This window comes from Mauremys mutica, chromosome 9 (genome assembly GCF_020497125.1).
Source record: "Mauremys mutica isolate MM-2020 ecotype Southern chromosome 9, ASM2049712v1, whole genome shotgun sequence".
Classification (NCBI taxonomy): domain Eukaryota; kingdom Metazoa; phylum Chordata; order Testudines; family Geoemydidae; genus Mauremys; species Mauremys mutica.
The window spans coordinates 7,885,307-7,957,395 of NC_059080.1; the positions used below are offsets into that span (position 1 = coordinate 7,885,307).

Genomic DNA, 72,089 nt, shown 5'->3' on the forward strand with positions numbered 1-72,089 from the left:
TTTACTCTGGCTTAGTGAAAATATAGCCTTTAATAATTTTATTTGTGATACAGTCTGTGCTAAGGTGAACCAAAATGGTTTTTGGGTCTTCCTATATTTGTTTTAAAGTTTGTTTAAATATTAGATTTTTTATAAAAAAGCATTTCAAAGGTGGAAGAAACCTTGTGGAAGCTCAGCAAGACACCTAGAAAGAGAAATTGAAGGGTCAGTAGAACAATTAATCAGAAATTTCATTTGCAGCCAGAGATTATAAAACAAGCCAAGGTTTGGGCCTGATGGTGAAACTGGAGATTCTAGACTAATAGATGGATGCTATTAGAGCTGTAAAGGCAACTCAGGAAGCTGGGAACTGACACACAGTTGTGTGGTGTCCTGCTTTGGTTGCAGAGAAATAGAAGCTAGTTCTTCCCTGAAATTGGTTGTTGGAACCGCATGTGTGTCAAGACAACTGGATGTTGCCATCTTTAGAGGGACTTGCTTTCTCAGGACAAAACCTGGTGTGTTCCAGCTAAAGGATGTGCAGGTAATTTAGTCTGGAATTGATCTGGATTTTTAAAAATACATTACTTGCTAAAATGCAAGCCTGAGGCCCAACGTTCCTGTCATGGACATAGAATCATAGGAACGTAGGACTGGAAGGAACCTCAACAGGTCACCTAATCCAGTCCTCTGCACTTAAGGCAGTGCTATGGAATAAATAGACTACATGTGCTCTTATGGTCTGGTGCTTATAGTTTATATGGCCAGAAGGAACCACAGGCCTGAGGACTTCTATGAATTAAGCCCCCTTTGAACTAGAGCATTATCCTGTGGAGTACTGACCATCTCCCACCGGATGATGAATGCCCTGCACTCCTATTAATTTCCCTGGAAATTTCAGATGCTCAGTACGTCACTGAAGACACTCACATCAGTGAGTTGTCATGCTCAGAATGCCCAGAACCAAGAGCCAGGTCTGTGTTACCTCTCTGCCTCTGCAAGAGTGAGAGCTTTGCAGCTGCTACTAAGCTGTCCGTTCCCTGATATACTGAACACTTACGGTTCACTTTAATACACACCACTGAGATAGCTTTGTAATAAAACACAAATAAGTTTATTAACAAAGAGGAGAGATTTAAGCAATACTAAGCAAGAGAAAGAGACAGGTTCTGTTTGCAAACGATACAAAATAAAACATGCTTTCTCATGACTAACACTTAATCTCAGAAAGTTACAATCTTTGTCTAAGCAGTTTTCTTGCATCAAGTTATCAGCATCCTTCAAACTAGGGGATCCAATGTTCATAGGCTCCAAGGGTGCTGCACCTATGTCCCCTTAGTGGTGAATAGCTACAAGGTCTGTTTGCTCCCAAAGTCTCAAGAACCAGGAAGGCTTCCTAGGCTGCAGATTCTGTCCCTGGGCATGATTGTTAAATGGTCTTCTCCCAAGTTTGTACTTTACTTGTCCGGTAACCACACCAGTCTGACAGAAACACATATTCCTGTGTCTAGGGCAGGCTGAACACAGTTGAAGAACATATCTCCAGCACACATCTACAATGCTGTGTACACAACCTACACCTACATCACACTATATTTGGGACCAGGGTATTGCCAGTTTACACCTGACACCCATGGGATACATATAACAACAGTGTTGGGGCAATGAGCGTGTCAGGCTTGGGGAGAGTTACAGGCTGTGGGGGGGAGAGGACTCTACCTCTGAAGGCCTCCCAGCACCACCGTCAGCTGAGGGCTCTGTATACCAATCATGAGGCATATCATTTTTTTCAGCAATGGGTGAGCACTGAGACAGGGCCCAGGTCTACACTAGCTGGGGGGGTTGACCTAAGATATGCCTCGCGTAGCTGAAGTTGGTGTATCTTAGGTTGACTTACCTGGCCATGAGGATGGCGGCGAGTCAACTGCTGCCACTCCCCCGTCAACTCCGCTTCTGCCTCTTGCGAGCTGGAGTTCTGGAGTCAACGGGGAGTGCGATCGGGGATCAATATTATCGTGTCTACACTACACGTGATAAATCAACCCCCGATAGATCCATCACTACCCGCCGATCCAGTGGGTAGTGAAGATCTGCCTAGGGAGGAAGGAGATGCCTTGATGGGGAATGATCTCTTTTCCCTTTCTATGGAAATATGAAATGGGTATTTTATTTCAGAGAGCAAAGCATTGGTACATGGGTTGAAAACAATGGCTGCCGTAGTTATATTATATTGGTATATTGCTGTAGTATTAAATCTGATCAAAAGCAGTATATCAAGGCACAGTCTTCTGGTTAAACCTGTTAAGTGTTCCCACTCAAGTCTCAGTCCTTTTAGGTAGTGTATGCCTCAGTGTGTGCTTTGTAAACCAGCTTTATTACTGTATTATCTGCATTTATTCTTGTGGACCTCACAGGGGGGCTAGAACAATTTGCATAGTGGGGGTGCTGAGAGCCATTGAACCAAACTGTGAACCCTGTATATGATGGAAACCACTTCAAGCCAGGGGATGTGGCAGCACCCCTAGTTCCAGGACCTATAGGGCCTCAGGTCAAGAAAACACTTCAGCACATGCTTAAGTCAGACATTCCCTACAAGGCGTGACTGTATAGCTCAGTGGTTAGAGAACTGGCTTTCTAAACCCATGGGGTGAGTTCAAATGTTACTGGGCCCTCATGTGACTTTTAGGTACTGCATCAGTCTTCCCTAGGAGTAGTGGGGGCAAACAACCTAATTATTTTTTAAGATGGAGCTTGTATGAGTGGGATGATATGAAGGGGTTGCCTGCGACAGTAGGGGACTGGACTTTATGACCCAGGAGATTCCTTCCATTCCTATGTCCCTCTGGTTTAAGCACATGCTTAAATGCTTTCCTCCCTCTGGGCTGTGGAGAGTGGAACTGTTTCCTGTTTGTTCTCATAAACCGATGAACTGTGTGCTACATGTCAGAGGGCAAGTCTGAAATCCAGGTTGCCTGTCACCTTGAAATACCACGTAGCAATTAGTAGGAAATTGCAGTCAAATCAATCCACTATATGATAATCTGTATTATATTTCAGTGTGATACCTCATTAGTTATGGTGCACTCTGCAATACTTTCATAATAAGAAACTACCGCACTGTGGCTTTATTTTCTCAATCTCATGATATATAAAAATGATAGTGTGCATAAAAATGAAAAAAGAATAATGTGAACTTTATTAATTTCAATTATATCCACCTACCTTGAATGCCTGGCTAACAAAGTCATAATGACATATCAGGCTACCCCCTGATACTTAAAGTCATAATGGGCTAACTCAGGAAAGAAAAATAAAGTAGTAGAGGGGTTTTCTAACTGAGACCCAACTATCGTTATTGGAATTTAATTTAGGTGATGAATGCTGCCATTTTATTTACAATGACTTGGATAATAAAGTTCAGAGCTAAGTGACTGCATTTGTAGCCTTTTCCCTTTCTCTGGGCATGGCTGCAATGGAACACTTTTGCTACTCTTAAATGTATTAAGTACCTTTAATTGCACAAGAAACTTTTCTTGCTGCATTCCATCATTGTTTAATACATAATCCCTCCACCACATCTTTTTTACCAAAATGGTATAAAGTGATCTTAGTGGGTAAATAGAAATTGGGCCCAATGAAAATACTTTGGCTTTTGTCAGAATAGTTTTCTGGTTGTTTTTATTAATTTTATTTTTTAAAGCTAAATCTTTCCACTCTTGCCCTCTGCTGGCATAATGGAAGCTAACTGAGCTTGTGACACAACTAGGGCTGTTGATTAATCACAGTTAACTCACGCGATTAACTAAAAAAAATCGTTGTTTTAATCGCACTATTAAAGAATAGAAGACCAGTTGAAATGTATTAAATATTTTGGATCTTTTTCTACATTTTCATATATATTGTATTCTGTGTTGGAATTGAAATCAAACTGTATGTTTTTTATTACAAATATTTGCACTGTAAAAATGATAAAAGAAATAGTATGTTTCAATTCACCTCATACAAGGACTGTAGTTCAATCTCTTTGTCATGGAAGTGCAACTTACAAATGTAGGGTTTTTTTGGTACTCAAAAACAAAACAATGTAAAACTTCGGAGCCTACGAGTCTACTCAGTCCTACTTCTTGTTCAGCCAATCGCTAAGGCAAACAAAGCTTACATTTACAGGAGATAATGCTGCTCACTTCTTATTTACAGTGTCACCAGAAAGTGAGAACAGGTATTTACATGGGACTTTTGTAGCTGGCATTACAAGGTATTTACGTGCCAGATATGCTAAATATTCATATGCCCCTTTGTATTCATATGCTTTGGCCACCATTCCAGAGGACGTGCTTCCCTGCTGATGACGCTTGTTAAAATAATAATGCATTAATTAAATTTATGACTGAACTCCTTGGGGAAGAATTGTATGTCCACTGCTCTGTTTTATCCGCATTCTTCCATATATTTCATGCTATAGCAGTCTCACATGATGATCTAGCACATGTTCATTTCACTGAGGTTTCACAAAACTCAAAGAAGGTACCAATGTGAGATTTCTAAAGATAGCTACAGCATTTGACCCGGGGTTTAAGAATCTGACCTGCCTTCCAAAATCTGAGAGGGCCAAGGTGTGGATCATGCTTTCAGAAGTCTTAAAAGAGCAACGCTCTGCTGTGGAAACTACAGAACCCGAACCAACAAAAAAGAAAATCAATGTTCTGCTGGTGGCATCTGACTCAGATAATGAAAATGAATGTACGTCAGTCCGCACAGCTTTGGTTTATCGAGCAGAACCAGTCATCAGCATGAATGCATGTCCCTGGTGGCTGAAGCATGAAGGAACATATGAATCTTTAGTGCATCTGCCACGTAAATATCTTGCGACGCCAGCTACGACAGTGCCATGAGAATGCCTATTCTCACTTTCAGATGACATTGTAAACAAGAAGTGGGCACCATTATCTCCAGCAAATGTAAACAAACTTGGTGACTGGCTGAACAAGAGTAGGATTGAGTGGACTTGCAGGATCTAAAATTTTATATTGTTTTATTTTTGAATGCAGTTTTTTTATACATAATTCTACATTTGTAAGTTCAACTTTCATGAAAAAGAGATTGCACGACAGTACTTAGTATTTTTCAATTCACCTAATACATTTCTTTTTTTTTACAGTGCAATGCTTGTAATCAAAAATAAATATAAAGTGAGCACAGTACACTTTGTATAGTGTTGTAACTGAAATCAATATATTTGGAAATATAGAAAACATCAACAATATTTAAATGATATTCTATTATTGTTTAACAGTGTGATTAATCACGATTAATTTTTTATTTGCGCGATTATTCACAATTAATTTGTTAATCGCTTCACGGTCCTAGGCCCAACACCTTTGGCTTACAGTTCTGCCATCCCAGAATTTATTGGGTTGATCTTGGCCATCATTAGTTGGCAGAGTGGGCTTCTGTTCTAGCAAGCATTGTCAAGCCCCGAAATCACACTGCTTGGAGGACTGCTCCAGCTTAAAAAATATGTTAAGGTATATCTTTGCGGCAGAATTAAACCAAGCTGTTAACTGGCTATTGCTCCAATGTCCTCTCCCCTCTACACCCACAAGCGAGTTTGGTGGTGCTTTCAACCTGGACTAGCTGGCTCATCTGGGGTTATGAACTAGAGCCTGGGAGAGGCTTTCTCTCTGGCTGCTAAACCAACCACATTGCAATGAGGATGCAGGCTAAACCACTCACTGATCTATAGTCCTCCGGCCGCTGCCGGGAGCCCCCAGTCCTTTAAATCACCAGCCTGGGGAAGCCAGTCCGGTATGGCATACTGGCTCTTGCTGGTGGGCCATACCAGACTGTACCGACTTACTTTCACCTCTGGCTGTAACTTAGGAAATATAAAGGGATAATGCCAGAACCATTGGCTGTGATGACTGGGGCTTGATTTCCTGCTCCTCCTACAGGACTGCTTTGACCGTAAGAGCCTAAACACACCATCCCATAAGGACAAAGAATGTCTGCATGGGTTTTAAAAGACCATTTCTCAGGGGAATGGGACGAGACCAGGCTGAAACCAAACTCAGACACTAGAACCCGTGGGGATGTCCGAAGAAGCTAGGCCCACCTAGGTTGCCATTAGAGGATAGTATGACTTTAGGGAAGACAGATTGTTGTAGGCTGTTTCCCTCCCCCCCGCCGCTTTTTCTTTCTAACGCTTTGTTCCATTTAGGCAGCTTTAGTGATAATTCTGCTAGAAATGAAACATTCCCAAATTTAACATTCACAAACAAAATACCATTTTCCATTATCATAGCCACAGTTGTTTCTCCACTTGCTTAGATCAGACTGAGCTTCCTGGCCTAGTGTATCTCTAACCATGCTGATAAATTATGATACCCTGGTCTAAACTCAATGTCACAGCACTGCTGGACCATCCTTGCCTCTTAGGGCTTGTCTACATAGTGAGGTAATACAGGGGAGTGATTTCTAAAGTGCACTAATGTGTCATGCATTAATTAGTTCATGTGGATCCTGCTGGTGCTCACTAAAGGGTCCCTAGTGAACGTTACTGTCATGCTCTTTGAAACAGTACTAGCTTAAAGTGCACTAGGAAACTAGGTTCCACCTGCAGCATCTACACAGACCAATTAATGAGTAATATGTTAATGTGCTTTACGACTCACACCTCCGTAGAGTGCATTGCCCCACGGTGTAGACAAATCCTTAGACAATCTCTAAAAAGGTAGGTTTTAGGAAGCTTTCCCTCCTAATGTACACAAGCATTCTTGGGCCATCCACGTATAAACTTCAGGTAGTGGTGTGGCAGCAGGGCCCAGATGATAGTATCACACTTTTTCCAATTAACTCAGACAGCAACCAAAATCTGTGTAAAAATAGTGTACGCGCATACATACTGTAGATATACACACACCATAACTTAGCTACAGAGTTACAAATGACAAATCCTTAATAAAGAAATTGCCTTGATAAATGGCAAGGAAAACGAAGTGGCCAGTGTTGTGGTTCTTCCTTCCCACCATTACTCATTGCTGTAACTCATTGTATTATGTCTAAATGTAGGCCCAGTTCTGCAATTGGATCTGAGTGGATGAGCCACTGTGCCCATATGGAGCCCTGTTGTCTGCCGTGGGACTGCAGGAGGGGTTTGCCCACACAGGTCTGCTTGTAGTGTCAGGTCTTAGTTTATTTTCTTTGGGTCATTGACTGTCTTTTATTTGTCTGTAATTTACCCAGAGCATTCTGGGTGTCATAGAAGATTATACTAGCTGTCATGAAATCAAGAGAAGGATGGAGCATTTGTATATTTTGTTTAATAATTCAGTAATCCATGTAAATAACTCTATTCATATGTCATGCATGATATCTCCCTTTTGAATCCATTATACTAACAATCACAGTTTCTAAGTATAGTGTCGTCTTGTCCCAGATCAGTGTTTCCAAGTACTCACAATTAAAGTTAGGCATTAGCCAATGCTCCCTGATTTCTCTGAACTACTTGGTAAAAGCAAATAAGAGGGTCACTTGAAAATCCTCTGATCTCTCCCACGTCCTCTGCAATCTGTCAAAAATAACTTTGCCAAAGGGTTTAATTTTTGGCTCGATATTTCACTGATGAATTCTGTAATTAAATTAATCTAGGCCCTGGGCTTTATCAACTCTTAAATAACTCTCATTGGACAACTTTCCATTTCAGCAGGATCATAAAATCGCCCTGAAAAGATCAGCCCTGTTCTCGGAGATGTGACTTTCGACTAGCCTCATGACCAAACAGATGAAGTGCTAGAACAGATTGTTTAACCAATAGATGAAATCTGCTCCGCTTACTCAGTTAAATTCCCACTGAAGTCAAGAAAATAATAGGGAGGATTCCCTAGGATTTTGGAGTTGGGCGTATTTGTAGAGAGTTCTGAAAACTTGTTAGGTTTTCCCCCTATTCAAAGAAAACCACCTTAAACTAGTTTAGAATCTGTAGGCAAACTTCTAATATTGTACCCAGCCTATAGCACTTACTGTATAATTTCAAGTTGCTAAATAGTGATGGGCCTACACTAAACATGAGATCTGAACAATCCTGGACTGTGTGTGTATCAGATTTGGGTTAGAATCCAAACCGAGGTCCAATTCGGAATTTTGTAGCTGGCTTCTCCCTTCATGGTAGGCTGAACCAATAACCACAATCTAAATCTCTTTCTTGGAAGGGAGTGGGTATAAGGCAAGGAGCAGGTTTCAAAATCTAGGTCTGCATTTTGCAGCCTGAGTCCATCTCTTGTAGTACATACCAGATTCTTGCACCTCATAGCAAATCAGAATTCTCTGTAGGGTTGCCACCTTTCTAACTGCTGGTAACTGGACCTCCCAAGGCCCCACTCCTCTTTCACCTCTTCCCGCTCCCCCTCCCCAAGGCTCTGCTCCCATCATTTGTTCCTCTCCCCCATTCCCTCGCTGGACTGTGTCCACCTCCCTCCCACTTCACCCCCCCATGCCATTGAGGGAAAAACCTTAATGAGTATAGTTCTCCTCTAGTCTCCCATCTTGTTTTGTAAAAACAACAAGTAGGACTCCATCTTGGGTACCCTCCTTCTCAGACAGCTTCCCGCCCCTCCCCTGCCTTTTTCAAATTAGAGTGGGAAAAGACATGGAATGGTTGGAATCAGGTGACGGTATAGTCTGCCTAGCAACCGTGGATTATTTAGGTAGCAGCCTCACTGCTGCTTGGGGCTGTCCATCCTAGCAGCCAGCGTCGCCCATGTTACCAGCTTGTGGAAGGAGTCCTAGGTAGGCCAGTCTACCTCTGTCACATACTGCATGCACGCGTTTCCATTTCCACCAGCAAGTCCGCATACTACCACTCAGGACGATGTATAGGAGAATAAAATAAAATAAAAAGAGGAATCAAAGAATGACCATGTTCTTCCTTACCTTAAAGAACATGCTAGCACATCAGTTCAGAGTTTGCTCACTGGCTGATTCTGGAACTGTGGAAAAGTTAGGAGTGATGATCTGAAATTTTCTTCCAGTTGTTAATGTGCACTTGCCGTACCTATCTGATGCTCGACCCAAAAGGAGACGGAAGGGTTGTAATAATAATTGATGACAATACACATTTAGGATCTGATCTAAAGCCCTTTGAACCCAATGGAATGACTCACTTTCATGCTTGTTCATTCTAGATTTTCCCAACTCTTCTTAAAGGAAGGGAAGGTTCATATCTGGGTGTATTGCAGGTAATGCTAGAGCCTCTCTCACAGAGATCCTGGTCCTATCCTCCATCCTCATTAGTAATGGGTGAAAGACCATTTTCTGTCGCTGGTGAGTTTCTTGAATAACGTCAGCTGCTCTGATAAGTTAAAACAGGAGTATCGATTTCTCCAACATCTGCTGCAAAGGGCTCTTACTTTAAAGGAGAGGTTGGGATGGAGTATACAATGTATATTTTATATATGGTAGAGTACATGTGTAGGAAATAAGATTTTTCTCTATGGCAGAAATGTTATTTGTCAGTGGCTCTCAACATTTTCCATGCCATGACCCCATGCTACTACAGAAAAAAAAATGGTTTGGGAACCACAGATTTTAGTCGCCCATCCATCTAGTCATAAAGGGGGGAAAAGTGTGTTCACAACCCCTTTAAACTTCTCGGTAGAGAACCCAGGGTTTAAGCGATGTTAAAATATTATTTGTTTAAAATTGTGTCCAAAGGGTTGAAAACATTTCCTTTTCCTGACTGTCAGGGGAATCGGTGACTTGAAAGGCATTTTTTCAAAGGAGCAGAGAACTGCACCTGTGGAGCAGAGAACACCAGGTAACTCTCGTTGGATATTTCTTCTGGTTTTCTAATTGTGCTGCCCAGAGCAAATGAAAGGAAAGCATGTTACAGTTCAACAGGTGTCCATTAGCTATTGGCTCCCTATATGAAAAAGATATTTCAGGTCAAGTACCTACTTTTTATTCTGCTTCTCACTATGAGAGTTTAAAAGTGCTTGTGAATTGAGTTTTCATGAATTTTCATGTTGTTGTTTTGTGGATGCCACCTATATCCACACCTATTCATCTGAGAGTATTAATTTGGATGGAAAATTAACAATAATTAAAGAGCTAATATATCTGCTATAAACTTTATAAAGCAGCTATTATTTCCTTTTGATTCATCCACTCTTTCCCTGCCTCCCAATTATTCTGGGATGAATTTTCTTTTCCTCCCAACGTTCCTGTCTTTCTCTCAGCACATGGAAATGTGGGGAAGAGATGTTTTATGCATTATTGTATGAATACCGCTTGGTAAATTTCCCATATGTTCTTCTATTCCAAATGACTCTCAGTTGAAAAGTCTGCAATACAAAGAGTTGCACAGAGGATGTTCCAATTTCAAAATCAAAATGCAATGAGAGGCGAAAAGTCATGCCACTTCTTTATATAGAAGAGATGGTATTTGCTGTTCGTGTCATAAACGTAATAGTGTCTATTAATTATGCTTCTGCCCCTACCTAAGCAGCATGGCTTTAACTTTGCTCTGCAGGAAATGTCTTTGTAAGAAAACATGAAGGTCAGTTTCTCACTTGTTCAGCTCACTACATATTTACACTAAATGTAACTAATATTCAGTAGCTGCCAGAGTCACAATCATGTGTGGAAAAGAAATTCAGATAATCATCCCAAATCTTTTCCCTTCATTTGGGATAATTGTGCATTTTCATTTCACAGCCCATCTCCCTGATGCCACTCATTTACTGGGGCATTTAGTATTGCAACGTTTCATTTCTGTTTCTCTTGTTAAGCGAGGATTCACAGTTTCAACCTCTTTCTCATAAATGTGTAAAGAATCAAGCTCAGAATCAAGAAATATATTCAGGCTGTCCACATGGATATCCTAATGCAGTAGACTATAATCTTGGAACACTAAAACAAACACGGAAGTGTATACACTGTAATATGTCTTTCCTATGAAACAATATGAGATTTCTTTCTTTAATCATACCAGCAGGTAGACAATTTGTTAGATGCAACGTTCTTATCTGTATTATCAGAAGCCAAAGCAAATGCACATGTTATCACTTAACTCAAATTCAAGAAGGATATAGCAGTTTTTAAAGCAGATGAATTTCCCTAAAGTTTGGGACAGTGTGTCATAGGGGCTAGAGCTGTGGACTGGAACTCAGGAGAGCTGAGTACTATTCCAAGCCCTGCCATTGGCCTGTTGGGCGACCATAGGCAAATCACTTAAACATCTCTGTACCTCAGTTTCTCCATCTGTCAAATGAGGCTAATGATACTGACCTCTTTTGAAAAGTGCTTTGAGATCCATGGATGAAAAGCACCAAATAAGAGAAGCATTGTTGTTGTTAATTATTCGAGTAAACTTGAGTGATAGCATGACTTCAGCTATTTAGCTTTCCTGTTTCTAATACAGATAAATAGATGTTGAGGTGGATTTGACCTGTGCTAACCAGAATATGTGACCATATTGGATTTCCATATGTTCTTACAAAGAACAGTTTCTAAGCACAAACTGTCTGAGAAGTGTGAGTGCTACTGAGAAAGCCCTGATCTTGCAAAGATTTAAGCATGTGCTTAACTTCATGCTCTAAGAACACTCCTGTTGAGATCAATTGGACTATACTTAAGCCCTGATCTAGCAAGCCACTTAAGCATCTGCTTAAAGTTAAGCATGTGAGTAGTCCCATGGAAGCCAGTACGGATTACTTCTATGCTTAAAACTGAGCAGATGCTTCAGTAGCTTTCTTGCATTGGGGTCACTGTGCATAAAATTAACCACAGACATCAGATTTTGCGGGAGTGGAGATCTATGAAGGGCAGTAGCAAAAGCTGCAGTGTTGAATAAAGCAAGCTGAAGATAAAATACCTCTATTTCAATTTCAAAGTACATTTCCTGACACTTAAATGTAGTTTAACCCTCATAAAATTTGAAAAAAAGTTTTAAAAATTGATTTCTGTTTGCTATAATATTTGCTCAGTTAAGCCTAATAGTAGTAATAATTTATATTGCAGTAAGGCCTAACCTTCGCCAGTAGAGATTGGGGCCCCATTGTGCTGGGTGTATCAGGTCCTTTGAGGCCCCTTGCTGGAGGCCTCACAATCCTACCACACACGCCCTCAGAAAAGGAGCAGTGAAGGTGGGTCCTCCAGGCCTGCCTAGAGAGGTTGCAGAGAAGCAGCCAATCAGAGTGCTGCAGGCCCAGTTAAAAGGAGCTGCAGGACCTGAGCAGATCAGCTGGTGGCTGAGATCAGAAGGGTGAGGAAGACTGTGAAACTTTCCTGGTGAGGTGGCTTGGGAGAGACCCTGCTTTAAGCAGCGAACAGACAGAGAACTTCAGCCCTGAGATAAGGTGAAGAGGAAGGGGCTATGTGGGAAGTGGCCCAGGGAATAGCAGCAGCAACGGAGTAAAGGAAGCAGCACATGGCTGCTATTTGTAGGGTCCTTGGATTGGGACCTGGGTCCCCTCACTGGCAGGGTGACCTAAGCCCTAAGAAGGAGATAAGGTTTGTTTAGAGGCCCAAGTGAAGGGCAGATTTTCTCCAGGGGAAAATCCCTGGGGGCACTGCAGACACGGACTTAAAGCTATCTCAGATGGGACTGAGAAATGAGCCCAAAGAAAGGGCTAAGGATACCAACAAGGGCACAGTGACAGGCCGTATTGGATTGTTAGTACCTTGGAAGGGGTTTGTTTGTTTGTTCATGCATGTTCACTGTATATCACTTGGCTGGAGAGCTGAGCCACTGAAGAGCCATCTGATGAGGTTAAGAGCCAGCAGGGGACACCAGGAGCACAGAAAGAGAGAGATAGTGCAGGTTTGACTGACAGGAGGTGCTCACAAGAGCTGACTGTCCCCTATCACAGTGCTGCCCATAGAAAGAGACAGCCCTTGCCCTGGAAAGCTTGCAATCTAGGTAGAGAATCCAAGCAGGCAGAGTAAGGATTATTCTGCCTATGTAAAAAAGTGGGGAACTGAGCACAGAGATTAAATACATTCCCCAAGATCACATGGAAAATTTGTTGCAGAGCCAGGAATCCAACCAGATCTCCTGCGTCCCAGCTCAGTGTTTTAACAAGACCATCCTTCCTCTATTTTATCTGGAAATGAAAGGCAGAGAAAATGTTGTAAATAAACTAGAAATCTACTAGGATGCACCATGGCTTGTCCATAAATACAATTACTGTTTTAAAAAAAACCCTACAACCCTTGCTGGAATTATTTTGAATGCCAATTACAAGCTTTAAAATGCTGGAACATTGGATAGCATCAGATTAGCATAAAACTGAGCAGTCTCAAGGCCAGAGCAATGTGGAATTCCTCGATTTAACTTCTCAAAAACATACACTGCCAAACGGTAACAGATTCAGAATTGTTACCCAAAATTTCTGAATTTACCTTTCTTTTGCTAAATTAGATTAGCACCCACCTGCAATAAGTAATAAGCAGATTTTTTTCCTCTTTTTTAAGATGCGTAATAAGAAAATAGATGCTTGGCTCTAAGGTATTGACTTCTGATTGTCCTTAGACCAGATTTTTGGGGCAGCTGGTGGATTTACTGGTCGGGGTGTTTAGCTATTGTTGACTGGCACAAGTCAATAGAGCCACATTGATTTACACCAGCTGGTGCTGTGTTGGTAAATGTTTTGAAGTGAACATCCTCAAAATAAACATCATGTGTCATTAAGGCAGAGCCCCATGCTGGGCACAGAGGGGCAGCCTACCACTGCCAGACGGCACACTGTCCCTAAAGCTCTGGGCAGTAGAGCCTAGCTGCACCTTGTTAAAAGCACTCTCAACAGTGGTTCTCCTGTTCTGGGTGGAAGAGGAGCACGGAGTCAGCCATGCCCCTTTCTACACGGTAGTGCTGGTCTCATGCAGTCCTTATGTAATAACCGCTATCTTGGCCAGCACCAGGGGTTAAACTGGGGAGCTCTCCAGCTAGAAGCAAGAGTCTCTCTAGCTTTGGCTAAAGATTCAGGCTCTCAAGCTGCGAGCCGTAACAGACCAGTGTCCTCTGTGGATTAGGCACAGAGTAGCAAATGCATAACATGCTCTGACCCTGAACAGTGAGGCCTGGTCTACACTAAAAAGGGGGTTCGAATTAGGGTACGCAAATTCAGCTACGTGAATAGCGTAGCTGAATTCGAAGTACCCTAATTCGAACTACTCACCCGTCCAGACGCGGCGGGGGTCGAACTCCGCGGCTCCCCCGTCGACTCCACCACCACCGTTTGCAGTGGTGGAGTACCGGAGTCTACCGCGGCGCTTCCGGAGTTCGAACTATCGCATCTAGATCAGACGCGATAGTTCGAACTCCGAGAAGTCGAACTCACCGCATCGACCCGGACGGTAAGTGTAGACTAGCCCTGAGTTACACTTGTGCCTCCTGTACAAAAGGGTTGTGATTGTGCCAGACTCAGGGCAGAGGCACAAGTATCTCTGTGCATCCTGTCTCCCAAGGTTTGCCCAACCACCCAGAGCTGGACACAGTCTCTGAAGGAAAACTTCCCGTGAGGTTTTCCCACTTGAAATGTGACTGCCCTGCCCTCCCCAAGCTTGGTGTGACTTGTCAAATTTGTACTTACTTGTCTGCATATTCCCACTGTAAGCCCCTCTCCTTTAGAAGTGACGAATCAGCAAGGTACAATACTTGTCACAATCCAGTCATGTATGGATTAAATAGGACTGCTGGAACAAAGGCCCTGTTCTAGCAGTTGAGGTGTGAAAACCAAGGGAGGAGAAACTGGTTCTGTAATTGGCAAGCCATTCACAGTCTTTGCTGGAACAAAGTGTGTCTCATTTTCAAGGTCCTTTCTTATAGTAAATCTAAGCAAACATGAATTAGATTTCCCTATGGTGAAGCTGCAAACAGAGATATGCTTTTTCATGCTCCTTTTGTTTCTTTTGTATTATTTAACAGGCTATTCATGATAACCCAATAAAAAGTTAATGTAATTTATTTCCCTTGTCTTATCCTGGATGGTGAAGTGACTAATGTGTACACTACTGTATGTATCTCTAGAGCTCTTAAAAGACTTCCTGTATGCAATTGCCATGACACAGGGGGCTGAAATCTCCATTACACATTGTTGGCTGTGATGTGAGGAATCCGGCAAGGCAAATTCATCTAAGCAGCCTTTGTGGTCATGCCTAATTTGCTGACATACGGTAGAATTAAGCCTTGGTATGAGGGGGGCAACTTCACCTGGGTCATATTCATAGGTCCTGTAAGTAATGGTGTCAGTTACATACTCTCCATTACTCAGGGCAAATTTAAAAATGACAATCTGTCTTTGAAAAGTGAAAATCCTAAAGTCATTGATAATTGTATTGGTACAGAATAGAAGTCAACCTTTTCGGGAGTTAAAAAGGCATCCAACTTCAATACTGTTCATTGGTGACATGTTTCCTCTTTTGCATTTTCATCTGATAGGAGCTACGGATTAAAGTGAACTTGCAGAAAGATGTCAATTCTGGTTGCTTTTATCTTCTTTGAAATGATGGCTTCTGTTCCTCAGAAGCGGGTCTGTAGCATACAAATTAATATATCACATTTTGCCAGGAAACCACATAATGCTTGTCACCATGGTATTTCACTAGCTTAGGTGTCTCTTCCCCGTCGTGCAGTCTCCCTGTTAGACTAGTGCATTGGCCAAATGCCATTATACAGAAAGAATTCATAAATACAGAGCCTCTTACCAGCATCTGAACTATTTTTAAATGAAAGCAAGAAATGAAGCACGTCATTGACTGCACATAGCAAGGGCAAAACCAGAAAGATCTTGGAGGAATTAGTGTTCTGTATTCATCCTTAATTCAGGGTTTTTTTTAGTGAAAATTTGTTTCATTTGGGGTCCACCCAACACCCACCCTCACCCTAAATTACATTTTTAAATTAAAAATAAAATAAAGGGAGTCTATGCCACTCTAAAAAAAAATGTAGAAAATTTCAAAACAAACACATAGGGCCACATTTTCAAAAGTACACAGCTTTGACTTATATCTGTTCCCATTGGGGCAGGTCATTGACGACCATTTTCACCAGCTAAGGATCTGCCCCGTTGACTTCAATAACAACAGTTAGGCCCCCATTGAGCGCTTTTGCAAATCCCATCCATGAAGAGACTCAGTTTTCCTCTGCCATCTAATTCTTCTTCATTCCCTGTCCACCAGGTGACTTACACTGCTGACCCAACTTTAACTTTATCCTTCTGTCCTACTGTATAATGAAATTTTACTGACTTGTATATGATTAACGATGAGCTCAGAAAAATGTACTTGCAGAGCTCATTCAGTTGTGTCAAAATTCGGTGTGTGTTTTCTCACAGTGTGATGTGTTGGTGAAGCAGAAGGATCTTTTTATGAATAGAAATGAAATGATCTGTTTGTGTTGCTGCTATCGGGTTACAGAAGTGTAGTGCAGAGTGTTCGAGTTTGTATTTAACTCTATTATGTGTATGTGCATTATCTTTATTGTATGTGGCAGCATTCAGAGGTATTTTCTGGAGTGAGTGGTATCGTAATATATGTTACCGCATTGGATATTCAATCCTTGAATTGAAAAATGGCTTTGACAACCTCTTAACGTTTTGGGGGTGCGGAGGGGGCAGTGCAAGTCAAGTGGCTTGTGTAGGAGAGTATTAGCTGGATTCCAATATGTGATGAGGCATGCAGGTCCCCTATTGCCCAGCAGGGGGATAGTGAGGGACTGTGGGCCCAATTTGTCCTGCCCCAGTACATGGGCAGCATATGTCAAGGGTGGAGAAGAGACTTAGAAGGAGAAGGCCCAGTTGTGTTTGGAGATGACCAGGAAGGACAGCAGAGCTCTGTTTCCCTCTCAGTGAGGGAAGCTTCCTTTCAGCCTACAGTTGGAGACATCTTGCTGCCTAGATTAGCCTCATGGTGGATGGGACCACTGGGCCCAGGGAGACCAACCAAAAGGACTGGCTACCCGAAGACAAGCCCTGAGTGGAAGGGTGGGGCCCTGCTGAAGACTTCTCCAACAACTCTGCTTTTGAGTTTGTAGCATTCCTTTATTTTTGGACTCTAGTATCCTGGAAGGAATGGGATTCAGGTATACCTTAGCCAGACAGCTATGCACCATTGCACCAGGTTCTGTGTAAAGTGGCAACCAACCATTGGGAAGATGTTGGGCTATAAGGGGGTGCTATCGAGTCCCACCCGTCACACAAAGAAACATTTGCAGATGTAAGGGCTAGCTCCTCAGTCATGTACTCAGTCTGCTGAGAATATCCTAGTGCAGGGGTCGGCAACCTTTCAGAAGTGATGTGCTGAGTCTTCATTTATTCACTTTAATTTAAGGTTTCACATGCCGGTAATACATTTTAACATTTTTAGATGGCCTCTTCCTATAAGTCTATAATATATACCTAAACTATTGTTGTATGTAAAGTAAATAAGGTTTTTAAAATGTTTAATAAGCTTCATTTAAAATTAAACTAAAATGCAGAGCCCCCCAGACCGGTGGCCAGGACCCAGGCAGTGTGAGTGCCACTGAAAATCAGCTCGCGTGCTGCCTTCGGCACACGTGCCATAGGTTGCCTACCCCTGCCCTAGTGTATATCAGGGATGGGATGTGGGATGCAAAATTTTCAGGTGATCAGATATTTTGAGGTTGGAGAGGAAGGGGAAAATATAGGTGAAGAGTTATAATGGGAAGTTGGCTGTAACTATGAAGTGGCATTACATGGTATTGCAGACTACACAGTGAGCAATTAATCACAATGGTATGTAATATGTTCTCAAATTTCAGGGCATTCACTGATTATAACCCTGGTAATTAATGGAGATGTAATTAGTAAGGAAAATATTAGCTATTGGTTTCCATAGGGGTTATATTATGACTTGCAAATTGGCTACAAAGTGACATGTCACTTGTATAGGGGAATTTCTGAATTTTCACTTCATGATTTTGTGCTTCTGGCAGGATGGCTTATTAGCTGCACACCCTTCTTTGGCCTGCTGGTGTGACTGACTGCATGCCCTACTGCAGTTTGAAAGATGAGTAGGAATCGACTTCCTTTTGGCCAAGAGAGCCTGGACTAACATGACCTTTATGCCGTTGTTAAGGTGGCTGCATGTCTATGAAAGAATTCCATCTTGGCTGATCATTCTTTATATTCACACAAAAAGGAGCATAAATCGAACATACGTCAGTACTTCGTGAGTCCTGTGTCCAGTACTGCCACAAATCAGCTCTGTCTAGATACACTCTTTGACCATTACTGCAAGTCCAGGTTTTAGACAGCACGTTTTTGCAACTTACTCACTGACAGAAGAAAACTCCACCACTCTGCCTTTTTCTAGGATAGGTTTATTTAACAGTAGAGTACTGGAGATGTCTCACCAAAGGGAATTCATTCTGATGTTTCTGACACATGTGATGAGCTAAGAACATTTACCTCCACATCACCTGCTCTCATGGTCAGGGCTCACTGTTGGTTGAAAAATTATTTGGTTTTTGTTTGTTCTTTATCCAGTATGGCATGAAATGTCTGTTTCCATTACAAAACAAAGGAATGCCCGTGGTGCGAAAGGTGATTAAATGCTGGGGTTTTCTTTGTAGCACTGATGTCTCGAAAGGGGCTTCTGCAAAAGACAATGACTTGCAGCAATCTCTTTTACCGCCCCCAATGGAACCATCACTGCATCTTAATTCAAAGACACAGGGTGTTGGTGCTGAAGGATCTGTGGGTGGGAAGAAAGGCAGACCTCTAAGCACACCTTGGCTTACTCCCTCATCCAAGGTAAGAAGATTACAAAGCCCAACTCTCAGCAATGAAGTGAAGTAATGTGAATTTATATGGAAATGATGATTTCTGGTTGCTTTGGGCTAGCATGTGAAAAAATATCGCACACTATATCTTGGGGGGAAAAATACTGTCAGCATTCTACAGAATCTATTACTATTTGAATGATAGTCCTTGACATGCTGTTGTAGTGAGTTATATACTGCCATCTGTTGGAGAAAGAAGCGTTCCCAGAGGAACCAAGGAGCAGTACATAACTTACCTACTTGATTCTGTGGAAACACTTCTGGTTTTACAACTGTACGAGTGTCTTAGCTGCATTGTGAAGCGTGCGGCCACAGGTTTCTGCAATGTTAAAATGAATGTCTTTATCTGAACTTTTTGAAAACACTTGATCTTCCCTTAGCATTTCCAGATGATTGTCTGTCACAGAGATCTGCCCATCTTAGTGGCTCAAGTATGATGGACTGTACCAGGGGCCTCATGTCTAGAGCATGTGGCATTAAAAGTTTCCATTATAGTCCTGATACAAAGCTCAGTGAAACCAATGGGTGTCTATCAAATGACTGCAACAGGCCTTTTTGTTCAGGCTCTATGGCTCAGATTCTCAACGACATTTAGGCATCTACTTGCAATTAAATCAATGGGTATTACATGCCTAACAATCTTTGAGGACCTGGACCATAAATTTCCTTGATTTCATTGTGAGTTAGGTGCCAAAATACTTTTATGTTCTTATATTTTAGCACAGTCCTGGGTATTGATCGGTGGTTCTCAAACTTTTGTACTGGTGACCCCTTTCACATAGCAAGCTTCTGAGTGCACACCTCCCCCTTATACATTAAAAACACTGTTTTATATACAACAGACCCACTCTAGAATGTGCCTCTATATAGCACGAATTCGCTTATAGTGCGGGACCACACATGGATCCCAAATTTAATTACCTTCATTGGAATCCATGGTAACGCAGTCCCCACTATAATGCGGTCCTTGTGTTAATGCGGGACCACGCATGGATTCAAAGCCCCGCGTTCTAGCGAGGGTCTGCTGTATTTAATACCATTATAAATGCTGGAGGCAAAGCAGGGTTTGGGGTGGGGGCTGACAACTCGCAACCCCTCCCTCCATGTAATAACCTCATGACCCCCTGAGGAGTCCCAACCCCCAGTTTGAGAACCCCTGGTATTGATGGATTGAGTTTTAGTGAAGTATGCCTGGTTGGGAATGGTAAGCTACTGAAATTGCTCCTTTAAATACAAATCCTTTTATAAATCATACTGCCGATCACATACCATATCGTAAAGTTATTGAAAATAAAGAATACAGATCACAGAAACTTTCAGATGATTGAAGGACATTACTGTAAAATTATTAACGTGCAACTCTCTAAACATAACATATATCTGAATTTATGTCAGCAGCATCACATAAGAGCCCTATTTGTCTACAATAAGGCTGTGTGAGAAGGGATTTGCAGCCTAGACAGCATATTTCAACACAAGTTGTTAGATATTCTACACCACCACCATGGAATGTTGCAGTGTGTAGTGTACTCAAATACATAAGAGGGTGTACACTTTATTGCTATGGGAAAATGTTTGAGTTGTTCAGCATATATATATATTCTGTTTTATTAAGGACTTCTGGGCAACAGTGAGCAAAAAAGTACTTTAAATAATTGAAGATATGTCAGCAAGAGCTGTGCAAACTCTTCACAACAAAACCTGAAGGCAGGGGAAAAACCTCTGTCAGGTCCAAACATGGAAATAAAACCAATCAAGGTTTGTCAAACTTTTTGGTCCAATAAACCTTTCACTGAACATTGAAGGAAACTGCTGCAGGATAGTCACCAGGATAGGGTTGGAGTGGAAGAGAATGGTTGTGATAATTGAGCCTACACATTTACCCTAACTGTGAGCCCAGCTGTAAAAAGTGAGTGTAACTTCATAAAGTGTCACAATACCCTATAACCAGTGTTGATTGAGAAAGGTGCAAATAAGACAGACTGAATTAGTGCAAAGAAAAAAAGCCTCTGACACAACTCAAGGAGTCTGTTAAGATCATGCCTGGCAAAGAAGAAAAATGTGGGACTTAAAAAAAAAAAAAAAAAAAGGAAAAAAAAGAGAGAGATTTTGGGAGAAAAATTGTCTACTGGAGTGAGCTACATCATCATGGGTGCCTCCCCCACCATCTCCTGGGACCCCAGGTCTTTGTGGTCCTGATCCTGAGCGGTGTCCTGATCAGACTGGGCTGGAGAAAGGGACCCTGATGATATTGTCACTTCTAACAACTCTGGATGTGTCTCAACCACCACCTGGGATGTGAGACTTTTTCTTTCTTCCCCCTAAGTGCATCCTTTTCTTTCAGTACATTATTTCTTCTCTTTCCTATCTCTCTCCTTTTTTCCTTCTGTCTAATAAGAGTCTGGCTTAGCCAGACAAGACTGTTTATTTTGAAACATTGCTGGAGCCTGTGACAGAAAGAAGCAGCTAAAAGCAATGCCCTAACCAGCCTGATTCTGTACAAGTTTCCCAGGTCTCAGAGTGGCTGATAAGCCTATGTGCCGGGTCTGTTTTTTCAGTGGTGAGGTTGCAAGTCAAAATCAACACCAGAGACATACCCTGGGGTTTTTGTCTTTGCTGTTCTGTGTTTGTATTATTTTGACTTCTAGGAAATGGGATCAGATTTTAACAGCACTAACATCAGCGTCAGCTCATGTTGACTAATTTTTTCTCTTTTCCCCAAATAAGACAGTTATGGCGTCTTTGATTCCATCTACAAGACTATCAGACAAGGGGTGGGACTGGCTGGGAGTTGGGGGGCGGGGAGCCTCCCAGGGTTTCTCCCTCTGGCATGGAGATCCGCACCTGGAATCCGGTCAGCTGTTATGCTCCTGGTGGTGAGCAGGGAGCCTGGGTGGCAGCCCAAGCCGGGAGCCTGGGAGGCAGCCTGGCTTGGAGTAGTGACCCGGCAGCAGCCCAGCTCGGGAGCTAGGAGCCAGCTTTCTTGTCAATTTAAATTGCTAAGACAGCTAATAGCCGATGTAAGAAATGCGGTATCTACACAGACACTGCGTCACCCTAACTACACCAACATAAGCCCTCTTGTGGTGGTGGGGTTATTATGTCAGTGTCATAGGGCACTTGCATTGGCGGGAGCAAGGCTGTAGTTTGGACACTGGCATGGTTAGGTCATCATAAGCTGCCTTATGTCAACCTGACTGTGTAGTGTAGACCAAGCCTTACTTAACCCTTTACATGTCAAATGCTTTAACTGTTTTGCCTGCTTTTCTGTACCTTTAATAACAGATTTTAAAGGATTTTTAATGCTGCGTTTGCCATGGTACTAAGCAAGCTGAGATCTCTGTGTATCAAATCCCAAACCTTGTTTAAGGCTGGACAGTGACAGGGTCAGGTGGGTCTTGTTAATACCTTTGACTCTTGGTCCATATTTTCCATCTAAATTAGTACAACCGAGGTACAAGGAAGGGGGAGTGATTTATTCAAAGCTACATAACACATCAGTAGCAAATCCAGGAATTAAACCCAGCTCTCCTGTCTCTCAGCTCAGTGCTCTAGCCACTGGACAATGCTGCCTCCATTTTTTAATTTAGTTTCATAATGAAACTCTGCGTTTAGTACACATCCTTCCAGAGAAGGCATCTAATGTCATGATCATAGAAAGACATATGGTGAAAACAAAATATTTTGGAAATGCAAGAATAGGTGCTGCAATAACCTGAGTGGCAAACTAAAGAATGTACAGTGTTATGAGTATTAATATGCTAAAATACTCAACCAGAATGCTTCTGATTCATATTCAGAATGGGCAAATTGTATGAGACGTGGGTGAAGAGACAAGCATATCAGAACACTGTAGGGATATTCACTAGCAATTCATCTCCATTCCTCTCAACTCCCGTTATTTAGAAGGCGATTTACTCTTTTGCTTAGAGTGGAATTTAGGCTCACTAAACTGAGAGTCCTTGTAGAAAGCATTAACAAGCCTATTTTGCATTCATTGTCATCCTTTATAGTGTTGACATACATCACACTCGAAGAAATGAAAATAGTTTTGTAGCTAGAACCCTCTTCCTAGAGAAAGACAAGCAGTGTGATGTTTGCATTATGGCAAAGAGTGTATTCTGAAGGGTGAGCTACTGTAACCTCCCATTAAAGAAACACACCAAAAGATGTCAAATGCTGCTTTCTTTGTAATCTAGGAAAACAGCGAAGTCAAATGTTCTCTTACCAAAAATATGTAGGAGAAAATGAAGACTTTCCTCATTTCTCAAATCAGATTCCTAAAATGTCAAGGAAAGTGTTCGGGTCTGACAGCTGTCTTGTGAACAATAACTCCCAATATTAGCAGTAGTTGCAAAGCTTATATGCTATATAGAGCCCTATATATGAATGGTAATCTTGTCTCAGGTCATAGCTTTTCGATTGCGTAGTGTCCAGATAGTTTAGTGCCATGAATTTAAACACATTAAAAGTACCTCACATGAACTATGGAAACATTACAATCGGATACTGTGAGAGTAGTGGCGAATGTAGCCAAGGAGTGGAATGAACATTAGAGAACAGAAAACTTGTGCTTTGAATATACATGGCATACACTGGGCTGGTCCCTGTCTCCATGGTAGTCGATGTCAGTGGGAGTTTTGCCACGATTTCAATGGGGCCCGGATTTCACTCCCTGTTTCCAGGAGTCAGTGATATGCCAATGACGGATTAACCAGTGCAAAGGGAATCCTGCACCGGCCAGTTAAGCATAATTTACATGTAATTTTGCCACTGGAGCAGCACAAATCAACATTAATAGGCCAGAAAATCTAGCTTACTATTTTCAGTAAAGATTAAGTGTGCATGTACATGGAGGCAATAAAATGATTATGGGCCAAATCTTGCATTCAGTTACAGAAGTGTAAATCCAAAGTAACTCCACTGATACCAGTGAAATTGTCCAGATCTATACAAGTGTAACGAAAAGAAGAATTGGGCCCTGTATTCAGAACACACCGGATTGGTAATTCCCATAGTTCACCTATAGAAAGTTCAGTGAACAAAGTGCTTGTATTGCATGGACAACTTTAAGTAGTGACTATGGTAATACCATCTAATTGTAAAGCAAGATAATGAAATACGTTGTCATATGTTGCTGCAAAATCAAATACCAGTCCCTTATGAATGACCATGTCTTTATCCTACATAAAGATAAATGATCCATTCTAGAAATGGATCATTTTCAGATTAATGAGTAAATTACTGTGCCTTAGAAATAGATACAACTTGACTCAGCTCAGCAGCAGTAATATAAATATTCACAAATGTAGTCACAATGTTTTGATCTTTATTCTTTATTTCCATAACCCTTTTACTTTATTCCCATGGGGGAGGTTTAAAACTGTCTCTAAGGAATGGCAAGAAAATGAACACTAGGGACCAAGATATGCAGTCATTACTCTGGCAAAATTCCCACAGACCGAGGGAGCCAGAATTACCTAATGGTTAGCAGCATTGTAACCCAAAGAGTTCAAGAATCATGAGTCAAGCATCCCAAATCATGAGATTGGTTTAAAAATAATGAGTTTTAAAAAAAATCCAATATACTTGGGTTCTTTTAATTTGCCTTCTGGTGTTTGAATCTTTAAGATTTTTGATTTCAAGCTTTCCTTGACTACCCTGAGGGCTACGTCCATTAAGATTTTAAAAGGAAAGTTGAGATTTGCACAGAGCCTCAGTTCCTGGAGTCATGTGATTAATAAAATCATCTAACTTCACAAAAATTCAAATGCTGGGATGAAACAGTTTTCTAAGAGCTGAGTTCTGTTCTCAGATCTGTTGCTAACTCATTACATTATCTGGGCAAATATTTACACATGAGCAAAATGTGTGCAACAAATCTCCCCCACCTTTGTAACACACTTCAATGTCCTGATTAGAAAGCTGCTATGCAAGGCATGCTTCCATGATAAGACTCTCATGGACTTCAGTAATGGCGGATCTAGTCCCCAAGTGAGAAGTATTATTAGTTTATAGGAGTTTAGGTAAGGATTTCATAATCAGTTCCCAGAATCAGCACCAGCTTGACAATGCAATCTACTCACATACCAGTGAGGAAGGGAGAAGTCCCTGTACAGGAATTTAATTTCCCCTAACGACTAGGCTTGCTGTGAAGCATGTAGATTTATATCTGTCAAGCATCCAAAGAATTTTAAATGATCATCTATCTGTTTGAAAATGTGTCAATCCAAGGAAACCCAGCCATACTCCCTTAATAAACGTGTTTTAGAGTGAAATTAAATTGCTATTACTGGTTAATTTAAAGCTGCAGTGAGGAAAAAAAGCTAATGATCTGTTTAGTTTAGGGTGGCGGGGTATTTCCTACTAAATGGTTTTATTAAAACTGATAGCCAGGAACTAATACAAAAGTGATAATTTCTAGGATTTCTGTTCCATTGTCAAAAGGCAATCAGTAATGCCAACACATTTGCCATGTGATGACATTCATGTGACCTCTAAGAATTACGTTTGTGATTCTTTGGCCAGTTCCTAGAGAACAAGGCCCCAACTTGGCCTGTGAAATAGCTGCTTTGTGCCTCCCCAACAGTGCAAATCGGCCAGAAGACTTTGCAAGAGAAATCCTTTGAGGATGCAGTGCCATTTTCTTAGTGGCACTGTGCCACATCACAGAGGTATGGCTAGGAAAAGAGTAGCGAGGGCACTGCTGTACTCCAGCAATTCTCAATTGCTGGCATGATCCCTTATGGGGCAACTGAGTGTAACCTAGACTAGAGTAACCCTGTGTCTGCTCTAATTTGCACCAGGAGCTAAACACACATTTTGCTAGCCCCAGGATTTGCAGAACTGAAAAAAAAAACCCTTTTGTGCCATCCTCTCTAGTCTATACCTAACGTCATGTGGGTGAATCAGGGAATCTGAGCCCACATGTTCGTGACAGAGATGGCAGAACTATCAGATATTTTCCAAGGTTAGAGGTGAGACACATCAGCTACTCAGAGTGATGAAGCTTGCACTGATGAACATACTATCAATTTTCTGTGGCTAAACAGGACTTCATTCTCCAGGGCTAATAAGCACTAGGTTCTGAGTTAAACGAAGGTATCCTAGTAAATGCTGAATTTATTTTACAGCACTCAGATAATCTTGCATTTCAATTCATAAAAGTCTGAAACAGATTCAATCTATTGAAGGCAATGGGGGTTTTGCCTGAGCAAGGACTGTAAAATGAGAACCAAAGGATAAAAACTCCAATCCCTGCGTGTGGCCTACATTTCAAATCTATAGTCTAACACCAAGTCGGATATTACCCCCAGTACAGTATGCACTAATAAAGTAAAATCTGCAAGTAAACATTGTGGACTTGATCCTTTTTTTCTAAGATGTATAGTGCCCACCACTCAAATCCTGGGAAATGTATTTTGTAGGCAAGCACAGTAGTGAATTTCTCTACATAGTGGGAGGCAGGTTCAAGACTTGTTTGGGTTAGGCATGAAAATAAATGATTTGCTGTCCTTTTGCCAGTTTGAGCAAGACTCCTAACAAGAGCTGGTTGGAAAAATTCTAACAACATGTTTTTTCGATCAGATTTGGTGCTTTGTTACAATCTAAATGTTTCATGGCGAGGGTGTGAGATCAGAAAAGTTTTGATGTAAACCTGCCAGCTAGCCTCCTCAACAGCACCCCTGGCTTCCAAGCTGCCATATCCTCAGCAGACCACCTGGTGGCTGATGGGGAGATAGGGAGTCCTGGCTCCCACGCTCCAAGTTCCTTGGCAGGTTGTGCCCCACAGCCCTGGGGCAACCCCGCAGGCAAATTGCCTCAGAGACAGGGACTTTATTGCTTCCAGGATCTGTGGTCCCAAGACAGCCTACCATGCAGAATACCCTCAAGCTGGCACTCCATTCCTCTTCACTGAGAATCTCAAAGTTTGTTGGCTTTTGTACCAAATCGAAAGGAAACCAAACTGCAAAATATTAAAATCCTTGATGGAACAGAATCCTTACTCCTCCCAGCTGTATGTCTGACTCTTCTAGTAAATCTGTCTCTCTCCTCACAAGGCTCAAGGAGAAGCCAAAAAGTTCTTACACCACATCCCCTTGTGGAAGATTAGCATGTTCTCTCCCAAACTCTTGATCTGCCAGATAGTCACACTTTGTTGGACTATAGTTAATTCATAGACCAGAGATGTTTTAGAAAGTGCACAGAATTTTAATGTTATTTGGGGCTTTCATTTGGCAGTACGAACTGAAATCCACATTAAAAATTCATCTGCTGAAGAGAATTACTGTAATAATTATCTAAATTAGTTTATTAGAGTGGTGAGGAACTATATATATGTACAGAAAAGAAGTATTATAGTCTCTTTGAAGAATGCTTGTAGATTTCATTAATATTAATAGGTGTTTCATGGAGAGCGCAGGGCCTGTTGTAATGGCACTTGGAATGCACATAGAACTTTGCATGTCAACATCATGCAAAGAGTTTAGGATCTTGTCACAGTTACAAGGTTAGCTGCATCTCTGTTCCTTTCTGGTCTCTGACAGTATCCCCCTCATACTCTTACCAGTCTTGGGTTTGAACGTCTGAGACTGGGACTTGCACTACAGTATCCTTTGTATTAACCATCATTATCCAGCAGTCTGACTGGGATCAGTCATCTGCAGGGGTGCCTTTTGGGAGCTTGTGACCCAAGATATAGTGGCCAGCAGCGTTCTTAAAACAGAAATATGTGATGCAATGCAATGTAGTGATCTTATTGCCTCTTTGCTGTCTGATCAAGTCATTTAAATAGCCTTGGCAGTATTATGTTGCGTGTAAGGTAAATACATTGTGAACTTTATCTTTCTGTTCTGTACACCGGAACTCAGGTGTTCAGAACTACAGGGATGAGTGAGATATAAAACCTAGAGTCTAGGACCTGTCTGGGTCCTAGACAGATCAAATTCTGGTAAAAATAAAATCTTGATCCTGGAATTAAAAATGTTCAACAGTAGGGCTCAATCTAGATTTCATAAAACATCACAGTGGAAACATCCTTTATGTAGAACAGGTTTGGATTTCCTAGTGACTCATGTGCTACTCAAAATGAAACTTGCAGTTATGATAAGCAGTGGCGAAACAGATACACACAAATTTGAAAAGACAAGGGTTTACTGAATTGATCACTTCTTGTGGGTGCTTTCGATGTAGAAATAGACAGCCTTTTATTATCTCCAACAAGCCAAGAGACTGAACTCATTTATATTAGGTGGAGATATAACCACCATTATCCATGCATCAGTCTTCATCAGGTTACATGGCTGCTACCAAGGACTGACACTGAAGACTACTCAGCAACTACAGCTGGCAGAGAATCAGTAGATAGACCACATATCCCACCATTGTTCTCGGTCCTGCCCTGTGTACCCTGCAAGTTGGGCCTATTCCAATTTTATCTTTAAAGCTGTAACTGCACCAGGATCTGACTACCTGTGACCACCGGATGCTTTACACCTCACCACATCAGCTACACGCTAAGGGAGCTACAGTAAAGGAGGAAACTCAGGTTTATCCACATAAGAATTGGGGTCAGAGCAGTGGTGATAAACACCATGTGTTAGAGTCTTGGGACTTGGAAGGAGAATGTGGCTGGTGTCCAACTTCAGATACAACCATTCAGGATCTGTTGCATCTGAAATCTGAGCTGCCCGCTAGACTGGTAAGAAATACACAAATGAAAACAAGGAACAACTTGCACATGGGGCTCCACAACCAGGGCTTGTGTGTGTGTGTGTGTGTGTGTGTGTGTGTAATCAATGAGGTCTGGTTCGGTATTATGTCTAAGCATATGGATGTAGGCATTTGCTCTAATGGATAATCCTACCAAGGTTTTCTGAGAGAGAGAGAAAGGGAGAGACCTAATAATGCTGCATGCCATTGTATCTGCAGAAAACGCATATGGACCTCCATAATGTGCATTCTGTATATTTACTAAGCCATCCCTTCCTTCCAGCAATGAGCTTGTATAAGGTATTCTGGCAGAACTATTTGATGAGGCAGAATATGACTCAGAAATTATCCCCCACTCTATATGCAGAACTGGACAAAGATGTTGGCCTGCCTTTTGAATTTGTGGGTGCTTGGGAGGATATGCTAATTAGGAGTGCTGATCATCTACAGCATAAAATACAAATCATGCAACATCTTGTTTTCTAAAGTACAGTTAAAATACAGCAAGCTATTATTTGAAAGGGCATTTTAATTAGGGAAGAAAAGGTTAAGAGAGCTAATAAAAAGGTACCTAGCTGCCAAGAATTCATTACATTTGACATTGTTCTTTATTATACAGCAAATGACTAGCTAGAAGATTAAACAATATATGGGGGGGGGCGGCGTTGATAAAAATAAAGACATCAGTGTTATATGCTGAGCAGTGAATAAAAAACGCTATTGAATTTAACAAAGAAAGTGAATCTTGAGTCTGCATGTTTGACAATAATCTTAACTTTGAGAGTATTGCTTGATACTGGAGGCTAGCGAGACAAATCAATAATTACAAGAATAAAAGAAGGTTCATTAGATTTTTATTACCAAAATTTTCTCTTTTATGACATGGCATCAAAATGTCACCTGATACACAGTGCTTTGCCTTAAAATGGGTGGACGAAAATGTCTAACAGTGGCTACTGTCAAAAACCGGGCAAAACATGATTAAGATCCATTACTTGGACTCAAGGCATTTTTCTGACATCTGTCCTCTCTGCTATATGTAAAAGATTTGTCTGCATAATGGCGAGATTGTTCTATCCATTAATATTTACAGTTCAAAGAGCGTCCTTGCCTTGCTTTTAAACCAGATCCATTTTTACTCTGCAGTCTTGCTGGTTGTATATGACGATATAGGGAGTGTATTCATTTGTGCTTTTTTGATAATACTGTTAAACACTATGCACCATGTATTTGATTTTTAATTATGCCTCACATCGAGAAATAATGATCTCTAGAATCTCAACACTAAAAATTAGGCTGATATTCTTAATTGTAACTTATTTATTTTTTGTTAAGTGGGAAATTCTATTCTTTGAAGAGGACTTTTCTGTTTTTAACCATTGTTTCTTTGGACCAATGTAACATCTTATAAATGTCGGGATTTCTTAATGATTCTAATTTTTAAATGTTGGTGCTACTAGAACTAATATGAATTATTTGTCAATAAAAATTAAACTCGCCTAATAGAATCATAGAAATGTAGGGCTAGAAGGAACCTCTAGAAATTGTCTAGTCCCTTCGTCTGTGTTGAGGCAGAACCAAGTATATAGACCATATGTGGATTGATTGTACAGAGCTATATAAAGGAGATAAACAAGACAGACTGCTAGACATATAATATTGGCATCTCTGCCTGAGAAACCTTGGCCTGATTTTTAAGGTTAGGCAGATGTGATTTCTTACATACGGACCCAATGTGCAAATAAAGTATTTGTGTATGGACAAGGTCAGTAAAGTGCTTAACTCATCCTGTGTGTGTGCTTAGTTAGATTTGTTAAGGCACAGTGGGTATTTGGACACAGTGCATGGATATACACCATTCTGTGTCTTACTTACAAAAACCTAGCCTTGGTGATCCAATACATGACCGATAATGTAAACGGCCGTGTGTATACTGACTTCAATGAGTATTGGATCAGGCCCAATACACTTCGATTTTCATTCATTAATACAATTAGCATGAGTAGTGTTTAGAATTGAAAGGAATGATGAACCATTCAGTTCAAAATTTAAAACAAGTGTGAACAGAGTATATGATTATATTAATCTAGTGTAATATGTATTAATGCAGAGGTTTACACAGCATCGGACCCTAATATATATATCCTGACTGATGGCTTTGATATGTTCGTATCCAAACACATAAATTAGACATTGAAAAATAATTAATCACTGAGTGGAAAAAATTACCTATTGAAACAGCTATATCAACCTAATTAATTCCATACATCAGCCACTGAACCAGATCTGTCAGCTGCTAAGTCAGGAATATCACCTGCTGAATGGAATGTAAATATGTTAACTAAAAGTCACTACCTACTGATTCTCTTATATATATCATCTATCAAAATATATCAGTCTAGGATCAACTACATTTATGTGAATGGTGTACATTGTCTAACAAATTATATATAGACCCAGTATCAATGACAACATGCCTGTCAAGACAAAAATCAACTAATTCTTAAACACCAATTTCTGTTATGTTCAGATAACTTGGTATTGGGGGGGGGCATATAAATAGAGACAGGTTAGATTTACATTAGCCAATGCACTAGCCTTTGATCTGATATAATTTAGCGAAGAGCTTAATACTCTTTCTGCAGGTCTTTTTGTACCATCGTAATGACCACAGTATAAAACGATGTGTTGGATTTGGGAAAATGCTCAGCGTTAACCAAACTTTGCTTTCATTGACATCAACTGGAGTTTTACAATTGACTTCAATGCAGGCAGAATTAGGCCAACTCTCTGCACTTCTGAACATCTCCCTGGAAATCTCTACAACAGAATTTCATAGGATGGCTCGAAAACCTGTGGAAAGAAGGTGATTCTCAATTAAATAATATACGTTTTTAGAGTAACGGCTATTAAATTGCTGTCAAACCCTGTTGGTTTTATCCTTGCTAAATTCAAAGTGACTTTCTATAGAAAGCTTGTTGGAGGTGTGGCTGAGTGGCCTGTTTATCTCTTTCTGGTCAATAACTGTAATTTTTCTGTATTTGGCTTATCACTGGCCAGAACCACCCAAAATTCTAGTATACAATTTATTGGTTGGTTTGCGGGCCAGTTTAGAGATAAGTTGAATTTGCTTCCACATTCCTGCTGAACTTTCCAGCTCCTTGAACTCTGCAGCCACAAAACATCTTAAAGTGGCTGCCAGCAGAGTACTTGGTATAGACACCAGTGCTATGATTCATACTATTGTATTCAACTGCCAGAGTCCAGTATTGGCAGCAGTGTTTTGGGACATGACCTGACAGTGGGGAGAGTTCCTGGAAGGTGGACTTGTATTCTTGCTTTACTGTTCTAAAGTTACACATTCTATCTTTCAATGCATGCTCCTAAAACAGATCAAAGCATAAAAAATGTTTTTCATCTTAAGCCTATCAGGCGAATAGCAGTGTGTGTGCACATTTTCCCAAAGACTACACAAGACTGAATTTCTGGCAGACAGCTTTCTGCACCTCCAGTTTTCATATGCTTTCCACATGCCTAAAAATAAGTTGTTACCTGTGGAAAGATGCATCTGTTTGTCAATTAATCAGTATCAGATGGTGCTATGATATTTTCACAGCTATCATTTCAGAGCAGTCATTTCCCAATATAATGGATTTCCAAATCTTCTATAGATGGAGATCTTCAAAGTTTTCCAAAAGTTTTAATCCAGACAATAGCATTTTACTTGATGTTTCATTAGGGAAAAAATATTCCTGACTACTAATTTTCAATGTTCTGGGCAAGCTAGCTACATAGTTTATATTAAAAAAAATACTTCTCAGTTGCCTTAGATAACTTGACATGCTGCTGTTAAATACTGTATAGTGAATAAGCTATTTGATTAATTTCACTGATTTTTTTTCTGCTACTTGTGGCAAATTGCCGGCATTATTATGATGGGTCCTACGCTTTCTCCTCTTGTGGGGGTTCATGGTGCTGTTTCTCACCCCTGAACTGGGGTATCAACTATCCTACTAGTGTATCAGAAAAGGGGAGTGGAGAGGGAGGGACCTGGGCCCTTCCTCTACTCCGGGTCCCAGCCCAGGGGCCCTAGGGATAGCGGTAAACCACTTGAACTAGTGATTCCTTCCCCTGGGCTACTTCCCTCTCCGGCCCTTCAGCTTGTGGGGCTTCCTGCCCTCAGTCTGCTTGGGCCAAGTTTCTCCCAACCTCTTGTGTCTGTAGAGTCCCCCTGCTCTGCACAAACCGGGTTTCCCTTTACTTAGGGTCTTGGTCTTCTGGCCTGCCACAGCACTTCTCCAAACTGCTCTCCACTCCAACACTAAACCACTCTGCTTCGACTCCTTCCAACTGTCTGCTTGAAGCGGGGCGGTTATCAGGTGACTGGCTTCAGGTGCTCTAATTGGCTTAATTGGTTTCAGGTGCTCTAATTAATCTGTAGCAGCCTCTCTTCCCTCTACAGGGAATAAGGCTTTCATCATCCTGGGGCTTACATATCTCCCATCTATCACTCTCCTGCTGCCCTCTGGCCGTGCTATATCATATACTCATCAAATCTATTATTTGATTAAATTTTTGAATGATATAGTTGCAAACTTTTTTTCTGCTATTCTACCAGCTCTAGTAAATATTATTACCTTTGTCTTTGCAGTATTCCATACTTACTGCAGATAGGCTCTGATCCAAAGACCATTGAACCTTTCCATTGACTCCATAGTAAGATGAAAACATCTAATTAGTGCAAAGTTGGAAACTTTTAAGTTATGAAGCTCAAGTGCTAAAGTGAAATTTTTATTCTCATAACTACTAGGAACCAGTCTATTTCTTTTGCCGTTCCCTGGGCTTTAACCATCTAAACAGTAAATCTCAAATGCATAAGATTTATATAACTTTGTCATGCTCTAGATAAGTACAAAATTATTGTAATATCTAAAAATAGTCAGCATTTTCTCTAATGAACGTCCCTCTCCGTTTTGCACGTGACATGAAAAACTAATAGCAGGGTCAATATAATGTGTCTGTGGTAATTATCATGCCACTCTTTTCCTATATTCTTCTCATGTTACATTTTAATGTGTTTCTGCTCAAGTCGATTCAATTTATCGGTCGGCAAAAAGCATGAAGCAGTGCTGATTTGCTTTGGATCTACTTACAAATAATCCGGAAAACTCAATTTTCAAGTTAGGTTTTTCAATCAGATACACCTGAGAAGAACAATAACTGAATTTTAGGATGCCATTATTTATAGTTATATAATATAATCTAATATACATCAAAAGGGAAAACTTTAAAGTGCCAATAGTACATTAGACATTCCCACCCCCCCCCAAGTAAGCACACAGCTGCAGGAAGGATTTATCTATTGCCACAATTGTATTTTAGGAGCAGATTGAAATGCGCATTGCGGAAATAAAAACTTTCAGGGGCAAATACAGAGACACATTGTGGAGCTATAACAAGGTGATATTTCTTTGCCTACCTCCTTCTCTTGTAAACAAGGCTGAATGTGTTCTTCATGCCACCCTCATGTGCGGCACCACTTGAATGCAATGCTTCATTATTTATAGTGTTGGCTGAGATTTTATTTTTTTCTTGACAGAGTCCTTGTTTTATCAGGAAAATAGGAAATGATTTTGGGAAATGAGTTGACTGTGGGGGCAGGATATCTTACCCAAGATGCTGTCAGCCTTTCCTACCTCATACTCACAGTCTGGTCCACCACGCAAACATGTTTGTATTTTCACTTACTAAGGCAGAGCAAGGCAAGGAGGAAGGACTTGATCCTGAAGAGGTGTGACAGTGCCTATGGCTAGCAGAAGTTACCTGTAAGCCCCTGCCAAGTGTGCTGAACATAATGCTTAGCTGCTCCCAATCATACCAACTGAGTCAAGGTAATCCAGCTTTCTCAGCCATTTTGTCAATTTGAAGTTTATGGCAGAAGTTTAAAAGCAGCAGGAAGCCCAGCTCAGGGGTTTCTTTATTAGCTTATTCTCTCTCTGCGTGCTTCTTTCACACTAGGGCAAGGATCTGCTCAGTCAGAAACGCTGATCCTCGAGGTTCAAATTTCCTCCAGAAGACACCTTTTGCTCTGCATTCCAGAGACTCATGTGTTCCTTCTGTGGTTACTAAGGTACTTGTGAAGGAAAACAAGCTGTATCTTAAGGGATGGTGACAGACAGTTGGAATACTATGTGTGGATACATTTTGAAAGACCTTGCAGGAGTTTTTTTCCCCTGTCAAGTCTCAGACTCGGGATAAACTTACTTGCTCTCCCAGCTGGGTTTTGTGCTGTGCTTTCCAGAATGCCTAAGTCCTGCCAGTGAGCACACAGATCCATGGAGTGACCATGGAGTTACTGCAGAGTAAAACTTAAAAATACTGTACTGCCAACCTGCAAGTGCTCAAAAATCATAATCTCGCTCCCCTGCTCACCAAATGAAATGATCTGTCTAAAGCCCATAAGGTTAAATAATAATAATAAATGTCAGGTCCTTATTACTTTCTGGTTTTTGAGCCTTTAGAGTTTGTGATGTCAAGCTTTTCCCTCCCACAATCATAAGGGCTAGAAACTTGGAGTGTATTTTGTTTGTGTTTGATTTTAAATAAAAGCGAAGATTCTCAAGTAATCAGATGACTCCATGGGCTGAGATGTTAAGAAAAACCCTAAATATCCTGAGAATCAGGATCAAGTTGTGGGAGTGAGTAGCATTGAAGTAGCTTTTGTAGAGGAAGATGGATGCTGTGCTCCTACGCCCAGTCCACCTCTGCCCATTTGACCACGTATGACTCCTCCAGACTATTTTTGCTGAAGGCAAAAAATCCTTGGAACAGCCCTGGGCAGCAATAACACCCGCTGCTGGCCATAACCTGAGCTCTTGCTGAGCAGGAATGTTCAGCCAGTCTAAAACTCTCCACGTACTGCTGGCTCAAGTCTTAAATTAGCCTGTGGAGAAACAAGTGAAGTTTAGGTGGAGATTTATGCTTTGTTGGTACTTAACAAAGATAAACCCCAGCAAAGGTGCTGGGCTGAGAGCTCAGGGTAAGGACTGCCCATTGATTCGTTAATATCATTAGAAATGTTCAGAGCCTGACACTCTGCTTTTTAACTATAGCCCACATAATCCACTTCAGTTCAGAGCCTGAATGTGTCAAAGAAGAAAATACCAAACGAACTTTGTTTTAATAGGTGTTTATATATAGTTTGGATCCCTTCTCCTTTCTGTTAAAGCCAGAGCAAAAGCTGATCCTGTGCCATTCAGTCTTGCCAATGAGCTAACCTTGATTTCCAGTCTTGTTTTGTTGTTGTTGCTGAGATCAAATAGGCTCTTAAGGAGATGCTGGTGCTTTCCCTCCACCTCCCGCCTCTCCCCAAGCCAGTGGCATTCTTTTAAGTGGAAAATAATTGTCTGTGAGAGAATGCACCCTTTATCAAAGAGTAAAAATAGCCAGTAGAAATCCAACACCCAAGTGCTTCCCTCCATTACACAGTACATGGAGAGGAGGAAAGGAGAGGTGATAAGATTTGGAAGGAACTAACACACAATTGAGGTGAGTGAAGTAATGGTTCCATGAGACCACAGGAGGTACGCCATGCAAACACCATATGGTTGGCACTCCATGGATAAAGGCATTCACCTATGGTGGTAGGAAAAGGACTTAAGAAACTAGCTAGAGAGGTTTGGGGAGAGCATGATTATGCAGGGATGCAGCACCAGGGAGCAGCTGCTCAGTGTTGTATGTTCCTATGACTACATGGCATAAATAGGGTGGGAAAAGTTGGCAGACTTTATGATGCATCCCCCACAAACTCAGCAGGGAAAGGCAGGCAGACCTTCAGCACTGATCATTGCTACACTAATCACTTGGGTAGAAAATGTTCTGTGAGGATTAACAGCGGATGGTTAGATTCCCTAGCAATTCACCTAGCACCCTGTGGAATCCCTGAGAACCTAGGATAATGCGTACAAGGGGCTTACTTGATAAAGCTGATATCTCAGGTGGGTTTCAAGGTTATAGCAAAGCCTTCTAAACAGGATAGAGTGATTTAAATGAAGCTGATTTAAATCACTTTAAAAAAACCATTTAAAATCAGATTGAGATTTGTAAAAACTAATTTCAAATTTGTGCTACTGTAATTTTGTATTAGAAATGTATAACAAATTGAATTGTATATCTAATCTTAAATGCCACTCTTGGTGGGTTTTTTCATTTGAATTTTACAACTGTTATAAGCAAAACATGAAATATTGCAGACTAAGGCCCTGGTCCTGCAAACACTTAACTGGGTACCTAACTTAATTCTGGCAAATAGTCTCATTGACTTCACTGGAATTACTCATGTGCTTAAAGTTATGCAAATACATAAGGCTTGTGTTTGCAGCACTGGGGGCTAAAAATGTATTTTTATTACAAATGTATCTCTTAGTGGCATACAATATTTACTACTTCAAACCAAAAGCCATTCGCCAGCATCAACGCGTGGGGAATTTGATGGAGCCAGTGGTGAAAGGGGATCAGTCCCAGTAGCCAAGAATGGAGAACAAGTGGCAATAGGTAGCTCCTCCCCCTGGAAGTCTCTGGCATCCATTGGCCAGTTGGGGGAGAGGGGTGCTGATTTGCCAGCATTCCCCAGCTCCCAGGATTTAGCCCAGGCCGGAGACCATGTGGCTCTATTGGCTCTGTTCCAGTAGCCCACCCTACTCACTCAAACTAGGAATGGGAATCCACTCTGACATATTCTGTGGGTCTAGCCAATCACCTGTTTGGGGGTCATGAAGGAATTTTTTCTTTCGTGGGCTAATTGGCAGAAGGGGACCAGGGAGATTTCTGCCTTCCTTACAGCATCTTCAAGCCAGAAAGGGTTAAATAAACATGCTCTTAGTACCTAATTGAGGTAATCAAATGGTAGTGTTTATTCGTTGCAACTTGCGGCCAGTTTCCAGCATGGTTAAGAGCATAATACGAATCATTCCCAGAGGTAACAGACCTGACATTTTGGTGATAGTGCTAGGACTCAGAGAGAGCTAAGTGCTGGGGGTAGGCTGAGGAGAACCTATCCCATGTTATGGGTTATATGGTAAGGAGTCCTATAACCACCATCCCCGCCCTCCTCTGGGACCAATTAAATGCGTGGTGAGGTAGAACATGGGTGATGGACAGGTAGTATTCCTCCCCTTTGTTAAAGATTAATAAAAGTTGCAGCCTGCCACTTAATTCCATGTATCCACAATAAATTTGCTTCCATTTGAACAGCAAAAAGTTATCTAGACTTTCAATACTGTGGCAACACTATTGTGAACTTTTTTTTATGTTCTTAAGCCACAATTTCTGAAAACGGGAGCCTAAAATTATGTTCTCAGGTCCCTGTTTAGACACCTCAGGGTGGAATTTTCAAAAGCACCTGAGTGACTCGGATCACAGGTTCCATGGACTTCAAACGGCAAGCCTTGATGGAGGAGGATAAACTTGCTAGAGGCATTTCTGCTTTCTTGACTTCTTCAAGTTCAATATACCAGAAAGTGATATTCACAAATCCAGCATAGGCTATTTGCTTATCCATGTTGTGTTTGAGTTTGAGTTTGTGTTGCTCTGACTCTAAGGATGATGATGAGGCCCTTTCAGCACAGATGAACATTTAAGCCTGAAACTTATTAGCAGAAAAAAATCTCCCATGTAAAATCTGAAATTCTAGTAACAATTAAGACCCTAATTTAGAGAAAGAAGTACAAAACATACAGTTTAGCTATTGAAGACTATAAAATGGGGAAAAAAGTAAAGATTTAGTAAAATGTAAATTTAAATTTAAAAAGATCATTTTATATAAAAAAGATTTAAATTTCTAAAAAATGGGGGTTTTTTAGCATTAAGATTTTATTCTTTAAAACATCCCTAATTATGGCCCACGAGAAGTAGCTTATTATTATGGTAATTGAAAACAAAAGAAATTTCTGGGTTGGCATAGGAGATAGTGTAAATAAGGGGCTAAAGTCTGCTCTTGCATACATTAATCTAACCGTGCTGACTTTAGAGTTTCATCTGAGACTAAGAACAGGTCGTGTGTAGCTTGGGAGAGGCCAGCAAATATGCCAAAGTAAGTTTTATTGATTTCCTTTCTATCTCTAAGAAAAAGGTATCTGACAGCATGGGTAGATATATTACAACAAAATATATGTTTAATAGATTGTGGCCAGTCACCAAGGTTAATACTCAAGTGAAATAGTTATAGAAAAGAGAAAAGTACTATGGCTTAATGGATTGGAAATTGACTAAGGCCAAGAAACGGAGCAATCATAAGTGCAACCTTTAATGTTGGAAGGAACATGGTATTATGGGCTCAGTAAAACATCTGTTTCAGGAAACATATTTCATGTGTGTGTGTGTGTGTGTGTGTATGTATATATATATATATATATATATATACCTGGATGTATATATATATATATATATATATATATACCTGGAGAATTCTGTTCAATGAAGAGATCCATGTACATTTAGGACATTGAAATGAAAATATACCACACTGATGTATTCATTTTTTATTCAAAGGAGCTAGGAAATATCTGATTGAAACCCTAGCTTTTAATAATTTTAAAGAAGCCACCTTGTACGTATGAGATGGGGTGCTGCCTGGAGTGAGGGCACATGAGGCACCAGTGTAAGAATATTACAAATTAAAAACACAGACACATATTGTGTAATATCAGGCTTGATAAGAAAAAATCCTATTAAATTGCAGAGACTGAGTAATCCTAGTGATTGCATGGTTTTTAATCCTATTAATTACACAGTCCCCAAGACATTCCAACTTCTTCACCAAACTCCACGCCTCAACATCAGAGTGACACCACAGACCCCATCCATTCCTGCCTCCCAGGAATCAGGCAGTGGAATAGTTGAGATGGTGTTTCCAACATCATCCTCTGTCAAACCCATGAATCTGAGGCCCCTCCTCTTCAGCACCGCAAGCCATGCTCTCAGACTTCCAATCATCCATGTACCGTTTTATTTTCTGGTGCACATTATTGTACATTACCTGTTCTTTCTGAAGACCACCAGTTCAGTCACTTCCTTCCTTCTCCTACAACTGTTCCCGTAACAGGAGAGCACTATTTCCTGTAGCACTCATATAGACATGGCTAGTATGCTTTTATGCACACCATGGAGCTAGGTCTTCAGCTGGTGTAAATTGTTGCCCAGCCACCTAGCCAGCTAGTGTGTACACATCACTCAGTAGCAACTACTAATCCAAGTTGTACTTTGCTATGGCCAAACACAATCAAATAATGTGTTATGGAAGCCCTCCCTGACCCATATCTCTACTAAGAGGAGGGTGCCTGGTTTTGTTAAGTGGTAGAACAAAACCCGTTTTCTCCAGAGACTCTAACACAGGGTTCTCAAACTTCATTGCACCACGACCCTTTTTTGACAAAAGTCACTACACAACCCCAGGAGGGAGGACCAAAGCCTGAGCCCACCCATACCCCACTACCCGAGGCAGGGGGGCCAAAGCTGAAACCCGAGCCCCACCACCCGAGGCGGGGGGCAAAGCTGAAACCCGAGCCCCACCACCGAGGCAGGGAGGCCAAAGCTGAAGGCCAAGGGCTTCAGCCCCAGGCAGGGGGCCTGTAGCTTAAGCCTTGGAAACCAGGGCTGAAGTCAAAGCCTGAGCCCTGCTGCCCATGACTGAAGCCCTTGGGTGGAGCTTTGACCCTGGGCCTAAGCAAGTCTAATGCCAGCCCTGGCAATACCATTAAAATGGCGTCCCGACCCACAGTTTGAGAACCACTGATAGGCAAAGCCACAGAGGGGTAACCACTCCCACCCATTCTGTCCGGGGACTTTACAGTTCTCTGGTTCACAGGACTATCTTTTGGCTAACAGTTAGCCCAAAGTATTCCCCAAAGAAGGTTCAACATGTAGAAAATCTCTCCATAATTTTAAATATATGCAACTTTCTTTTCTTAAATTGTTTTGAATGTTTGCACAAACTGGTGATTTATTTGAGCAGCTTGGGGATATTTTTTAATAAATACGTATGATTAAAAGCCCAGGATTTATGCTGGTTGTTTTGCTACCTCTGCCGCTGTTGGTGATACTATCCTTTTCATGCCTTCTCCACCAGTTACTCCCTTAGCAACTCTTCCATGAATGACCTGCCCCTGTGGGCATGTCTGAGAATGATGCCCCAGCTTGACAATGTGGGCATGGCCTCAGGTCCCAGCAGATAGCAGGTATTTCTATTCATGTCCACAGGTCTGCTTCACTCTGCTGTTCCCACATGCTGCTGTAGCAACTGTGCGACCCATCACGTTCTTTTGATGGTTGTCACTTATGCTTTAAATAGCGATACATATTCTGGGCCTAGCAGGGAATGTTTTAGCTGTTGTCTTTCATGTCATTTGTTTTGATCTAACTCTTTTCAACTGTCAATAATTTAGAGATCTTTGTAGCTATCCAATGTCCAGTATACCAGGCTCCTTTCTCTCTCTCTTTCTCCTTGGGGAGGGAGAACAAAAACACTTGAAGGGTAACATTTTTACCTCTCAGCCTGATGTATCAGTATGCAAGCAAAGTTGAGCAGATGCGTATATTAACATTTAATTGAATTTATAACACACTGCCACATGTTACATGCATTAATAATAAGCATTAACCAAAACAAAAGAAAACATTATGCATTATGCCCTAAAGTAGCAGTGTAACATCTGCAAGAGAAAAGATCCCTCAACAGCTACAGACATTGCTGCAACTGGGACAAGGGCTGGAAACCCGTTGGTGTTTTATTTTTTACCCTTTCATCTTCCAAATTGGAAGTGGAATAAAAGGCTGTTCAACTTCATTTCTCTTCAGGGCCTAGGATGCAGGCCTAGCCTGGGAGAGGACATCTGTACTCTGGGGAAAAACAAAGGGAAATCACAATGAGTCTCATGGTATTTTGGAATTCTCTTTCAGAAACCGGATTACAGAAATAAGCAGCTCTACAGGAGATGGGCCTGATCCGAAGCCCGTTGAAGTCAACCATGGGTCTTACTTGGACTTCAGTGGACTTTGGAATGGGCCCAAGGTGAAAGAGAGACAGTCTCTGATGTTCAGAGCACAGATGTAGTCATGGAAGATTGTAGGTGAGGGGGAATGGCCAAAGGGATCTAATTCTGCTGTCGTTAGTGGATAGGGCTGATATGGGTTCGTAGACAGCCAGAAAACTGGAGATTCCAAGGGGCCTGGATTTACTGGTGGCTAGTTTTTCATTATGTTAAGAATTTCTGCAATTGCCAGGACAGCCCAAATCTGGTGAATAATTTATTTGGTATTCAGAAATTGCCTGTCTCCACATCAGTGTCAACTTTAGGCTTTGATTGCTCTCTCTGAGAGCCTTCTCCTCACCCACTGACTGCACACGTTGTGGGTTAAAACCTGTCACAGACTCAGCCTTGAATTAGCCAATAGAAACTGACATTTCTAATATTCCAAGAGTCACATAAGGTCAATTAGAACCCATCATTGCACTATTTTTCTGCTGCCTGTGTAGCCCAAAGTGGTCCAATGTGCTTCAGCAGCAGCAGTGGGAACAAGAAGTTGTGGGGTACAATCTGCCGCAAGTTGGGAGAACAACATCCTGGTTCCCGCCAGGAAGTACCCTCTGCCCTTGCAGCAGGACATTTTAGCACTGAAGCTGGGAGCATGAGGCAAGCAAAGAGGAGGCTGCTGGACTGTCATCCTGTTCTATGATTCTTTGCAGAACAAAACTTTGCTCCTGGTGGTTTGTCTGAGTGGGTCTGCTCTGAGGTGGCGCACACTGACACACAGCATAAAGCACCTTGAGGCACCCAAAGTGGTGTGAAAAGCAGTGTCAAGACCCATCCACCTCCCCTCTATGCTGAGTTGAGGTTTTGGATGGTCTCAATGCAGTCAACTGTCACATATTTTCTTGCTATTTAAAATCAAAATACACTGTATCAGAAATAACCATGCACTTGTTTTTATTTTTTCACATGTATAAATTTAGATCTATTATCTTGTCTCTTTCCATCACATCAGTATGTTCCTTACATTTTTTTTAAAAAAAGATCTTTTTGATAACTCTGCAGACTGAAAATGAAGACGAGTGATCTAGATAGCAGCGAGGAGAGGAACAGCTGCTTAATAATAATAATAAAAAAAACCCCACTGGAATTATTGAGCTGTCCCTAAACTATTGATGACCCATCGAACAGATATATAGTTGTTTTATTTCAACTTTACATGCAGTGTTGATCACAGCAAGCTCAGTTTTGAAGTCAAAACAGGAGTATGTTAGCGGTATGTCATGTCTGCAATCTGCTTCCGCATTGCCAGCGACTGGATAATGCAGCGTACAGCAGAAGACATGCCAAGAGGCATTAAATGGACACCTTTTTCATCCCTTGAAGACCTGGACTTTGCAGATGATGTCACTCTCCTATCATATACCCAACACCATATACAAGAAAAAACAACTCGATACAATGCATTCAGCCAGCAAATTGGACTGAAAATCAGTCGCAGTAAGACAGATATCATGACCCTTAATATTGCCTCACCATCACTAGTATGGATAGAGGATTATGTTCTCACCAATGTAGAAACGTTCGCATACTTGGGCAACAGCAGCAGCCGGGATGGTAGAACAAGCTAGGACATCCGAAACAAAATCAGTAAAGCCAGGAACACCTTCAGGAGCTTAAATACAGTCTGGAAATCATCAAAAGACAACACCAAAACCAAACTCAAGAATTATTAACATTACTTTATCGTGCAGAATGCTGGGGACTGAGAAAGTATGACATGTCCAAACTGTCTTAGAAAAATCCTCCGTATCTTTTGGCCCAGAACAATCTCAAACCAAGATCTATTGACACAGTGCAGCCAAGAGGACATGAGCACCATCATTGCCAGGAGGCGTTGGAGATGGATTGGCCATGTGCTTCGGATGGAAACTGATTCCGTCACCAGAGTAGCAATCAGATGGACACCTGAAGGCAAGCGAAAATACAGCCACCTGAAAACAACATGGCGAAGAGCTGTGGAAGTCAAACTGAAAAACTTGGGGCACAGCTGGGCAACCATCGAAAGACTTTCCAGAAACAGACAGGCGTGGAGGAGCTTCGTCACTGCCCTAAACGCCAGAGACAAAACAAGAAGATGATGATGATGGGGAAACTCTCAATAATACTTCACTCTGTTGGCAATGGTACAGTGTCATCTGTCTGCAATGATTTCTAAAATACCCATTATGTGGGTACAAAATCTTTAAGGGACTGCAAGCAGAAATAACTAGATAAGTGGTGTTTTGTAATGACGATAGTTCTGGGAGCTGTGAAGAGCCCCATTCAGTTTAGTGAGGTGTCCTGGGCCATGTGATAATATTTTAAATGTCAACATTGTTAACTCTTTTACTTTTGATCAAAGCTAGTGAGAAAGGAGGACCCTACCCTACTATGCAGATCTGTGCAATTTACTGTGAGTGACAGCTCATTTTGGTGTCACAAGTGGGTGAAAATATTGTTTAAACATCACAGAATGAGTATTTGCAGCTGTAATTCAAAGATGCTGGGAAATGATGGATAAAATTGTTCTTCTTAAAATAATTTATACATTTCTGTTATTTGATTTGCTACCTATATTGTGTTTGAGTGACCTTTATGTCAGAACTGCCAAATTCTTGAGCTTGATAAAATATTTTTTATCCAAGTCATGAAGCTTCTGAATTCTGAGCGCGTATTTGCCTCTTCTAAATCAGATATTTCTTGGCAATTGCTTTCACAAGGCCATTCAGCTCATTATACTCTAGCTTTCAAGGATCTATTTTGATATCTTTTCACTGGAGTTGATAAGTCGTTTCTATATGTTTCATAGCCATTTTAAAAAGGGATGGGTCTTTCTTTTTTGGAAGAATTGGAGATCTAGAACTGCCAATTTCAAGCAAGTTGAGCCAGACTCTCGGATGGTATAAATCCACCCAGATCCACTGATCTGTCAAAGTCAATCGAGTTATGCAGATTTACAACAGCTAGGTATCTATCCTGTAGTTTGTTTTGTCTCTTGTCATTTAGAATCTGCTTCTGTGAGTAAATTTATTCATTTGCAAGCCATATTTTCTGGGTAAATAACTATTGTTTCTATATATATGTAATTTAATTCACTGACAGTGACCTTGCCTGGCATTTGTATTTTGGCATCTGTTTATTAATATAAAAACATATTGGACCAAATTCTTCCCAGAAATAGATACATTCCTCCCCCGCCCCTCCCACAGAGCTACCATAGCAATCATCAGCTATTGTCCATGTGTATCAGTGAGCACAATCTGACCCATTCTTTCTAAGGTTCTGAAAGGTTTGGGTAGGCAGTGAGTATTTTGCTATCTGCCAAAGACTTTGGGAAGGATTGATGCTGTTCCTAGGAATACCATCCTCTAAAGCAGTGACCTTCGGGAATGCTCTGGGCTGCTGTGTTTGGCATGGTTGTTTGCTTGCTCTGTGATACGATTGTCAGAAGTACCTCTTCTTGATATAAGACTACTTATGTACGACATGTCCAGTTAGCTAGTATATAAGACTATGCCGCTGTTTGGGGGATATAAATGGAAACATGCTGATTTCAACGTTATCCGTGCTCCCTCTTACAACTGATCTGTAGGCCCCTTCCCTGTTCTCCCTCAAATAATCTTCCGAAGAACCACTTCTGCCACATTATCCATAAGAAATCGGCCAACTAATAATAGCATGATGGAGAAACTAGTGTGGATACTGGTACTTGCATGCATTTTCCATTATTTTATTATTATAAATATATTTGTATAAAAGCTGCATATATTTGAGGGCATCTCTCTCCCCCTACCTTCAGAATATCAAGTGGCTTCTTACACTAAAAGCTTTATGCAGCAGGAACCATGTTTTTATGTCTGTGGTACTATATGTGGCACAATGAAACTCAGATCATGTTTGGAGCCTTTGGGCTCAATTGTAATTTAAATATTAAATAATAATGGGTCACCCGGCCGGTGGAAACTGGTGTCAATTCATTGGCTTCAATGTATGCTGAATTTCACCAGCAGAGTATCTGGCCCAATGTCTCTACTAATCACGCCAAAGACGTATGCATTGCTTTGCTTTGGCTTCATTGAGAGATGGTAACTGAGGGATTGTCTACACTGCCCTGCAGTTCAAATTTTGAGGGTGCATATAGCAGTTTGTGCCAAAGTACAGCACTGTAACTCCACTATGTAGAAGATAAAAAGATTCCTAGTCTGAGTTGACATAGTCATCTTTTCAGGACTGCATTAATGCAAAGCAGGAATCTTTTAGGTCGCACCCACAGCATCCACACTGGGGAGTAACAGTGCACCACTATTCATGCCCACATAGTCCGAACTGCAGAACAATGTGGATATAGCCTCAAAAAAACAGATATGTTGTGATTGTGCATATCATCTGACATAAAAATGTAAACAAACTGCTCATTTAAAAAAAAAATCAGCGTGAACTGGGCAATTTTCCTTAAAAACATAATAATTTGCCACAAACCATTACCAGAAATAGATGTTCTGTGATTGGCACATTCTTACTACCAAGTTATTTACCTAAAATTAAAATCACTTAATGAACATTAAGTACAAGCCAGTTCATTAAAGCTTTGAGGTTTCCTCACAAAAAGTAGATTGGAACCTGTATAACTTAGTCTTGCAAGGTCACACTGTAATTTCTTAACAGAAAAAAAAACCAGAATAGGTCACTGTTCAGTCATTAGGTTATTTCTTCTTTTTAGGACATGGTGTACTCCATAGAATACAGAGATGGTGTGTGTTTTACAGTAAAGAGGAGCAGTAAGGGCAGCCAGCACCTCCCTCGGCCTGCACCGCTTCCAGCAACTCCCATTGGCCTGGAGCAGTGAACCGCGGCCAGTGGGAGCCGCGATCGGCCGGACCTATGGACGGGGCAGGTAAACAAACTGGCCCGGCCCGCCAGGGGCTTTCCCTGCACAAGCGGCAGAACAAGTTTGGGAAACACTGCTCTATACTATAGGATGTGAAGATGTGATTGAATGTGTGTGATTCCTGTATAATGCAAAATATACATTACATATATAAATTAAATATTAAAAGTAATCAGTTACAAGCTGCAAAATCTGACTTTCTTTACCTGCCTAGTAGAGCTGGTCAAAACAGAGTGGGAAATTCCTGAAAAATTAAGAAATATGTTTTCCTTTTTCTGTCTTGCCATTCAAATTTCAATGAAAATTTGCTCCGAATTTTGAAATTTATATGCATCTTTTTTTTTCTTTTTGTCTCTTCAAAATTTCAGTTTTTGTTGAAAACTTTTATTGGAATTCTGGACTCAGAAATGTTGGCCGTCTGTGCAATCTATTGGAGTAGTGAAATCTTTGAATGCTTTATGTCACATGTGAGTTGCTGATAAATGCTGTGAAAGTAGCCCAAGGCAGGAAATGCTGGAGATGATATAAAGAAATGACTGTATCTCATCATGCGTATTACAAAAATTCCATAGAGCACCATATGTCTGATTTCAATGAGCTATTCCTAATTTTGGGACAAAATCTTGGCTTGCTCTCCACCTATTTTGTAACTAACGAGGCAAGGCATCCCCTTTCTGCCCTACACGAGATACCTGCATTGCAAGTAGTAAGGCAGTAGGGGGAACCAGCTATCACTGGACTGCTACCCCGCTTCCCAAGCAGCTGAGCAGAGAATGAATGGACTCAGGCAGGCAATGGGTACAGTCTTGAGGGTAAAGCTCCGAAGTGACATCCAGAGGGAAGTAATCTGTGCCAGACAGTGCCCTATTCCTCCCAGCTGTCCCGAGAGCAAGATAGGAGCTGGGGATCAAATTGTGACTTCACAGTTGTGACCCAAGGCTGCGCCGTTATGTGTTGCTCATTGCTATGGGTCGAGATTAAATTCTCAACCTAGGCATTAGGTCTGGTTTCAATAAGGCACTTTAGTGTGTGAAGTCGATGGGACTACTCGTGCTAAAGATAAGCATGTGGTGCAGCGGTATGCTGGATCGAGGGCTTATGTCAGTGTGAGTCCAGAATGAATCTCTAGGTCAGTTGATGTATTTTTTTCTATGGATTCTGTGAGGAATCCATCTGATTGAGACAGTCGGATGTTTGTCATGCTGCAGTTGAAACAGCAGCACACTAGGTTGACATGTAATGGTAAACTAGAGCGTTTTATCTGAAAATATTTCAGATTGCAACAAATAATTCATAAATGGCCCTTAGGATTCATGTCTTTGTTTTAGATTAAGACTATTTTATTGCCATCGACTCCTTTCTATAAAATAATTGCTTTTCTTAAATAATCAAATGGAAAAATGTTTGATTTATACTCTACAGAACTGTGGAGTTTAGTGAAATAGAACAGTGTGATTTACTCTCATTGTAATAAATGTTTCCACTGTAAATTACACTTGGAATATATTTTAGTTTGTTTAGAGCAATGATTTCTTTTCTTCTTTTCGTTATGTATCTTGTCAGCTATAAATCTATGTAGAGCATTTGTCACAAAACAATATGACCTCGATCCTCAGCTGGTGTAAATCAGTGGAATTTTGCTGAACTCAAGGGAGAGGTTATTTTTAGAGGTGGGCCTTCAGTACTGGAAAATGCTTTCCCTGGTGGTTTGGCATAACCCTGATTTTTTGACATTCAAGCCACATACTGAAACGTGACTGTTTTTTCAGACTCTTACTGGAAGTGTGATCTGGGAGTATGTTTATAGTCTATTTTGTCTACTGGAAAAGCCTGTTTTGTCCAGCTTCTATTACATTTTTAATCTTTGGTTCATTGTTTCAATCTGCACATATGCCTAGTCCTATAGGCCCTAATTTAGTAAAGCACGTCCGTATGTGCTGAGTGATTTGGAGAGACAAGGTGGGTGAGTAACATGTTTTATTGGAGCAACTTCTGTCAGTTCTGACGAGCTCTCACAGATCTCCCCTTCAGGTCTCTTCTTCAGCTCGGCATAAGCTCTAAAGCTTGTCTCTTGCACTAACAGAAGTTGCTCCAGTAAAAGATATTACCTCACCCATCTTGTCTCGCAATATCCTGGGAAAAGCGCGGCTGCAACAACACTGCAAAGAACTTAAGTGTTTCACTAATTTTGGGTCATAAGGCCAAATCCTTTAGTCCTTATAAAATTCCCATTCACACTGATGGGAGTTTTCCTGAGTAGGAGACAAAAAATGTGGCTTGTAGTGAAGCTGAAATATAAATAAATACTGTCAATTGTCCTTTTGTAAAAAGTTATGTCACAGATGACACAGACTCCTGCTGGGCTGATTTCCACCTCCTACCCTAATGTAATGCAATTTTAGTGCCTTTGCTAAATTGCTCTTCATTTGGCTGTCTGTGCATAAGAACTCATTGTCACCGGATCTATTTGAATGCTAATGTTTAATACTGATCACTGTGAGTGCAGGTTGTACCATCCATTGCATAACAAGTAAGCCCTGCTGATTGATAGAGTTGCTGTGCACATAATTGGGGGGAGGCAAATTACATGGATTTACAAGCAAATTACCTGACTATCCCAATGTAACTATTGAATGTGTTGTTCAAGAAGGAAATAATATTATTTGGAAGTATGCAGTACAATACTAGCTTTGTATGGAAAATAGTCTGTCATCCTGAGGATGAGAGTCTGGGCTTAGGTACTGTGGGGTTTCAGTGGAATTATATTTTTGGTATTCTTGACAGATTCCAGTATTTCTTAAATTTAAAAACAACTGTATTGGGTTTGGATTGGTACTAGTCAGGGCCATAGTGGAGGTCAAGTCTCTGTCACTTCTTTTCTGAGGTATAGCATCTCTGACTAGAGTAGGGGTTTGATTTTATTCATTTTTGGTGGAGAAGAAATGAGTGTCAGTGTTGTGAACCTCTAGAATTTATGAATATTTAGAATTAATTAAAATTGCACAGCACGTTTTATAGGTGGGTGGGAATCTGGCTGCATGTAGTGTATAAGAGGCATGGTAGATAGGACAAACAGTAGCATTAAATGTGGGTGGAATTGGGAATAAAGGGAATTGAAAATACGGAGATTAAATAGGGCCAAGTCAGATCGTGTCTCCTGGGTCTGCCTGCAAATACGATCCTCCTTCTACAGGTCTTCCTGTGCCACTGTGGAAGGCACAAGGGTTGTCCGCTTGTTGGCACTGTTCTCCCCTATCTCCAGGCCCCATGAGGATCCTCTGCAAACCTGAGGATCCATAGGTGGGGAGGGGCCAATCCAGGTTTGGAACTGAGATGGCCTGAACATCATCCTCCCACCATCCCCATGGGGAATCTTCAGAAAAGCTAACACAGCCTCACCTTTGAAAGGCAGATCCAAGGGTATCCATGAGCTGAAGAGTCTCTGGCAGTGCAGCTCCATTTCAGGAGGTACAGTAGGGCAGCTGGGGGCCTCTGAGTCAGTGCAAAAGAAAATATTCATTTCCATGAATATCCCAGAGGATCCACTGAGATCTTCCTGGATTTGGAGCCATACCCTGTATTGCTTCTATGGGCTGAGGCAACTTCTCCACCAACATCTCTGATGGAAGCACTCATAGGTGTCTCTGCATGGGACCCATGGAGTTTTCCTCTCCTCGCTGCATTCCAGTCCCCCACTCAGTGAAGAGTTAGATTGTTTGGGGACACCATTTCTTATAGGTCATTCATCTCAAATTAAATTAATATACAATACTTTAAATAAAGAAAAAAAACATAGCAAGAGCATAAAGAGAGAGATACAAGCAAACTTTACTGGCTTGTCAGAGGATGGCTGGCTCCTGTGAATACAGGGGGTATGGCTCCCCTGAGCCAGAACAGATGTTCCCAATTCAGCCAATTAAGAGGACGGAGCAGCACTTGGGACTATAAAGGATTAAGGAAGCCACTGAAAGGGGTTAGGAACAGAGAGACCAGGTGAGAGTTGGTCAGGAAAGTCAGGAGATATCAGAACTCTTCTACCTGTTTGAGTTCCTTTCCATCCACAAACATTTGCATTTGTAGTTCAGTTTCCTACCTTCAAAATCTTGGTTTTCTCTGAATTTACTTTCAATCCATTTTTGCTGTTTCTTGTTCTACCTCTGAGGTAAGGGCTATCCCTCCGTTCCACATCATACTTAGTAAAGCAATGTCTTCGGCAAACTCAAGGTTGTGTAAGTGGTTTCTGTTAACTCATTTCACATTGTCCATTATGCCTTTTGTTGCCCCTTTCATCACCCAGTCTATTGCCAATGCACAGAGAATTGGTATTAACACACTTCCTTCCCTAACTCTAGTCACAATACTCAACCACTCGCTCATGCCTGTAGGTGATACTGCACATCTACTTCCATCATATAAACTCCTTACTATGCTGATCAGCTTGTCTGGTATTCCGTAATTTATCATGTCAAAAGTTGTTTAAAAAGAACAAGTTAAAAAATAGTAATCAAAATCGACCTTTTTCCCATAAAAAGTTTAGGTTTTGATTAATCGTATTCCAAAAAAAAAAGTTTTTTGTCAAAAAATTTCCAACCACTTCTAGAAATTAGTTCTCTTCATGTCTGTTTCCTCATGATCCTGATTTTACTTTGCTACCCACGTAAGAAAGAAGATACCCTGATGGAAGTTTTAAAGACCTCAGAAGTGGGTGAGGCAAACAACTCTCTGTACTCAGCAAAAACTTAACAGCCTTCTATAAGAAAAGAAAAAAAATCCTATCTTGTTCCCAAATTATTTATTCCATTTCTAAATGTGCATAGTACCAGATGGTACATTAAGAAAAAGTATTACTCTTAAAAATGAGGATACCTCTGCTATTATTTTATCTTCAAACTCAATAAACTTAGAACTCTGTAAATCTTGCAGCCTTGCCTACTGAATAAATTCCAAAGATGATTATTACTGAATATTGTGGAGGGGCATTAATAACAAAAACAACAAAAGGATTAGAAAGATTATTCCTCAATTGGTCTATGGTGATGGTCATGCTATAGGTCATGCTTCCTCCTCCATGGGAACTCAGCTAAAGATGGATAAGTAAATAATTCTCTATTGCATGAAATCCATTAGTCATTGCTTAACCCTTAGGGTATGTCGACATTGTGATGAAAAACCCGTGGCATCCGTTCTCAGAGCCCAGACTTCAGCCCGATATCTACACTGCAATTTTATAGCCCCACAGGACAAGCCCCTTGAGCCTGAGTCAGCTGCCCCAGGCTCTGAGATTTGGTGTCATGGTTTTTCTTTTTTGCAGTGTGGACATACCCTTAGAAGCTCTACCTAATACCTCTGTTGAAGTGGGTGGAAATCTTCAGGAAGGGATGATGAAGGAAGAAATATCTGCAAGGTTCCTTTCATAGAGATTTTTCCTTGTTTTATTTTTTTTCTTTCAGGGGGCCTGGGTTTGCCCCCTCCCTCCCCCCACAGAATAGTCTGTGTAGCTCACTCCCAAAATTGACAAATCCACTGTCTCCTTACATGAAGGTCCGTGCCTCTTTGACTGCTCTAACCCCTGCCCCAATCTTCCCCTAGCTCCTTGGGAGTTTGGCTGTCAAGGACTCCCTCTATTTGTGTCTTCACACCTTGGATTAGGCTGGGACTCTATATGAAAGAAGATTCGAGGGGGATATTATTTATTTATTAGTACTGTAGCACTAACAAGGTTCTCCAGTCATGATGGCCCAGAACCCCATTGTGCTAGGTGCTGTACAAATACAGAACAAAAAGACAGTTTGTCCCAGAGTTGAAAACAAATAAACTATGTATCCCCTAAAATAAGCACAGATTTCCTTTCTTCTGAGCAACCTACAAAAGGATCTGGGTGGCCCTGGAGAGTATGCAAAATCCAGAGGTCATTTATTTGTCTCAGAGCAAATTTCTGTGGCTCTATTAGGCTGAAGGTCTCCATCAAATCATAGGAGGTGCTTGAGTTCTGAGAAGTGTCTGAGACAGATGTATTGATGACCAGAATACAGATACAAACTCAAAACATTTATTATATAACCAACTAATACCAAATCGTGGTCCCATTGAAATGGTTGGGAGGTTTGCCAATTAGACAAAGATCTTGTTCATAAAACAAACATGCATCTTTCCATATGAACAGTGTGCAGACCTTTACTGGCTGACACAGAAATGGAAATTTCCCTCTTCAGACTCAGGAGTCACAGGGTGACTCCAGAAACTGTTATTTTGATGGCTTTTCTAAAATTCCCCAGAAAGCTCTGGGCCTTTGGATCTTCTGTCTATCTTGTGACATGCTGTAGAAAAAAAACAAACAAAACTGAAAACAAAATGGCATGTGGGAAGGAAGCAAAAAGGAGAGAAATGCAAAGGCTGATATCTATTAAACGAAGAAACAAAACAGGTTAAAAAAAGAAAATAGAGGTAAAAATGCAAGGAGTATATAACTTGGTGTATGAGTGAAAAGGTGATTCAGCATATCTGAACACTTGTGCACGAACACACACACGTATATAGATAGCTAGATGAGTAAGAACATTTCTGAATTTCTTTCTCACTAGTCTAATTTCATCTCCATGTATAGCTAAGGCAACAAAGTATATCCCTGTACTATTACAATCAGTCTTCTTCCACATATTATTCCTTAATGGTTTTTTCCCCTAGTGATTAAATAATTCAGCTGCATGGTTGTTACTCACATTTATACAAGGGCATAGAAACCAGAGTGCAGTCACAAATATAGTAAAATGACTTGATGCTTGAGAGACTCCACCTGAATAAAAGTACAGGAGAAGCGTGACACATCAAATGACCTGAATTTGTCAGTACTGTGCAACTACAGCAGTACTACTGATTAACCAGGCATTTTATTTTTAATTAAAAAGATTAATCAGGAGCATAATATTCTGCAATCCAGCTTCACAGAAAGTAATAGAGGTTGCTGTCGCCGTGTGTAAGAATAATCAAAAGCCCAAAATGGCCAGCAGTTTCAGAGGAGATCTGAACAAGGGGATGCTAGAACAACAGAGGAAGAGAACTAAGGGTCAGTAAAAGGTTGTGATGATTGTTCTGGAATAAGGTGAACAGCAGGAATTAAGCACAGAAAGAGGAGTAGAATGTACCAACAGAACAGAAGGCCAGATCCACAGCTGGTGTAAATCAGTATAGCTCCACTGAAGTCCAGGGAGATTAGAATATCTGAAGGGACAGAAAAGCCCAAGGCAAGGTTGTAAGAGTGGAGAGCAGGAGGAGAAGAGGCTGGTGCATCTGTATAACCTGCTGTAAGCCCCGTGACCTGAAGTTCTAGAGGATAAGGAGCAATTCGCTCCATCTGTTATTGGCGAATGGGGGGAAAGAACCCCAGAACTGCCTCATATGTTTAAAAACTATTTGCAGTGTAGGTGTAGCTGTGTGGGTCACAGGATATTAGAGAAACAAGGTGGATATTTACCCAGAACTCCAGATGGACATGTACCGTGTGGGAAGGAGCTCTCTGCCCCATCTGTTGGTGAACAGTGGGAATTATAGCTACAGAGAGAACTTTATTTGCATTATTTTCTACCCAGAATTCATCCAGTGGCAGTTTGGGAATCACTATAACTGTACAGACACTCAGAATTGGTTGTGTAGTGGATCTGACATGAGACAAGAAAGAGGAAAAGGGATCTATACTTTGTGATAAGGAAGGCATGCCCAGGGACAAGGGCTTTGCTCAAAGGCACTCTGTGTGTATACTGGTTTCTTCAAACTGTGAGTGGGGTGTAGCAGATGGGAAAGGGGGAGAAGTGATGTGGTAAAGGAGCATTTGTCTATTGGATGGTCACAGTGTCAGGTGGGGAGCCAAGTTAATAGACTAATGCCAGAGTTACTGTGGGGGAATCTTTTACTTATCATTCATCTGTAAATGCTGTGTTTTTCCCAGGCTGATGCTGTGTTCTCTTTTTTTCCTTCCGGAAAGGTTTCCTTTGTTTCAGACACAGACTAGTTCTTGCAGGTGGGGAAATATTGCATATTAAAGGCATCCGGGGAAGGTATTTTGTGACCTATAATTTCTGAGGGGGAGTCAAGCCAGTGATATTTGTGGTCTTAAGAGATACCCCTAACTATCTAAACTCGGCCCTTGTTGCTGCCAACAGAAGCATTACACTACAAATGAAAGTGATAAAACCCTACTTGGGGTTACAACCTTGCAAACACCCCTCCAAGGCTAACCCGCTGCAACACCAATCCCCAACCACAAGGCAACCCTGCAGTCCCTTCAGCGGCCATTTATAGTATTCAGAGAGAGAACACATATAGATAAGGTTGATAACATCATTGATAACAAATGGAGTTAGTTTTATCAGCACATTTTGCCAGTCTTTTTAGTCTGTTTTGCTTAGCCAGTTGTCATTAACTATGCAGTTTCTGATGTGAGCTTTTTGTTTCTGGGGTGATGCCATAGGATTGCTTGTAGTATTGCCCTGATCTTCCATGATTTAACATGTCTTGCACGTCTCCTCATTCTTGCGTGACTCAAACCTTCTCTCATACACACCGCACAGTGCACTTGCGGTGTTAGTGGGCAGACAGCTGCTGTATTTTCAACAGTTTTGATCTGTTCTCGCGTACACTGCAGAAGTAGGAATACTGCAGCATCTTTAGCTGGATGCAGAAACTTTTAACATTAGATATCCCAGGGTATTGTGATGACAATGCAAATCTTTAGGCCCATGTAAAAAAGAACCAGCAGATTAAATTATTTTTCTGGCAACTGGCAAATCCATAAAAAAAACAAACAGCCAGGTTAGTCAAATGCTGGCCTGATGATAACAGATATATTTCTTTCCTCGTAGTTCACACAGGGAGAAGCCTATGCCAGTCAGCTGTTCTCTGGCTCAGACAAATATAACATGTTACTAAACAGAATGAGGTGCTCAGTTGTTTCTATGTATTAGGAGAACGTTTATTATTGTTGTTGTTATTGATTTGCAGTAGCACCCGCTAGGTGTTTTTGAAACACTTTAGGACCGTCCCTGCTCTGAGGGATTTGCAGTCTAAATGGATCGCTGACACATGTGAGCACAGGTCAGGGGAATAACAACAGGCAGTTCTTTGTATATAATAAAGATTGTGGTAGGGTTTAAAAACAAGAGAATGTGTCAGGGCCAGTAGGCAACATCTCCATTTCTGCTGGACCGAAGTTGAGCTGAATAGACAAAAAGGGAGAAAATGAAAGTGACTGTGGTAGAGACATGCTTAGTTGCTGCAGACACCAGCTGGGGATCAGATCCTGGTGAAATCATTATTTTCCTAGCTATTTTTTTAAAGCTCCCATAAAGTGAGTCCCCAGCTGCTTCTGAAAATGGAAATTAGCCGTGGATTTTTTTTTTTCCTGTCTTGTCTCCACCCCCTGCCTCCAAGAGAGGAGAGTGCTGTTCTGCCAATGCCTGGGACAGAGCCAGCCAAAGAGAGTCTCCACACCGGACAGACCTGTGGCCTGGATGTCAGTGACATTTGCTACCCCTGCCTCTTGTTTGGACAGGCCGGTCGAGGGCATTTGCTCTCAGCTGCAGATGTGTAAGTCCAGGCTGCAGAAAGGAGGCCACTGCCAAGCCAGGTGTTCAGCGACTTCTGTAGGAGCTGCAGCCAAAGTCTGTTGAAGTCAAAGAAAAGAGACTGACTGACATCAATGGGCTTTGGATCAGGCCCTAAGAGCTATACAGGGACTGGGGGAAGGTTCTTTCATCCTCTGCATTGTCCCAAGCTGGTACCATTGGCAAAGGCCTGATTCTTCCTCTGGTTCTCCTCCCCCTCCCCCACCCCTATTTGTACCATGGCACTGCCTAGAGAACCCATGTGAAATTGGCCTCTGTCAATCTGGGTGCTGCATGCAAACACATGGACAACTGTCCCTGCCCCAGTGCTGCCGTTTCACTAAACAAGACTACCAAGAATGGGAGGGGAAAACAGAAGCATGGAGAGGGGAAGTGACTGGCTCAAGGTCAAATGAGTCAGAGCCAGGACTCTCACAAGTCCCTGGCCTGCAGGCTAGCCACCCCATTGCACAGCTTCTCCATCAGTAAGTGGGGTTGTGTCCCCATCTCCTATCATCTCCGACTACATGCAAAGGCAATGCCAGAAGAGGGACCTTCTAGAATTATGAAGGGAAAAAGCAAGTAGCTGAATACAAAGCCAGCAGCCTGTGGTGATTTAAAAAAAAAATGAAAATGGAGGACAAGAAGGGCTCTGCTCAGGAGTGAGAGGCTCATCCCTTCCCCTGTTGCTGTGAGCACTTTCCCGGCCTGCTGGAAGCCTCCCTTCCTCCCACTTTCTTGACTAACTCTGTTTATAGCTCCCTGTTTCCCTCTCTGGCAGCACACACAGGCTGGCCAATCCAGAAGCAGCCAGCAGTGTCTGGCACCTTTCATCCATCTTCTCAAATGGAGGTTCCCTAGAAGAACTGTTTCCTAGTGCCCTCAGCTCGTCCCTTTGACAAGGCAACGGAGGCAGGAGCTGTAAACAGCTGGGTATTGATTCCATGGAAGGTTTCTATGGAAAAAAATGAGGGGACAGGTGTAGCTAAGTTATATAATGTGGTGTTGCCCTACACAAATGTGCAAGTGGAAACTAGTAGAACAATATCAAAGTAATGCCAAGGCCATGCTGCAGAGAAAGCATAAGAGGGCACATGCTGGATAAAAAGAGAGAGAAGCAGGTAATACTGTATACAAATGGGTAAAAGGAAATTCACAAAATTACTGTTGTAAGGGAGCAAGTGATGAGGCCCCTGAGACTCTCAAACTGGCATGGCCAGGTTATTGTTGATTAAAGGACAGTCTTGTTTCCAGGACTCTTGCCATGTTCCAATTCCATCCAGGCTCCTGTTCCAAAGACCATCAGTGTTTCTTTCCTCGGGAGACTCCGCTGTCGGCCCTTACACTGGGAAGAGCTGCCACTGTCGATCATGTCACAGAAATGAAACGCTTCTTTTTAATATAATTTAGGAATGAGATTGCCCGAGACAATGGGCACATAATGATTACTCTGAACATTTAGCAATGTTAGTTTAACAACTGGAGGAAACAAAAGGCTGCCTGACCTATTTGAATTTCCCATAAGGTCTGATTGTAACAGCAATATCTCTTCAGACGAGTTGTTTGGATTCAGGTTATTGCTGAGTACCTATTTTTCTGCCTAATGTACAAATAGTCTTTTGATTTTAAGACTGAATTTAAACATTCTGTGTTTCATCTAAAACTTGGATGGTTCTATTCTATTGCAGTCTAGCAAGCTGTGACTCTAAATTAAGTACACGGGTTGCAATTCTGTTTTGCACCTCTAGAAGGTGCAGTACACAACGCAGTAGCCCAGGGGAGCGTGGCAGTAAGGTGACCTTAAATCATTTTTGCTCCCCTGGGATTTGGGACTGTAGTGAGAGCCAATGTGGCCTCTGGCTTAAAATGGCCAGCAGCTCTAATTTATGGCAGGACTGCCCCAGAGCAGCACAGACTCACCATAGTGGTGTGTGATATGGGGCTACCCATGTATAATTTTGCTGGCATTGTAAGCTCCATTTGATCCTGTTCTTGCATGGGTGTGACTAAAACGAAGCAGGTGCCCCAGAGCAAACCCCTAGTGTAGATGTGCTATAACAATGTAAGATGGGCCCTGCACTGCTGAAACTTATTCCAGTTAAGTTGCCAGGGTTAGGGACCCTGCATGAAGCCCCATTTTGCACCAGCTCAGTGTGGCTACATAAAGGGTCTGCAGTGGTGTGAATAGTGTCATTAATCTAGACAGTCCCTACTCGCCAGAAGTAGATGATGATGTTTCATTATTCCTTTAGCACAAGCTCTTATTTACAAATCCTCCGCTCATTCATTTGTATTACTTAAAAGGGATTTTTTTTCAATAAATAGATACCATCGTGCATGAATATAAAAATAGTATGAAACACTTCATTTTGGACATTAGGACAAGATACAATAATAGCCTCAATTCATGTCCAAAATATTTCTTTTCTTATTAATAATGGGATGATGAAGTTACTCTTTTATGCAATATGAAATTTATTTAACATAAAATCCTATAAAAAATGACATGAGAATGTTTAATTATCTGCAATCAGAAATTCTCTTAATTCTAATCTTTCCCCAGCAGTTGAGTCACAAATACATTACTTGTTTTGCATTAAATTGAATAATCATATGTTTAGAAATTTACCTCATAAACTCTGGAAAGAAAAATGTAACTGTTAGGCGAGAATACCCAGAAGTCCACGGAAAAAAACTAATTAAAATGATGAACTAAATGTGTCTGTCATTCTGTAACTTAATAATTATTAACTTCTGTGCAAATATACAGATGGTCCAGAATAATAATGTTGTACTTCTAAAAAACAATCTGATAAATGACAATTTTGATAGGTTTGTTTCTCCTTCTGTAAGAATGAAGCCAGGGAAAGAAGCATAATGGATTGGGCTACCATCTCTTATTTGCAAAGAGAGGACTCTGAAAATCCCAGATGGGCTAGTTCAATAAGGACTCTTGTGCCAAAAGATCTGTTGGACTCTGGAGATCCAACAGCAATTATACTTATCACTCTGAGTCCATTGATTGAGAAATACTTTACAAAGGTGTCTTACAGAAGGAGATGCTGCTGCACAGAATGTTCAAGTGACTTGCTCCTGACTGCACTTCATAGTGCAGTTGAGTATAGCCTAGTGGCTAGAGCACTGGAATGGGACTTAGGAGATCTGGGTTCTGCCACTGGCCTGCTGGGTGACCTTGGGCAAATCATTTCCCCTCTCCGTGCCTCAGTATCCCATGGGGATAATAGTACCGACCTCTTTCATAAAGTGTTTTGGCCAATGGGAGTTAGATGCCTGCATAGTTTTGAGGAGCTGGACCTTTGATATCTAAAGATCTCCATCTCTATATAAGAGCTAGTTGTCATTACAGAATCCAAGGCTATGGCTACATTGTGCCGTAGTGTGGATGGTGGGGTTCCTACTTCATGATAACATACTCCTGATTGAAAGATGACTACGTTAACACGAACTAGGAACCTTTTACTTTGTGCCAGCAGTGTCCACATGGGACCATTGGATGGCAACCCTTTTGTGCACTCTGCAGTTCACACCCCGGTAGTCCGCACCTCAGCGCAGTATAGATAAGTCCCAAGTCTCCTGGCAACCACTCTGCTGTTCTATCTACAGCACCAGGCTGCCTCTCAGTGATCACACGGGCTGGTCTGCAAGCTTGAGAGAGAAAGTTTCAGCTGTTACCTGACCTGCAGACAATAAGTCTGATCATCCAGCCTGACTTCATTCCTTGTGATTTCTTGGGGCCTGACATCTTGTCCCTTTTATGGCATGCAGCAGCCAAAAAAATTAACCACCCACTAAGTGCAAAAGTGCTCCAAAGGCCAGTGCTGGAATGCTGCTCTCAGACAAGGGCAGAGCCATTACTGAAGAGCGTAGCATCGGTGCACACACATGAAAAAGGGAAAAAATAGTGTGTCAAGAGACAGCAAAGGTAGGCATGGCCACAGGAGTCCAATAAGCAGGGACATAGTTGTGTCCATAGTTGAGGCAGATGCGTAGCATGAAAGGTAAGCCAATCAGATGCAAATGTAAACTATAGTGTCCAGCACACATATCATGTACATAGTGTGGTCAATTGGGTTGGCTTCATCCCTGGGACTCCTGCTCTCCCTTCTGGCAACAGTGGAGCGACCTTGCTACATTCCCGATTGGCTTCTGACTCTGCCTTTCTTTGGGAGCTACCCCTAAGTGTTGTGGGAGGCCTTTCTGGGGATGCCCACCTTCCATTGTGTAGCTTGGCTGATTTCAATACCATTTTCACCTTCACACCTCATTCTCTTTTTGACTTACGGCCAGGAGCACCAAAAAATCTTATCTGGGTCTATGGGCACTTTGATCTGTGGCAGACTTATCACCTGCAAACGCAATCTACTCTGCCTTTCATTAGACTCCGCCATTCTTGGGAATGACGGGTGGAGGAAGCCTTTTCACTGGGCCATTCCTCAGCTGGTGTAAATCAATTGAGGACCTGGCCTAGTCTTTTGCATCAATTTCTATTGAGAAATATTGTTCATTATAATGAGACAAAGAATCTCTGTCAAGTGTAGTTAGCAAAATGTAGAACGCTGTCCTGGCTGAATCTGAATCCTTCCCGTGCCTTCAGACATGGCTTAAGGTACAAACAAGGCTCTTCCATCCCTGTCTATCATGCTGTTTGCCAGAATGGTTCCCTTGGGGTGTATCTATAACTTAACGATTTTACAAGGATAGGTTGTTGGCCTATTTCCCCAGCCTGGAGGGCCAGTGGACTGCTTTACATCTGGTCCCTACCCTTTGATCTAATTGGCTTGGGTGGCCCTATCCAGAGTTAGAACGCCTGCAGCATGGCTCTTATGGTCACAGAAGCACACAAACCTTCTCACCGCACCACAGTGCAGTCACCAGGGAAGGACTCTGTCCTTTACTTCAGCTGCATTACAGATATGAAATGTGTGGAAAAGATGATCGTTTTAAATAATATTTTCCTGAGAAGATTATCTGATTATCACCCAAAAGTCTATGCTGTTTTTAATGTATCCTTATGCATTTTTAACATGACAGCTGGAGTGCAGCATACATACGGCATACTAATAGATAGGGAGGCTAATAAGCTGTTCTCGTTATCTGTTTGCGGGGGGGAAGACTGGAAATAAGCAAAAATGTTTTAATTTAAATGCTTTACAGTAAAAGCAACAGCCCCTGATATGATGAACTGAAACAGTGTTTGAAAATTAGTCCTTTATTAAATCTATTGCTTGGTTTTTTGTTTTTTTTTAAAAGGCTGGCTGCTTTGTTTATTTTCAATTAAATTACTACAGTGTATATTGAAATATCTTTCTCTCATCTCTTTAATGAAATAGAAAGTGAAGTTGGAAACGCAACTTCCACCAGAAACTTCCTTTTCAGTTGCTCCTAACCTCACAACTGAAAGGAGCACTGTTGCTCTTGGGATGAACTTTTCCAGGCTTGATCCCAAAGTTTTTTGTTGTTGGGTTTTTTCCCCAGCAAAATCAGTTCCAATTCAGTAATTTTAAATCCTGTGGTTTTTTTAAAAGAACACACAATATGCAGGAGGTTTGAAATCGACATAAGGAAGTACTTCTTCACATAACAGACAGGCAACCTGTGGAACTCATTGCCAGGGGATGTTGCGAAGGCCAAAAGTATAACTTGGTTAAAAAAGAATTAGATAAGTTCATGGAGGATAGTTCCATCAATGGTTATTTAGCCAAGATGGTCAGGGATGCAACTCTATGATCTGAGTGTCCCCAAGTCTCTGACTGCTAGAAACTAGGACTAGATGCCAGGGGATGGATCACTCAATAATTGCAGTGTTCTCTTAATTCTCTTTGAAGAATCAGGCACTGGTCACTGTTGGAAGACAGGATAGTGGGCTTGGCGGACCATTGGTCTGACCCAGTCTGGCCTTTCTTAGGTTCCTATGTTCTTAAACAAATGCACTAAACAATTAAGCAAACAAAGAACCTATTTGATCTCATGCACTCATTTTGTTCACAGCTGTCTTGTTTTGTCACTCTCATTAGGATCTCAGGAACAAGTTATGTCTGGAGAAAATAGCTTTAAAATTATGCATATTGAACTTCTTTTTCAGACACACTCAGTGGAATTTTCTGACAGGTTTCTTTGCTCATTCTAGACCTTAGAATGTTTGAGTTTTTTAGATGTGACATAGTTTACAATTTATAATTGTTTTATTTGGTTGATATGATAAACTGAGCGGGTCAGTGTATAGTGGAATATAGATAAAGTAGTACTTTAAAATGTCAATTTCATGGAAAAACGTAAAGTACTAAAGCAATGTAATGAGAATGAAAACGCTAAAATCGAGGGGGGGTTGTTATAATGATTCTTTCTTTCTTTCTTTCTTTCTTTCTTTCTTTCTTTCTTTCTTTCTGTTTTAAGAAATCTGGGTGAGGAATCAACCAAACATTCCAAAGTCAGGAAATGCGGAGTTAAGTTTAATAAATAATACGTTTGGATGCTCAACCTCAATTTAACAGGCATACGTCACAATACTTTCTGCTGGAACCCTTTTTATACGATTTATTAAATAATAGGCAATGCAGTAAATAGAACCTGTGAATTCATATTCAAAATTACATTCAATGGATGTGCAGGGCTAAATTCTGTTCCACATCATTAAAGTAGAAGTGATTCCTTCGAGATTTTTAGGCAATTTTATGTGTTCCGGTGTCCTGCCATGTTACCATTAAAAGGCCATAGTCTCTTAGTCCTCCTCATTTTATTCTTGCACTGATGAGTCCACTCCACTTCCTCCTTGATGCCTTCCCCTTACACTTCTCCAGTGTAAAGGGACCAGAAAGTAAATGAGACCAGGGCCCAATAGCTTTGTTCAACAAACATATGTTTTAAAACATGAATAAAGGCATCAGCGGCACCAAAATCTACATATCATGGAATTACTGTTGTAGGCCTACATAAATGCAATCTGTATCGGCTTTCCTTGTGAATTGTTGTTAATGCTCAAAGCGACCTCCTGGACCACTTATATACATCAGAGTGGATGAGCAAAATTAAATGTTATATTTGTGGGTTCAAGTTGCATAGTGGAAAGTTAATGCCCTCTAAATCAACATTTGGTATTTTAAAGCAGAAGAAATCCTTGTAGAGGTGGAATACTTTAAACACCTATTGACATTCTAACAGAGTCCACTTTCTGACCTTTCATGACAGAATGAGTTCAGCCAGAAAACAGGAGAATGCCAGAATCTGCTACAGAAACTGACTGAGTTTGAGACCAGAAGAGCAAACAAATGTCCTAAGCAATATTTTTAGGTTTAAGAATTACTGAAAAATGACGGATACCATACTTAACAATAGTGAGAGGATACGGCAGTGGCTTCCCAAAGACTCATGGTCTTCCAGCCCCGCTTCCTATAGGTAGAAGTCTCCTTGTTATCTGCACTACTTTATACACATGATGGAGGGCACCCTAGTCTCCCCGTGACATTCCTAGCAGAACAAGATCCAGGAAATTACTAGTTGGTTTGGAAGGGGGATGGGATAAGAAGAAGTGCATCAGGAGAAGGAAGATCAGAAATGTACTGATGCTAGTGATTTCTTACAGTTTATTTTCTTAAGTTAGTCTGTCACTGTGTAGTGAGGCAGAATGGCCTCCCTCCAAGCCTCAGGCAAAGGGACCACTCTCTGCCCCCTGCGGGGTGGAACCAGCCGGACCTGCACCTTGTGCCAGAAACTGAGAGGCAGAACAGGAACTATAAGAGGCAGGGCCTTCAGCTCAGTTGGGGCAGAGAGAAGGAAGGAATCGTATGCCTCTGCCTTGCCGCTGGCTCTTGGACCAGGGACCAAGCTGTGCCAACCCCTGCCGCTGGAGGAGGACCCCTACAATCTGCCAGGACTGTCGGCTGCAGAGTACCTCAGGGAGACAGAGGACCCTTGGACTATGGAGTCCTGTCCCTGGACTGTGGTAGGAAGGAGCCCAGGGAAACCAGACTTTAGTTTGGTGTTGCAGCCAGAGCACAAGTCAGTGTTTCAGTGGGATCCCCCCGACTCAGTGGCTGACCTCTCTGCCACTATTAGGGCCCTGGGCTGGGACCTGGTGGAGTAAGGTGGGTCTGGGTCCCCCTACCCCATGCTGCCAACCCCACCCTGGGGTGGCAACCTACCTACCTTAGGCTGAATGGTCAGTGTTTGTCTGCCCAGCCAGGGAGTTGAGCTCTAGACTGTTGCTGAGTCTGACTGCATTTGCTGTCTGCCCCAGTCAGGGAGCTGGGCTAAAGATGGCCTATTGCTCTGCCCTGCCTAAGGGGCTGAGCCTGGCCTTATGTGTTTCTTGTCTGCCTGAGTATCAGATCTTTTATAATTTTAACAGACTTTTATCTTTTTTTTGTGGTGGGGCAGTGATGTAATTGAAAAAATTCCTACAGAGTAGCTGTCAGAGCCTCTTCGTTTTCAATCAGACATTGAGAAATGTATCCTCTTTGGTTTAATGGATGTCTGTGCTGTGGATTCAGGTCTTGCTATTGCATGATTAGAAGCTAAATCATTGCTTTGCTGAGGCTTTCCCCAGCATCACAGTTTCGACTACTGCTGATCTTGATTTGCCCTTAAGGACAACCCCATTGTGAATGCAGATCCAGAGCCACAGCAGTTCAGTTCAGTAGAATTCCTCACTAAAATATCTTGCGTATGCTACAGGGATCAGCAAATACATGACTCACACACAAAATCTTCTCTAGATTTCTTTGTTTGACTCACCTCTGCTCTGCAAAATACTCCTCTTGGATGTGTAAGGCTAATCATGGCACAGTATCTTCAGTTTCCCTACAGACGTAAGTCTACTTAAACAAACACATTGCACCTTAGCAACTTAGAATTTCTTTACTTAGGCAATGAACACATGCGGACTTTTATAGTCTTTTAGAACTTCCAAAAAAACTCCATGAGTTTCAAACAATCAGCTAATGTATATCAGTAACGCTACCATACCGTGTATAAAAGCATTCATGCTCTGGAGAACAACTGAAGTCAACAAATAGAATGCTTGAAATAAATGTTCCTTTCTGATTGGCTTTAATGATGTCATCCTCATGGAAATGATCTCCTATAAATATAGAGCTTTGGACATTTTCCTTATTATTTTTTTCCTACTAATCTCTCTTTCAGAATAGTAATAAATCTCTACAGGCAATGCCTATCTGGGGGATTATTTCACTTTTCCGGTGGCTGAAAGCACTTGACCTTCAATCTCACGAGGGACAGCATACCTGAAGAATGGATTTAATCCTCTGTAAATGCACTACCAATTGTGTCTAATTCTTTGACTATCAACTGCCTGTCTGCTTGTGACAGAATAATAAACTCGTATGCTTGCTGCCAGACAGAATACACTTAACTCCTGGTTTGCAGAAAGCAACAGCCCTGGTAGTCACAATAGCCAATGCAATTATTTTCTGACACAGTACAGAGTAGCTCAGTGTGGTTGCTTAGATGGTGAATAAAGAAGGAAGTAGATGGTGATTGTTTGAAAACGGTGAGTGAATCTGCCGGTGTCTCCTACCTCCTCTATCTCATCGCTCTTCCACACAGATCATTTACCGAGTCCATTTTTTTATGCTCTTTGTTACACATGGGCAACTACATTGACATCTTCAAGGTAGAATCTGGCCCCAAGGTTACAGCTTGAAATGCAGACTGAAGCATTATGGGAAATCTGAAAGGAATATTCAGTTTGGAAGGCAATGGAAGGATTGTGTAGATTTTTTCTGACCAGACAAGTTTATGTATTAAATTCTGTATCATAAGGGCTCCCTGGCTGTTTCTTTGTTGCTTTCTAAGGTGCTTTTTTGAGCTGTTTGGGGGAGAGTAGATACCAAAGGCTAAAGTGAGAGCGGTTCAAGGCTTTCCCATACTGAAAACTATGACACTTTATAATATTTATTCAGAGGAGGGTTGGGCACCCAAAGAAATGAACCACACATTACCTGAACAGAACCTGTGCACTAGGATTCAGTGAAGAAGAATGGGTCCCTCAGCTAGCTGATTACTTTAATTCACCCCTTTCCCTCCAAAGTGCAATAGTGTCCTGCCCCATTGCACACAAATATCTCTCTTTTGTGGGAAAGGAGTGTAGGGAACATTAAGCCGAATGATCAACATGAACAACTGCACGTTCCCCGATGCTCCTTAATATCAAATGTCAAAGCTGCATTTTTTTTCATATGCAGACTCCTGAGGGTAATGTATCCAACTATGTTTTTAATACAGAAATAATAGGCTTAATTAAAAAAAACAGTACCAGATGAGAGTCCTAAAAACATGTTAATGTTCTAGAGCCACCATCTTAGCATATTTCTGTATGTGGATGCAGTTTTTATTGTAATCAACTGGCTAGTAGGTATGTGTACCACTCTCTTCTACTGGATAGTCTTAGTACTACTCAACTGTGTGTCATAGAATGGACCCTACGTTAACAGATAATGGAAAATGGCTTTTAGCTTGAAAAGGTGGGGTCTGTGGTTTCTCTTCATCGTGATTGTGAATTCTTATTGGCTGTGGTGTGCAGCATACCAGCAACTGGGAAGTTTCTGGGTAGCCAAAAATAGCATCTGAGATGCCTTGGTATCCATTGGCATTAAGTGCCTCAGTAGTTGTGAAACTCTAGCCTTACTCCTTTACATGAAGCTGTAGAGGCTTATGCTCTTACCACAGGAGATCTTGGATTCAATCCAAAGTGACATTCAGGATGGCCAGTGTTACATGTGCACAATGGCAGTTGCTAATTTGGCAAGATACCAACAGAGTCGCACTTACACATCGGAGCACAGCATCATTGGCTGCTTATGACTGAGAAGGTGCTAATCTACTAAAGAATGGAAAGGAAAATTTGACCCTAAATCATTATTTGTGAAGCATCATAACTATGTATGGCACTCTACAGAAATAAAATAGGTCAAAGTCCCTGCCGTAAAAGGTTTACAATCTAAGGATCAAATCCTGCAGGCTTCTGAGGTCATCCTGAGAGATGCTCAACACCCACAGATATCACTTGGAAGCACGCAGAACATTATAGGAGGCACTAAACACCTTTTTACCTCCAGTCTTACTTAATGATTGTACAGTCTAAACTAAATCCAGGGAAGCAAGGATGCAGAGTATTCTGCCACTTTTGCCTTCACTTTAAAATGATTAGTGCCCTGCATAAATTCACTAATATGGTAGTAAAGATTAAATTGCTGCAAGCATTGACAATACAGTTTGCACCCTGTCAGCTGCCTTATTGAAATGCTACTGGCTCAAGATGCATTGCTTTCTAATGTTTAACTGCAGAGATTGCTCATGCTAAAGGGAGAGATCAGCTTGAATAACAGAGATTTTTCTTAGGCTATTTTCAGAGGTCTGGGAACATATATTCAGAAGCAACTGAGACTTTGAATGATTGGTTTTATCTTTGCCAATGTCTGCTTTGCTATGTGGGTGGTAGCACTGAGCTTCAGCTGGTGTAAACAGGATGATTTAAACAGGATGATAATCAATAATTAATGATCAATAATTTGCTGATAATCACTAGCCAATTAATTGATTAAAAATGTAACTGATTATATGTTTGGATTAGTTTAATAATAACAAATCTTGGATAAATCAGCTGTGATGAGATTTATTGATTAACAGTTGGTGAAGATGGCACATATGCAGACAGGCATACCATACCAACCTTTCCCATAGTTCTCTGACAGCCTGTGGTCAGTCTGCTGATGGTCTTACTCTCCCCATGATTTAGGGGCAAATATACCCTTGTCACCTTTGTTGTGTATCATTCTGATCCTTACCTATTTCCTCTTTTTGGAACACACTTCTTATCTTTGGCTAATTCCTAGGTTACCAGTTTCTTTGCAACTTTCCAATTGTCTCGACACCTGTTGGGTAGTCATTATTTATGCCCTTTTTAAAGACATGTTTATTCATTTCATATTTTCAGGTTATTACATTGCTAAGATATCTCCTACAACAGTTTTCAAGATATGCCAAGGGCTACTGCTCGGTAAAATTCCCCACATTACAGTTAGTGTCATCTTAACTGCGAAGCATCATGTGAGTCTTGTTCCTGGGCAAACCTTAAAATCTTTCTCAGCCTCTCTTTAGTGTCAACATAAGCATAGCTGAATTGATTTCAGTGGGGCTCTGCTGATTTACATCAGCTGAGTATGTGGCCCACTCTTTTAGTTATTATTTTAGCAATAGTCTACTGCCTTTTTCCTTTGCTAAAACCCATCACTGGCTAAAGGTAGTACGAAGAGCAGTCTAGACAAACACCTGTGAGGGGTGGTCTAGATCAGTGGTCCCCAACCTTTTTGTGGCCAGTAGCACATTCGTGTTTTCAGAAGAGTGTGGCGGGTGCCAACAATTTTTCAAGGCTTATTTTGTATTTGTACCTTAAATAATACAAAAAACATCATATTTACTATTACATAATATATGAATCCATAAGATAAAAAGGGTAATTTTACATGTAAAAGGTATTAATTAAATTATTTGGCAATTACTTTTACCTTACTATGTGAATTTGCTCTTTTTTATCTACCGGTAAGAAAAATTAAGGCGTTTTTACAAAATAAATATCATAAGCAGTTTTCATCTTATTTATTTTAAAAAAGTAAAACATTATTGAACTGCTGGTCCAAATATATTTATTATTTTTACTTTAACATAGAATGAAGCCTGCAGCCCTGGAGTTATCTGTCTCTAGCAGGTGCGGGGATGTGGTTTCTCTCCCATGCTGGGCACTAGGCAGGTTCCACGCCTGCCAAGGACTGAGAACATTGGCACCCGCAGCCTGCAGCCCCAGAGTTTGCTGTCCCCAGCAGGGGCAGGGCTGTGGCTTCACGCCGGAGAGAAGCCGCAGCCTGGTGCCTGCCGGGGACAGAGAACACCAGCGCCCACAGCCTGCAGCCCCGGAGTTCTCTGTATTCAGCAGGCGCGGGGCCGCGGCTTCTCTCCCTTGCTGGGCACTAGGCGGGTGCACATAAATGCCCCGGCGGGAGCCATTGGGCCCACGGGCACCACGTTGGGGACCACTGGTCTAGATAATACTTAGTTCTGCTTCAGTGTAGGGGGCTGAACTAGATGACCTCTTGAGATCCCTTCCAGTCCTACATTTCTGTGATACAGAAAAACATTCTTGGCTTCGGTGGGGCTAATCAGAAGCTTGAAGTTAAGCACAAGTTTAAGTGCTCTGTAGAATTGAATTATAAGGCTGCTTTGTGCTGCCAGAATTGAGCAAAGGGGATTTAGCAGGACTTAGGAGTTGTCCCACAGTCTTTGTTTATAGATTTGTGCTTACTGCAGTGTGAGACTCCTACTAATTTTGCCTTCAAGTAAAATATCTACTTTATGCTAATTTGAGTATAAGCATACATGTTTATATATAAATCACATTTGATAAAATGTAATTAAATTTAAGGAGATACATTTTTTTTCCCCAGAGCAGATGCATAATTTACATTAATGTTAAATCTAGATATTAATTTACTTCTGTGCTGTACATTTTTACTAAGGTAATTACATTTTGGCTAACCCACATTTCCCTTGTCGTTTCAGCTGGATAAATTATTCTGCACATCCTTCCTAGACTGTTCTATAGTGTTCCTAGGACTAGCAAATTATGTGTCAGACTCTGCTCACAGAGATGGTTGCATTTCAGTGGTCAGTGAAATGAAGTGATTTTCCACTACTATGTGTACTCTGCTTGAAAACAATGTTAAAGCTGAGAAGTCAAGTACCCAGTCAGGAAATGCCAACTTAAAGTTGAAAGCTCTGCTCCTCTTCACCATGTGTTACAATAGTCTTTCCGCCCTTAGTTCAGCAAAGCACTTAAGCATGTGCTGAAGTCCAAGTTAAGCAACTTATGCTTAAAATTAGACATGTGCTTAAGCACTTTGCTGAATCAGGGCCTACAGCATTATAAATTGTCAATTGATACAAATACATAAAATGTACAATCTTCAGATATTTCTGTCCGAGTAAAACAAGCCAACCCTGCCTCCACTAGTGAAGGGGACAGTTTAAAACAACCAAAGAAACAGATTATTTAATCATAAATAGAATACTGTGTAAGTGGCGGGAGAAGTATTTCAAATAGCGAGTATTATTTTCAACACCGCATGACACATGTTTTGTGGGGGAATGTCACGGGTTCAGAGATAAGGGATATGACAAATCCACTCTGGAAGATGTCAGATAACAGGTGGTGTCAAGCAGTTTTCAGTGGGTATTAAGTTTGAATTCATACGCTGAACTGGAGGAGGGAGCCAGGCAGCTGGAGTGGGAAGGGTGGGTCTCTGGAATGGAGGGTAGGATGTTGACACAGAATTCAGCAGCTCACCATGACTTCAGTGGGCTTTGGATGGGACTCTTAGTGGGAATGGATGGCAGACCAGTGCTGGGATTAGAGAGAATACCCATTTTTCATGAGATGTGGCCCGTTTAAGCATCTGAGATCCATTTTAAATGGGATAATATTTGCATTTAAACAATTTCAGCCGAATGGCCCAATTTATATATAACTGAACTTAAATTGAGGATCCTAAGAAAGATGTCACCTTCTAGATACTGCACATTCCAGGAACTTTATAAATTCTCAAGTTTCAGGGCCCAGGGTTCTTTTCTCTGAAGCAGTTGGTACTGGCCATGATTGGTGGTAGCATAGTGGTCAAGATGGACCACTGGTCTGATCCAACTAGCCAGTTCCTTTGTTCCTAAAAGGCACTGGCTTAGAAAAGACAAATGAATGCCCTGGAAGCTGACAAACCAGTTAACAAAATTTGACTTGTATGATTAACAAAGCTCTATATGTTTGTGTAGAGTTTGCAATCTCTGATACTGTAAGCACTTATCCACATACTTAACTTTAACCATAAGTAGTCTCATTGCAATCAATGGGAACTTCTTATGCCAAAAGTTAGGCACAAGTGTAAGCATCTGCAGGATCAGATTGATAAACAATATAATCCTTTGACACCAATTAAAACAATGCAAAAAGCACATCTGCTTTTCATAGCAGGAGGGATTTTTATACTGGAATAAGACAACGTTAAACCTGCATAGAAGGCTGTATTTTCTTGTAAGTTATAGTGCTGCATGTTGAGAAAGAAATAGGTTGTCATGGGTCAGTGAGCTCAGCAGGATGCTGTCAAATTTCCCACGCCTGCTCTGAAGGGGGCTTGTATCTTTGGTGTTCAGGAAAATATGTACATATCTCTGACTTCAGTGGGAGCAGGACCGGAACCCAAATGGTCTGACAGACGGTTCTAAGATTAACCCAGAGCTTTACTACAAAGAGATCGTTTCAATTTTATTTTTAAGTATTTTTTTTTCCTGGAAAATTACTCAGAATCTCATCATTTGGGGTGAGGGAGGAGATGACAACCAGGTAATAACAGTGTTATTTTCTTGAAATTTGTAGAATTAAAAAATACGACTTTTTTTAACTGTGCTTTATTTTATTTTATTTTTTTTCTCTTAACTTGACCTTTGGAAATCACTGCCCAGACCTTTCCATTCTCAGTTATTGAATTCAGACATTCGCTTTCAGTTATTCTTCACTAACACTTCCATATACATGTATATCAATTATTATTTGTATTCCGGTAGGAGACTAGGGACCCCAGCTCCATTGTGTTTGGTACTATACAAACGTATACCTTAAAGATGCTCCCTGCTCCAAAAAGCTTACAATCCTGTTACTCTGTAATTTCCTCTAGGTTCAGTTTAAACTTAATTAATAGTTTTCTCCTAATTATTTCATTTTTTTACTGTATGGAGGTTTTATGTTGCATTTCTCTATTCTTGTTTCATCCAGTCTCCTGGTTTTACAGACCCATATCAAGCAGGGCCTAAGTGAGTGGAAAAACTCCCATAGATGCCAGTACAATTTGGATCAGGCTTGTAATATTAGCGCAAAACACCTGAGCACTAGTCTTCTGCTGACGTCAATTGTCATAGCTCCATTGTAGTCAGCGTTGATTTTATAGCAGGTGAGGATCTCTCCCATTGACTGC

At 41.3% G+C, this 72,089-nt stretch overlaps 1 long non-coding RNA gene across 1 annotated transcript; it reads left to right on the forward strand.

The window, feature by feature from the left end:
• The first annotated feature begins 8,710 nt into the window (after positions 1-8,710).
• Positions 8,711-34,358, forward strand: LOC123377136. Its single transcript, XR_006582103.1, has 3 exons — positions 8,711-8,763; positions 9,720-9,790; positions 34,242-34,358. It is a non-coding gene; the product is annotated as an uncharacterized LOC123377136 (long non-coding RNA).
• The last annotated feature ends 37,731 nt before the right edge of the window (positions 34,359-72,089 follow it).